Below are 57,500 nucleotides of genomic sequence, written 5' to 3'. Positions count from 1 at the left end.
CTGGTCTAAAAAAACTGAACTAAAATGACAAAACTCTGAAATATCCAGGGCTGTGTTTTTGATCTGACGCGCTGAGACGAGCTGTTTGGAGCCGAGAAGTTCACCTGGAAACAGATGAAAACACGACCGGCTGTGGAAACTACCCACAATCCATCAGGCCAGCTCCAGGAAGACCTGACGGAGGCCGGCACCAGCGCCTCAGGGACACCTGTAAAACCTGGATCAGGACTTCAGGTCTGGACCTGGAGGTGAGTACTCTGGGATCAGGATCAGGCTGAGTTTAAAGAAGGAGCTAAAGCTAAAGACGGTCTGATTCCTCGTCCCTGTCCCTCCTCGTGTCTCTGTGAGCTCTCCTGAACTGTGGGGGGGGGGTGGTTTTCATATTTCTGATTCAGACACAGCGACGTGCTGCTGATTCATCCTTTTTGGCCTTCTTTGTCTCCGTCCTCCAGGAAGTGGAGCTGAGTCAGCTCAGAGTTTTGGTGGCGGTTTGGTCTGGTTCCTGTGGAGGGCGCTGTTGCATAAAGACTGGACTCTGGGATCAACCTGCAGCTATGACACTCGTCCTGACCCGGGTCAGCTAACGCTCCGTCCAGACGACGCCAGGCGAGCCGCTCCCGACACTCGTGTCCCTTTTCAACACTTCGGCGTGCCTGGTTTCTGAGCGGCTCGCCGCGCGCTGCGTCGGACGCACTGAAAGTTCTGCTCTGAGCCCGAGGCGTCCGGCGCCCGGAGGCGGGAACAAAGCCCGCCATGAAGGCGACTGCATCAACCCTCAGGTGTTGTTTTGGTGCAGACTGAAGCTCGTCGGTGGCGCCGAGTGAAAAGGTGGCATTGAGCGTCTCGCCACATTCACTGATCCTCCGGCTCCTGAAAAACGCAGTGAATGAAAGTTTTGACATTTTGCAGCTGAATAATGCGCAGCCTTGTGCTGCTGCTTGTGTAACAACTTTTAGACTTCAGAAAATAAATCCCTCTCCTCCAACGGCGTCTAAAAAAGAATCATCGCTCTGATGGTGGTCGGTCCACCACAGGACTCATCAACAACCTGAGGACGGAGCAGAACTTTCAGCGTCTGTCACGGAGCGACTGTCACAGAGCGACTGTCACAGAGCGGCTGTCACAGAGCGTCTGTCACAGAGCGTCCGTCACAGAGCGTCCGTCACAGAGCGTCCGTCACAGAGCGACTGTCACAGAGCGTCCGTCACAGAGCGACTGTCACAGAGCGTCTGTCACGGAGCGACTGTCACGGAGCGACTGTCACGGAGCGACTGTCACGGAGCGACTGTCACGGAGCGACTGTCACGGAGCGTCCGTCACGGAGCGACTGTCACAGAGCGTCTATCACAGAGCGTCTGTCACAGAGCGTCCGTCACAGAGCGACTGTCACAGAGCGTCTGTCACAGAGCGTCTGTCACAGAGCGTCTGTCACAGAGCGACTGTCACAGAGCGTCTGTCACAGAGCGACTGTCACAGAGCGTCTGTCACAGAGCGACTGTCACGGAGCGACTGTCACAGAGCGTCTGTCACAGAGCGACTGTCACGGAGCGACTCTGACGGCGGGAAAGACGACTCACGGTCCGACGCCGGCTGACGGGAGATTGTGATCTCCTCCTGCTGCGGTAAAGTGCTCAGAGATGCCTGAGAGAGACGGAGCGGCCGGAGGGGTGAGTGTGTGTGAGTGTGTGTGAGTGTGCAGAGTGTGCAGAGTGTGCAGAGTGTGTGTGTGCTGAGAAGGCAGGAGCTGAACTGGAGGTGTGTGTGTGTGTGTGTGTGTCTGGGCGCAGCAGCAGTGCACAGTCAGCGTGTCCTCGCTCAGCGTTGGGCCTGGCGGCGTTGGACCTGGCGGGCGCTTGGCTTCTTCCTCTTTAGGCGGACGTGGAGCGTCCCTGGATCTACTTCCTGTCTCTCTCTCTCTCTCTCTCTCTCCACCCAACAATAAAAAAAGATTCAGACAAAAGAAAAAACATGGCGGCGGCGGGAAAAGGCTAACTCTACTCTACGCTGCTCTAACATCACACGTTTCTTGATTGGTTCAGACGTTTGAGCGTCTGATGAGCAAACTCGTATGTGCTTGACTTGTTTGGTCGAGGTAGTGGCAGCCAGCTTTGGGATTGGCTAACGATTCGGCCAATGGGCTGGAAGAGAGAGCAGGGTTTCTGATTGGGCCCCCAGGTCTGACGCTGACTCAGGTCGGCTCACAGGACTCGGGTTTTTGCATAAATGAGGATTTGTTTCGTTTTTCATCAATGGGACGTTTGATCCGAGCCTGAGCCGCCGAGTCAGGAGTCAGGAGGCCGGGGCTGACGCTGACGCTGAGGCTGACGCTGACGCTGACACTGTGCACTGAGCCGCTCTCACCCCTCCAGGTCCAGGTCTCTCTGGTTCTGCCGTTGGCCTCGCTTACAGAGCTCCTTCACAATAAAAGCCCCTCGCTAACGTTCCACCCGCTCATACAAAAATAGTGCAATTCTTTCAGCATCATATAAATAACTCTGGATTCGTGCTTCGTAAAGTCCGCTCTGGGTTTGCATACATGTGTGTATATATACTCCATATGTAACATGTATGTACGTGCCAACATGTGTTGGACGTGAGTTGGCACCTCCACGGATCACTGACGTTTCCCTCCTAAAACTGGACGACATGAGAAGGAAACACGGTGACCGTAAGAATCTGTCAAGTGTAGAAAAATAAGCGTCACTTCCTCTGCGTCTCCGTCTGTCTCTGGACTTTGTGCAAACCTTCGTTAGAAAACATCAAATAAAAACACTAAAAAAGTGGATCCAGCCGCGGCCCTGCACCGCTTGGTCGATATAAGGCAGAACATGTAGCTGCAGGACGTTAGCGCTGTGCTAAGCTAAGATCTATCTACACCTCTGGGAGGACTGGAGCATGCCGACCCGTCCGGCTGGGGCCGGTGCAGGAGCGGCTGGAGCAGAACCACACAGACGGAAGCAGCGAGGGGATTATCACTGGAAACAAAACCTGGAAGAACCAAGGAGATTGAACGTTTCGCCGTTTGCCTGGAAAGGAAACTTTAGTAAGCGCAAAAAACCCAGAGGAGTTCTGGAGGAGCGAACAGAAAGTGTAAATATTTATAACGAAGATTGTTTCAGCCGGTCTGAGGAGGAGGAGGAGGAGTCCATGTTTCCAGCTCCCCCCCAGTCCTGGTCTGATCCGTGAAGAGGGACAACAGCGTGATCAGGTTTTCCTTCCCGAGCGGCGAGCGGAAACAGTCTGAAGGATCAGTCACACCTGCTGAGGCTTGGAGGGCTTCTCCTTGGCGTTCCTGGCGTTCCTGGTGTCCACGCCGCCTTGCCGCTGGGGCGGGGGTCGCAGCAGGCCGTGTATGAAGGAGGACGGGGGGGGCTGCGAGGACGGCACAGTCCGGTGGTTGTGGCTGGGCGTCAGGGACGTGGGGTGGTAGTAGTGCCCGATCACCTCGCTGTACGCCGGCGGCGCTCCGTCCGCCCGGGGGCCGGGCTTCTGCTGCCGGGTCAGGGCCTCCTGGGCTTCCAGGACGCTGACTCCAGAGTGCACGCTGGGGGGCGGGGCCTGCAGACTGAGCAGAGACAGAGAGCGTCAGTGCTGGAGCTGGGGTACTCACGGGTCAGGGGGGGCACGGCGTGCTGGTACCTGGCCTGCAGGCAGGAGCTGGACGGGGTCATCTGATGGGAATCAAACACGGTCCTGTTGGGCGGCGCCCGGACCGACTCTCGGTTCAGCTCCATCTGCTGCTCGGGGTCTCGGAGCTGCAGGGTGCAGGGGCCCTGGTAGGGCGGCGGCTCCTCGCCGTCCGACAGGCAGATGGTGGGCGGGAGGTCGATGAGGCTCTGGGGCAGGTAGGGGTACGTCGGCTGGAAGCGACTCGGGGCGTAGGTGTGCTGGAAGCGCTGCGACTGCAGAGGGGGGTGGGGCGGCTCCCTCTGGAGGTAGGACGAGGGGGCGGGTCTGTCCGGGGGCCGGGGGCTGTAGACCTGGTGCTGGAGAGAGAGAAACCGTCAGAGTCTCTGTTAGAGTTAGAGCAGATTACCTGAGCTGGTTTCTGATTGGAGGAAGAAGCACTGACCTCACTCAGACCGCTGCCCGTCCCCGTGCCGTCAGAGGACCACAGGTTGCCCTCCTGAGGGAGAAGAGGAGATGAAGGTCAGTTTCATCCTGTCCCCAAACACTCAGCAGGTCTGTGGGAGAAGCTGCTCAGAGTGTCAGCGCTCTCTCTGTCCACCAGGGGGCTCTGTGGGTCTGTGTTCCTGTTTGAGACTCTGAGAGGATCCTGCTGCCCCCCCCTGAGGGTCTCAGACCTCCTGACCTCCTGGACAGGAAGGAGACACAGACTGCAGCGTCTCACACAGGAAGGAGACACAGACTGCAGCGTCTCACACAGGAAGGAGACACAGACTGCAGCGTCTCACACAGGAAGGAGACACAGACTGCAGCGTCTCACACAGGAAGGAGACACAGACTGCAGCGTCTCACACAGGAAGGAGACACAGACTGCAGCGTCTCACACAGGAAGGAGACACAGACTGCAGCGTCTCACACAGGAAGGAGACACAGACTGCAGCGTCTCACACAGGAAGGAGACACAGACTGCAGCGTCTCACACAGGAAGTGATTGGCTCCTCAGGTGTGTTAAACTCTCCCTCAGGTAACAGCTTGAGGTGGGTTTGATCCTGGACCCTGAGTGGTGTGGATGATGACTCGTGTTGGTGAAGGCGCGCACACCAACAGCAGACAGGCAGAGAAAGTTTCAACTTTCCCTGCCTGTCTGTCTGTCTCTGCCTGTCTGTCTGTCTGTCTGTCTGTCTGTCTGTCTGCCTGTCTGTCTGTCTGTCTGTCTGTCTGCTTGTCTGTCTGTCTGTCTGTCTGCCTGTCTGTCTGTCTGTCTCTGCCTGTCTGTCTGTCTCTGCCTGTCTGTCTGTCTGTCTGTCTGTCTGTCTGTCTGTCTGTCTGTCTCTGCCTGTCTGCCTGTCTGTCTGCCTGTCTGTCTGTCTGTCTGCCTGTCTGTCTGTCTCTGCCTGTCTGTCTGTCTGTCTGTCTCTGCCTGTCTGTCTGTCTGTCTGCCTGTCTGTCTGCCTGTCTGTCCGTGTAATAATCTAAATTATCTAGGACAATGACTCCCCAGAGCTTATCAGCAGCTCTGTCTCAGCCTGTGTGTGTGAGTGTGTGTGTGTGTGTGTGTGTGTGTGTGTGTGTGTGTGTGTGTGTGCGCCATTATGCTTCATCCTTGACTCATATCTTACTTGCAGACACACACACACACTCACACACATCAGTGATTCAGCAGCAGGTGATTCAGGAAGTGAACTCATGTGTTTGCAGAAGCCTCAGGTGTAAGTCAGCCTGTGTGTGTGTGTGTGTGTGTGTGTGTGTGTGAGTGTGTGTGTGTGTGTGTGTGAGTGTGTATGTGTGCGTGAGTGTGTGTGTGAGTGTGTGTGTGTGTGTGTGTGTGTGTGTGAGTGTGTGTGTGTGTGTGTGTGTGTGTGTGAACAGTGGCTGCTGCAGCTCATTAATAAAGACATGAGTCAGTGTGTTAGCGTTAGCGTTAGCCTCCAGCAGCGTTTAATCACTGTGATCACTTCCTGTCACTCAGCTGCTCCATCACTCTGCTCGCCTGCTGTCAGCAGAAACCAGGACTAAAACCCTGATCCTGGTTCTGACCCTGGTTCTGATGCTGGTTCTGATCCTGGTTCTGATCCTGGTTCTGATCCTGGTTCTCGACCTGGTTCTGACCCTGGTTCTGATGCTGGTTCTGATCCTGGTTCTGATCCTGGTTCTGGCCCTGGTTCTGACCCTGGTTCTGATGCTGGTTCTGATCCTGGTTCTGACCCTGGTTCTGACCCAGGTTCTGATCCTGGTTCTCACCCTGGCTCTGACCCTGGTTCTGACCCTGGTTCTGACCCTGGTTCTGACCCTGAAGGTTGATTCAGGAAGCTGGTGGCTGTGTAACTCTGTGTGATCTCAGAGCGGTGGAGCTGGACAGATCCTGCAGACGATGGTTCAGAGCTGGAGACTTAAACTTTTTTAACGTCTGAAGGTCGAAGCTTTTTTCTTTGGACAGGAATGAAACACCTGAAACCCAGAGGCTGATCAGAGCTCCTCTTTTTTTCTGCTGGAGAGTTTTCAGAGCGTGACGTGGCTCTGACGCCTGCTGTCTGCTTCAGTCGGTGTGAGCACGAAACAGACGCACAGCAGGAAGGAGGGACGGCTGAGGAGGAGGAGGGTCCTGAAGCCAGACGCAGCACGGCGATTAAAAAAGAAAACCTTAAACATTTCAGCCGTCTCTAAACGTGTCAGTGTCATCAAACCAGTTGTGTTTCATCCAGACTGTCTCATGTTTCCCACCTGAGAAGCTAAAAACTGGAACTGTTGGTGAAAATGAAAAAGCTCCAACATGGAAACGGCTCTTCTGTTCATTCATATTCATTTGGAATCTGATTGAACACAATCATGTGAGGATATTTTGAAGATTTGAATAAATTTAAGCTGTGAGAGATCTTTAAAACATGCTCCATCCTGTTTTTTCCTCGCATGATAAAAATGAAATTTTCTACATGTTGACGCTGAATAATGAGCCGTCAGAAAATCAGAGCAATCCTGGAAACACGTCACAGAAACAAGTTCTTCGTTTAGCCTTTCCTCTGACGTTTAAAGAAAAGGATAACTCTGTCAGATTATCAGAGAGCTGGGTGATACCCAGGGTATTACGGTACTGCATTGGCAACAACTGATGCAGGCTGTTCTCATTACCATAACTCTCCTACTGTGAGGGCAAGAGGAAAAACACAAAGGGTTTCTGAAAGAAGAGAAGACGCGCTTTCAGGGTCTGTGGCTTTGGAGGAAACAGTGAGGGATGAAAAGTGAGGGGTGAAAAGTGAGGGGTTAAAAGTGAGGGATGAAAAGTGAAGGATGAAAAGTGGAAGATGAAAAGTGAGGGATGAAAAGTGAGGGGTTAAAAGTGAGGGATGAAAAGTGAAGGATGAAAAGTAGGGGATGAAAAGTGGAAGATGAAAAGTGAGGGATGAAAAGTTAGGGGTTAAAAGTGAGGGATGAAAAGTGGAAGATGAAAAGTGAGGGATGAAAAGTGAAGGATGAAAAGTGAAGGATGAAAAGTGAGGAGTTAAAAGTGAGGGATGAAAAGTGAGGGATGAAAAGTGAGGGATGAAAAGTGAAGGATGAAAAGTGAAGGATGAAAAGTAGGGGATGAAAAGTGGAAGATGAAAAGTGGAAGATGAAAAGTGGAAGATGAAAAGTGAGGGATGAAAAGTGAGGGATGAAAAGTGAAGGATGAAAAGGGAGGGATGAAAAGTGAGGGATGAAAAGTGGAAGATGAAAAGTGAGGGATGAAAAGTGAGGGATGAAAAGTGGAAGATGAAAAGTGAGGGATGAAAAGTGAGAGATGAAAAGTGAGGGATGAAAAGTGGAAGATGAAAAGTGAGGGATGAAAAGTGAGGGATGAAAAGTGAAGGATGAAAAGTGAGGGGTTAAAAGTAAGGGATGAAAAGTGAAGGATGAAAAGTAGGGGATGAAAAGTGGAAGATGAAAAGTGAGGGATGAAAAGTGAAGGATGAAAAGTGAAGGATGAAAAGTGAGGAGTTAAAAGTGAGGGATGAAAAGTGAGGGATGAAAAGTGGGGGATGAAAAGTGAGGGATGAAAAGTGAGGGATGAAAAGTGAAGGATGAAAAGTGAGGGATGAACAGTGAGGGATGAAAAGTGAAGGATGAAAAGTGGAAGATGAAAAGTGGAAGATGAAAAGTGGAAGATGAAAAGTGGAAGATGAAAAGTGAGGGATGAAAAGTGAAGGATGAAAAGTAGGGGATGAAAAGTGGAAGATGAAAAGTGGAAGATGAAAAGTGGAAGATGAAAAGTGAGGGATGAAAAGTGAGGGATGAAAAGTGAGGGATGAAAAGTGAGGGATGAAAAGTGAGAGATGAAAAGTGAGGGATGAAAAGTGAGGGATGAAAAGTGAGGGATGAAAAGTGAGGGATGAAAAGTGAGGGATGAACAGTGAGGGAGGAAAAGTTAGGGATGAAAAGTGAGGGGTTAAAAGTGAGGGATGAAAAGTGAGGGATGAAAAGTGAGGGATGAAAAGTGAGGGGTGAAAAGTGAGGGGTGAAAAGTGAGGGATGAAAAAAGTGAGGGATGAACAGTGAGGGGTTAAAAGTGAGGGATGAAAAGTGAGGGATGAAAAGTGAGGGATGAAAAGTGAGGGATGAAAAGTGAGGGATGAACAGTGAGGGAGGAAAAGTGGAAGATGAACAGTGAGGGATGAAAAGTGGAAGATGAAAAGTGAGGGATGAAAAGTGAGGGATGAAAAGTGAGGGATGAAAAGTGAGGGATGAAAAGTGAGGGGTGAAAAGTGAGGGATGAAAAGTGAGGGATGAACAGTGAGGGGTTAAAAGTGAGGGATGAAAAGTGAGGGATGAAAAGTGAGGGATGAACAGTGAGGGAGGAAAAGTGGAAGATGAACAGTGAGGGATGAAAAGTGGAAGATGAAAAGTGGAAGATGAAAAGTGAGGGATGAAAAGTGAGGGATGAACAGTGAGGGAGGAAAAGTGGAAGATGAAAAGTGGAAGATGAAAAGTGGAAGATGAAAAGTGAGGGATGAACAGTGAGGGATGAACAGTGAGGGATGAACAGTGAGGGAGGAAAAGTGGAAGATGAACAGTGAGGGATGAAAAGTGAGGGATGAAAAGTGAGGGATGAAAAGCGTTGAGGTGAACTGACTGGTGCCTGGGAGATAAAGGGTTACACAGGAAGTGACATGTCTTACGTTGGCCAATGGCAGGTGTCTCCTCCGTGCGGGGGCGTGTCTGGAGAGGAGCGAGCGCGCTGACAGGCGGTAGTGGTTGAGCAGGCAGGTGATGACGACCACCATCACCATCATCACCACCACGATCACCAGGATCTGGACGAACTCCAGCTGGGCTGTGGACGCAGAAACAAAGATGGCCGTCAGTGACGAGGTTCTGGACCAATCAAGTTAAAGGGACAGTGACGAGGTTAGCTTTACAGTTTCTATCATCAGGAGGAAAAAGAACATGCCAGGTGCATGATGGGAAGTGTAGGCAGTCGCTCAGTCTTCTCTACTCTTTGACCTACAAACTAAATGTATTTATTTAAACTTTGCTCGTTTGCTCCTTCAGTCAGAGTCAATGAATCATTTCATTAATTTAAAACATTCACTGATTGTTTTTACATTTTAAATCTTTGTGTTTTTAACTCTGTTAATCTTTTTAATCACCTCAGAGGATGTTCAGTTTGACCTGCCCAGCCTCAGAGTCTGTAGCTCCCAGAGGTTTTTTCTGCAGGTATCTAAACAAAAAGAAACTAAATCCTGGCAAAAATAATAATTAAAAAAACACAATGTTTTAATTTGGACTTTTATTTTTTCTTATAAATAAAAGGATTCAAGAAACAAGAGTTTTAAAAACTAATTAGTTTGTTTAACAGTAAAACTTAAATACTAACCTTAAATAAAGTTAAAACATTTTAATTTAAAGGTCTCGTTTTTCTGAGTGAGGGTTTTTTTTTTCATGTGGACGATGGATTTAAAGGATTTTTCATTCAAACAAAGAGTTTCCTGTCTGTCATTAATGTGTCAAAATAAAACATCATTACTGATGAAAAATAAACACACACACACGCGTAGCTCTGTGTGTGTGTGTGTGAGTGTGTGTGAGACTTTAAGTGTTAAAAACTGCAGAGTGTGACAAAAACACCCAGTAATTCATGTTCTTATCGGTGTGTGAGAGGAAAACAGGTTTCAGACAGCGTCCAGACGGACAGCAAGTCCTTATGCAGAGGTCACACACACACACACACACACACACACACACACACTGAGCCCGACTCAACCAGACAGGCCCAGCTTTGTTTAGAGACAGTCTGCTCTAAAACCCCCTCCCCCTCTCACACACACACACACACACACACACACATACACACATACACACACACACACACACACACACACACACACACACACACACACACACAGTCTCTTTCTCACACTGGGAGCAGGCAGAGGTCAGACAGGGAGCAGGGAGCAGACTGGTTTCAGACACTTCACACCAGTTCTCACAGACTCGTTATGCAATTCTGATCAGCTCAGTGTTACACAACAAGACACACACACACACACACACACACACACACACACACACACACACACACACACACACACACACACACACACACACACACACAGCTTTATAACCAGTGAAACCTCTCCAACAGAAAACCTCTGGTATGAATAAGTTTCATTTGACTCTAACAGATCAGATCAGATCAGATCAGATCAGATCAGATCAGATCAGATCAGATCAGATCAGATCAGATCAGATCAGATCACTGACTGATGAAACCACCTCTACTCATCAGGACAGACCCTGAACCAGAACTGGTCACATAACCACAGACTCACAACAAGCCTCCACATCCTGGATTTCTCTGATCCCAGACCTGAGCTCTGGGTTTGGTGGCGGTCTGCTGGTTTTTGGATTTCTTTGGTCCCAGACCAGGTTTGTTTTTGCTCCTGGTTCAATCCTTAAATCAGATTTTAGAGTCTGGGTTAGACCGTCAGCTGCTGCCTGTATGAGACACTTTAAAGGGCTGTTACACCGTTTTCTACAGAGGAGTGTTTGATATTCCCTCTCTTCATGCTTCATGTGTGAACAGCTGATTCAGTCCGTCACTTCCTGCAGGAACTACACAGGTTCACAAAAACCACATCAGAGCCAAGACCAGACCAGCAAGCCCTAAACCAAACAAAACCCCTAACCTGAGCCCAGCAACCCATAGACCTGAGTCCAGCAACCCCTAAACCTGAGCAGTCCAGCAACCCCTAAACCTGAGTCCAGCAACCCCTACACCAAGCGCAACCCCTTAACCTGAGTCCAGCAACCCCTTAACCTGAGTCCAGCAACCCCTAAACCTGAGCAGTCCAGCAATCCCTAAACCTGAGTCCAGCAACCCCTACACCAAGCGCAACCCCTTAACCTGAGTCCAGCAACCCCTTAACCTGAGTCCAGCAACCCCTAAACCTGAGCAGTCCAGCAACCCCTAAACCTGAGTCCAGCAACCCCTAAACCTGAGCAGTCCAGCAACCCCTAAACCTGAGTCCAGCAACCCCTAAACCTGAGTCAAGCAACCCCTAAACCTGAGTCCAGCAACCCCTAAACCTGAGTCCAGCATCCCCTAAACCTGAGTCCAGAAACACTTTCCAGGAGACTCTGAGAGCTCAGTGGTCCCACAGACTCCTGGACGGTGAACCCAAACATGCAGGGACCATCTCAGAGGTCCAGACTCTGTCCCCTGCCGTCCGACGCCAAGCAGAGGATCAAACTCACCGCACAGCTGCGTCTGGACACACTCCTCATGGCGGTGGCTCCCTGACGCAGGCTGCATGCTCTCCTCGCCGTGCACAATCCTCTGATCACGCCACAATCCTCTGATCACGCCACAAACCTCTGAGCAAACTTTCTAATCCAGGACCTGAAGATTCCCCAAACTGCTCAAAGTCAAACTGAAAAAAAAAGAAAAACTAAAAAAGAAACGTCCCGCTGCAGCGACGCTCCAAGCTACATGTCCTGAGGACGCTCCACGCCGTGTGTGTGTCCAGCCGCCGACACACACCCTCTGACGCTCTGACAAGCTTTGTCTGCAACTTTTTCTCACACACATTCCCACAGTGTCCAGACACACACACACACACACACACACACACACACACACACAGACTGAGGAAACAGCTGACCAGACCTCCCCACCCCCAAAACACCCCCACCCCCATCCACCCCCATCCACCAGCCAGTGACTGAACAAAGGGGTCAATGTGAGGGGGGAGGGCAGGGGGAGGAGTGGTGGGAGCGTCTGGGAGACACAGATGGGTCAGAGCGATGGACAGAATAATGATGAGACGGAGACGGAGCAGAGTGTTAGCTTTATGCTAATCTGGAAAAAAACAGCTCCTCACGTCTGGATATTCAGATTAAAACAATCAGAGACAGAGACCCCCAGAGACCCCCAGAGACACCCAGAGACACCCAGAGACACCCAGAGACACCCAGAGACACCCAGAGACCCCCAGAGACACCCAGAGACACCCAGAGACACCTCACAGACTCCATGTGGACCCAGCAGGGTCTGCTGCTCTGGAGCTGGAGCTGAGGCTCTGGGCCAGACTAACCTGGGGGAACAGAATCTGGGTCTAAAAAGGCTGTTTGGGGTCAAAATGGTCAGAATATGAAACCATCCAGATCCTGATCCTGCCATCTCCAAAAACACTGAACCAAACCCAGAGACTCAGGGAAACGTTTCTGTCCTCGATCCACTTAAACTCAGACTAAAAAACAGAGAGGCTGCTGGGAAAAACAAAACTGCAGTGTTAGGAAGGCATTTTGAATCTTCTCTTCTGCCCCCTACTGGCCTGGGGCTGCAGTGCAGTGAGAAAAAAACTTTATGACCCACTTTGTTATAAACTGAAGGAGGAAAGATTCAGTCTGAGGAGGAGGAAGAATGAGGAAGATGAGGGAGCAAAGTGTGTGTGTGTGTGTGTGTGTGTGTGTGTGTGTGTGTGTGTGTGTGTGTGTGTCTTTTCTCTGTGAACTGACTGTCTGCAGTCGATCTGAGCAGAAACAAACTGAAGCTCTTATTTCAGTCCAGGATCATTGACCCAGCTCTGACCCAGCTCTGACCCGGCTCTGACCCGGCTCTGACCCGGCTCTGACCCAGCTCTGACCCAGCTCTGACCCAGCTCTGACCCGGCTCTGACCCAGCTCTGACCCGGCTCTGACCTGGCTCACAGACTCTGGTCCTGATGTTTCCTCAGGTAACTTCCTGGGCCGTGGATCTCCTCAGGTGTGGGAGCTTTACTGTGACAGACAGAGGTCACAGAGGTCAGATCCTCTCCCTCCTCCTCCTTTCTGTGGCCGCGCTGCAGCGGCTGATCACCATGATCCAGATCCAGGTCCTGAGGACTGGGGGCTGACTCACACCTCGTCAGAGTCTCTTCAGCCTTTCTCCAGTTTCAGCTGACTCATTGCTCACAGCTCGTCGGGCTCTGACACAGACCTCCAGGAGGAGCCAGAATCCACAGGTGTCTGATAAACAGGCCGGGCTGAGCTGGGGACAGAGTCTGTCCTCTGTGGGTCCAACATCAGGACCCGTCTGCACAGACCTGAAGGCTGGGGTTAGTCTGCCAGAGGGCGCTGCCAGCTCGCTGACATCACAGGACGTCACAGGACGTCACAGGACATCACAGGACGTCACAGGACGTCACAGGACGTCACAGGACGTCACAGGATCCACTGTGACACGCTGACCCTGGACAGCAGGGCGTTTTCAGCCTCTCTGAACCACACTGTGTGAAATCCAACAACCACTTCCTGTTTGTACTGAGCTCGCTCCTCTGACGGACTGAGACGCTCACACTGAACTGACCCAGAGTGTTTCCACACGTTCATGACTGTTTCAGACTGAGGAACTTTAGGTTCCTGAGGAACTTTCCCCAGGTCTAAATAGTTCCTGGTTGTCTGACTGCTGGGCTGAGACTGGGGGATTATGCCAAACACCCCCCGACCAGCAGAGGGCGGTACAGGAGGGACAGGTTGAGCTGAGGGAAGTTTCCAGGGTCAGTCTTTAACCTGGCAGCAGGTCAGTGAGTGGAGCAGGTCTCTGTTTGCAGATGATGATGATGATGATGATGATGAAGATCCTGTGTTACCTCACTCCTTCCTCTCCTCGCCCTCTCAGGAAACCTTCCTCTCATGTCGTGTTTCCATGTTTCCGTCCAGATGTTCAGCTCGCTGCAGCCAGCGCGTCCACAGGAAGAGAAACACGTTACATAAGCGAGTCCATGCCGCGCTTTTTCCACCTCAGCCCCAGTTTCTCTCAGCCCACAGCCCACAGAGAAACTTCCAGAAAGACGCTGAGCTGCATCGCTACAACACAACCAATCACACCTCTGTCTCCTCCTTTACTCCTCCTCTTTACTCCTCTCCTTTTCTCCTCCTTGCCTCCTCTCCTTGACTCCTCCGCTTTACTCCTCTTTACTCCTCTCCTTTTCTCCTCCTCTTTACTCCTCTCCTTTTTTTCCTTTTCTCCTCCTCTGTACTCCTTTACTCCTCTGTACTCCTCTCCTTTACTCCTCCGCTTTACTCCTCTTTACTCCTCCACTTTACTCCTCTCCTTTTCTCCTCCTTTTTACTCCTCTTAACTCCTCTTTCCTCCTGTCTTTCCTCCTCTCTTTTTTCCTGTCTTTCCTCGTCTTTACTCCTCTCCTTTACTCCTCTTCCTTACTCCTCCTTTACTCCTCTCCTTTTCTCCTCCTCTTTACTCCTCTATACTCCTCTTTACTCGTCTCCTTTCTTTACTCCTCCTTTACTCCTCTTCTTTACTCCTCCTTTACTCCTCTCCTTTTCTCCTCCTCTTTACTCCTCTATACTCCTCTTTACTCCTCTCCTTTTCTCCTCCTTTACTCCTCTCCTTTTCTCCTCTTTTCCTCCTCTCCTTTACTCCTCTTTTCCTCCTCTCCTTTACTCCTCTTTTCCTCCTCTTTTCTCCTCCTCTTTACTCCTCTATACTCCTCTTTACTCCTCTCCTTTTCTCCTCTTTCCCTCCTCTCCTTTACTCCTCTCCTTTTCTCCTCCTTTACTCCTCTCCTTTACTCCTCTTTTCCTCCTCTCCTTTACTCCTCCTCTTTACTCCTCTATACTCCTCTTTACTCCTCTCCTTTTCTCCTCCTTTACTCCTCTCCTTTACTCCTCGATCTTCTCTTTTCCTCCTCTCCTTTTCTCCTCCTCTTTACTCCTCTATACTCCTCTTTACTCCTCTCCTTTTCTCCTCCTTTTTACTCCTCTTTCCTCCTCTCTTCCTCTCTGTCCTCCTCTCTTTTTTCCTCTTTCCTCCTCTCTTTCCTCCTCTTTACTCCTTTCCTTTTTTCCTCCTTTTCTCCTCTATTTCCTCCTCTTTACTCCTCTCCTTTACTCCTCCTCTTTACTCCTTTCCTTTTCTCCTCCTTTACTCCTCCTCTTTACTACTCTTTACTCCTCTTTCCTCCTCTTTCCTCCTCTCTTTTCTCCTCTGTTTCCTCCTCTTTCCTCCTCTCCTTCCTCCTCTTTCCTTCTCTCTCCATCTCTCTTCTCCTCTCTCCTCCTCTCTCTCCTCCTCTCTTTACTCCTCTTTCCCCCCCTTTCCTCCTCTCTTTTCTCCTCTCTCTCCTCCTGTCTCCTCCTCTCTTTACTCCTCTTTCTCTTCTCCTGTCTCCTCTCTCTCTCCCTCTCTTTCCTCCTGTCTCTCCTCCTCTCTCTCCTCCTCTCTCCTCCTCTCTCCTCCTCCTCTCTTGTCTTAGCAGACTCGTATCAAACCGTGTTGTTGTTCAGATGCAGCAGTGAAAAACAGCCTAAAGGCTAAAAACACGCTTCAGTGAAGTCGCACAAAAACACTTTTCATCAGCAGGAAACACAGCAGGGTCTGCTCCACCCTCAGTCTGCTCCATCCTCAGCTCCACCCTCAGCTCCATCCTCAGCTCCACCCTCTGTCTGCTCCATCCTCAGCTCCACCCTCAGCTCCACCCTCAGCTCCATCCTCAGCTCCATCCTCAGCTCCATCCTCAGCTCCACCCTCAGCTCCACCCTCAGCTCCATCCTCAGCTCCACCCTCAGCTCCACCCTCAGCTCCATCCTCAGCTCCACCCTCTGTCTGCTCCATCCTCAGCTCCATCCTCAGCTCCACCCTCTGCTCCACCCTCAGCTCCATCCTCAGCTCCATCCTCAGCTCCATCCACAGTGGATTCAGCTCAGGTGTTGCTGATCGCTGATCATTTTTCAGGTTTATAAACGGTCTGATCAGATCCACACATCCTTTCCCAAAGCAAAGATCTGAAACCAGCTGAGGATCAGGAACCAGCTGAGGATCTGAAACCAGCTGAGGATCAGAAACCAGCTGAGGATCAGAAACCAGCTGAGGAGCAGAAACCAGCTGAGGATCAGGAACCAGCTGAGGATCTGAAACCAGCTGAGGATCAGGAACCAGCTGAGGAGCAGAAACCAGCTGAGGATCAGGAACCAGCTGAGGAGCAGAAACCAGCTGAGGATCAGGAACCAGCTGAGGAGCAGAAACCAGCTGAGGATCAGAAACCAGCTGAGGATCAGGAACCAGCTGAGGATCAGGAACCAGCTGAGGAGCAGAAACCAGCTGAGGATCAGGAACCAGCTGAGGATCAGAAACCAGCTGAGGATCAGGAACCAGCTGAGGATCTGAAACCAGCTGAGGATCAGGAACCAGCTGAGGATCAGAAACCAGCTGAGGATCAGAAACCAGCTGAGGATCAGGAACCAGCTGAGGATCAGGAACCAGCTGAGGAGCAGAAACCAGCTGAGGATCTGAAACCAGCTGAGGATCTGAAACCAGCTGAGGATCAGAAACCAGCTGAGGATCAGAAACCAGCTGAGGATCTGAAACCAGCTGAGGATCAGAAACCAGCTGAGGATCTGATCACAGGTATAATCAATCATAAATGTTGGTGTTCAGGTGGAGACGTCTCAGTTAGAGAGTGAACTCAGAGGTCTGTTGAAGGGAAACTTTCAGTTTGGAGTTTTTGGATCCTGGAGGATCATGAAAGTCCTGCTGTCTCCCTCTGGGCCCAGGTTTCTGATCTTGGTGTTTTTAAAGCGGGCTCCTGGGAGGCCTTGAAGTCATTTCTACATGAATAGGAGCAGCCTGTAGACTCCGTCAGGGATTACTGACCCCGTCTCTCTGCTCTAAAGTTCCACTTCTCTAAACTTGGAGGAAAACAAGCTGCGAGCCGTGAACGTGTTTTTATTTCCTCCACTGCTGCAGCAGGAGCTGATCTCTGCCTCCCTCTGGGGGGGTGTCTAGACAGGAGGAGGAGGCTGGGAGCCCGGCAGGAGGAGGAGGCAGACACTCCACGCTTAATCTGAAGCAATTAGCTCATTTGTCATCCACTGCCTGCTCCCGTCTATCCTCCTCCTCCTCCTCCTCCTCCTCCTCCTCCTCCGCCTGCATTCAGCTAAAGGTCACAGCCGGTCGCCGTCGAGTCAGATGGCCCAGAGAGCAGACAGACAGGAGGAGAGGAGAGGAGAGGAGGGGGTCAGGAGGACAGGGGGAGGGAGGAGGATGTGACGGAGGAGGAAAGTGATGTGGGAAAAAGGAGGCAGGGAAGGAAAGGAGAGGAGGAAACAGGAAGCAGCAGGGAGATTTATGCTGATTCACCAAACTGAGCAGAGTCAGCTCTGGTGATCCAGAGTCTGACCCTGCACAGAGACCCTGACCCAGCAGAGAAACCCAGACCAGCAGGAGCTCCACCCTCATCCACCCTCATCCACCCAAACCCAGCGTCTTTGTGGCTCTGCAGAGCTGGTCCCACCAACGAGGCGGTGCTGAGGCTGGATGTGGAGAACAGAGTCGTGTTGGTTTGTGAATGAGGAGGTAATCAGATTACAGCATCAGCTGTTTGTTCCTCTGAGCGGTTTGTGAGAGGAGCCGTCAGCCGCCTCAGCTAAGATCAGAAACGTGCCGCGTCATGTGACGTCAGACTGAGTTAGACCGTCACAAAGAGCTGCTGGGGGTCCAGGTCCTCCTGACCCAGACCACAGACCAGACTCAGCTCCTCACAGCTGTGTGAACATCTCTCTGTTACTAAACACACACTCCCTAAACTCCTCTCTGACTCCTCTGTCCTGACTCCTCTGTCCTGACTCCTCTGTCCTGACTCCTCTGTCCTGACTCCTCTGTCCTCAGCACACGACCGCTGGAAAAACAAACTGAGACAAACTAAAGGTTTAGTCATTTCATCATCTCTCTGATCATAAAGTTTATCACTTGTTTTCAGAAAGAAAGAAAGAAAGAAAGAAAGAAAGAAAGAAAGAAAGAAAGAAAGAAAGAAAGAAAGAAAGAAAGAGAGAAAGAAAGAAAGAAAAAGAAAGAGAAGTGGTTAAAGAAGAGAAGTAGAAAAGGAAAGGAACTAAGGAAAGAAAGAAGGAGAGAAGAAGAGACAGAGGGAGCTGAGTCCTCTCCTCTCAGTCCTTGGATGACTCGACAGTCTGTGTAGTCAGAAATAGCCCAGACAGCTGTGTGTGTGTGTGTGTGAGTGTGTGTGTGTGTGTGTGAGTGTGTGAGTGTGTGTGTGTGTGTGTGAGTGTGTCTGTGTGTGTGTGTGTGTGTCTGAGACTTATAGGTCATAGGTGCTCACAATTTGCTTGCTCGCCAATTTCCATGAGAAAAGCTATAGGGGGTAAAAGGAGGAGGGGACACACACACACACACACACACACACACACACACACACACACACACACACACACACACACACACACACACTCTGACTTTGGGAGCCTCGGTCATGGTGCAGACAACAAGTGTGGGAACTTTGGTCCTTCAAACTCCCACTGCAGCTTTCAGCAGTGGGAAAAACAAGAGCAGAGTGTGTGTGTGTGTGTGTGTGTGTGTGTGTGTGTGTGTGTGTGTGTGTGTGTGTGTGTGTGTGTGTGTGTGTGTGTGTGTGTGTGTGTGTGTGTGTGTGTGTGTGTGTGTAGCTGTTAGCTATGATTCCTCAGTATCTTCCTTCAGCTCAGATTATGAACCTACAGTGAGAGTGAACTCTGCTCTGTTCAGATCTCCTCAGATTATAATCTGATGTTATAGAAAAACACTATCTCACAGCATAACTAACGTATGAACTCATGTTTAATTAAAGCAAACTGATGAAAAGTAGAGCTGAGTGTTAGCAAGAGCTAGACGATACGATAATCTCACCATGTATCACAGTATGTCACTGTATTGTGATTTATAGAGATACTCCACACAGTTAAATTAGGAAAAATCAATTTGCTGACTAATTTTGGAAAATAACCTAATTGCGATTTTTTTCCCCAATATTGCGATTGCCATTTTGCGAGCAATTTTTTGGGGGGTTATGTTTATCTCCTACATTATTCACTTAACACAAGCAATAAACCGTTCTACAGTATGACCAACACAACAAAGGACAGCGTATACCCTAACATACTAACATTTTGTTCCTCTGTGTCAGGCCTACATGTCATGTTTACAGATAACATTTACCTTTACTAAACCATTACAATCACAGCAGAATACTGACTGATTGATTTAACTTTGAGCCTTATAGACCTGTAATAAAACTATCATTAATTACCTTAAATAAAATCAGAGAAAGGGACAAAGCACTGCAGAACAACAGGCCTGTTATGAAGAATAAAATAAAAAATAAATATGAATCCTCTCATCTATGAATGTCACATAAAACACAGAGCAGAAATGTAAATAAGACCAAATCTCTGGATCAACCACTGAAATGTGTCAACATGTCCAATGCACTGTTTATAACATGAAAAAGAAACACTGTGTGAACATGAATTTAAACATTAATTTTATAGAAACCTTACTGATCTCTCATCAGGGACAAAACACAAACTAAAGTAAATGCACTTTAATTGTTTTTGTTTTGTTTCTTAATTTGCAGCCTTTGGGATTTGAAAATTGTATTGTATTACATTGCAATGTTGGGTTAAATTTGATTAATTGTTCAGCCCTATTGTTTATTGTGTAAAAAGTTGCTCTGAAAATGATTTTATCAGTGGACGACTCTGACAGAGTTAAAGTTTAAACAGCTTTAGACTAACAGACCTTAACTGAGGGAGGAGGAACTGGATATCAACAACTTCAAACCTCCATCGTCCAGTTCAGGAATAAAATATTTAGATTTACTCTGAGATTATATTCATCAAACAGCCTGTGGATAACACACAGCAGAGCAGCTCTTCAGCGCCATCTACAGGAAGGATTGGAAATCGTATTTTACTTCCAAATCCACTAAAAGATTAAGTTTAAGAGCTGAAATATGAAGGTTTTCTCACAGGTCAAAGTACAGTGGCTCTGAAAGTCTTGGATCTTTAAATTCAGGCTTTAACAAATCCTGAACATTTGTTGTGAGAGTGATTAAAAACTGATGTTAAACTCTAACTCCACCCAGCCCCACGGACACAAACAGCACTGAGCTCAGAGAAACTCTGATCAAATCTGCAAAAATAAAGTTTCCACAGCTCTGGAAAAATCTCCTCCTCTGTGCATCACAGGGAGTGTTATTAAACTCCTGAATGTTTCTCCTTAACGTCAGGAAACCAGCACACCTTCACCGTCCTCCACCTGTGCAGACTGAACGTCTCCTCCATCTGCTCCACCTCAGCAGCCTCAGCAGCCTCAGCAGCCTCAGCAGCCGCTGAGCCATGAAACCAGAGGAAGGTTTACAGCTAACAGAGACAGAGGAGAGGAAAGAGGAGAGGAAAGAGGAGGAGACGGAGAGGAGCAGGAGTCTATATTTAGCCGGCTAATCCAGGGAACTCCCGCGTTAAACTGTGAGTCTGTCTGAAGCGCTAACTATGCTAAGCTATCAGTGAGTGGGTCAGAGAAACAGGACACGGCTGACGCCACGCAGGAGCAGGATCTGAGACAGGCCCGTGTTAGTCCACACGTAGAGGATTCATCACACGCTTCGTCATGTGACTGTTTTCCTCCTTCATCATGGTTTCACCTGAACAACCTGAACAACCTGAGCAACATGAGCAACCTGAACAACCTGAGCAACCTGACAACCTAAACAACCTGAGCAACCTGAACAACCTGAGCAACCTGACAACCTAAACAACCTGAGCAACCTGAACAACCTGAGCAACCTGAACAACCTGAACAACCTGAGCAACCTGAACAACCTGAGCAACCTGAACAACCTGAGCAACCTGAGCAACCTGAGCAACCTGAACAACCTGAGCAACCTGAACAACCTGAGCAACCTGAACAACCTGACAACCTGAACAACCTGACAACCTGAACAACCTGAGCAACCTGAACAACCTGACAACATGAGCAACCTGACAACCTTAACAACCTGAACAACCTGAGCAACCTGAACAACCTGAACAACCTGAACAACCTGACAACCTGAACAACCTGAGCAACCTGAACAACCTGACAACATGAGCAACCTGACAACCTAAACAACCTGAGCAACCTGAGCAACCTGAACAAACTGAACAACCTGAACAACCTGAACAACCTGAACAACCTGACAACCTGAACAACCTGAGCAACCTGAGCAACCTGAGCAACCTGAACAACCTGAGCAACCTGAACAACCTGAGCAACCTGAACAACCTGACAACCTGAACAACCTGACAACCTGAACAACCTGAGCAACCTGAACAACCTGACAACATGAGCAACCTGACAACCTTAACAACCTGAACAACCTGAGCAACCTGAACAACCTGAACAACCTGAACAACCTGACAACCTGAACAACCTGAGCAACCTGAACAACCTGACAACATGAGCAACCTGACAACCTAAACAACCTGAGCAACCTGAGCAACCTGAACAAACTGAACAACCTGAACAACCTGTCAGCAGGAGGACGCTGCAGCCGCTGACAGGATTATTTCATCTCCATCAGAGATCAGAGAGACAGAAACAACGCCATGAACACCAGCAACACATGCTAAAGACCAAACACAAAGACACAAATGAGTCAAACTGAAAACCACAGGACCACAGACAGCTCCAGGCCTGCAGGGGGCGACAGTGGAAGTGAACACAACGACAGACTACAGATCTGATTCCTCCTCCTGTTGTTTTCACCGTGAAGTGTGTTTAGTGATTCACCACCTTTAGTCAACCTGTGACCTGTTTGCAGAGTTCAGACCATCGACAGCGTGGCTCCAACATTTATCATCGTACGAGTTGAAGACAAAACTCCTCCGTCACAGATGCAGACATTAGCAGCCAGAGTCTGTGCAGTAGAGACTGAGAGGGATTAACTAAAATAATTATTTTTTTCTTTCTAGAGTCTAATCACTTCCTGACTCTACCTCCAGACATATTTTACAATCCCTGAAAAAAATACACGAGAACGTCATCTGTCAATCATCGTTAAACGTGACATAAAGCCTCGTTTTAACCTCGTTTAACTAATGAAAACAAAACTTTTCAGAAAAAAAGAGGACTTGGATACAAGACAGCCAAATGATATCTTCAAACCACCACAACAATCAGACGTGAGAAACATTTCTACCAGGTGGATTAATTTTTTAAAGTTTGACCACAGCCCATCTGGAATGACTGGGGAGATGGATTTTTAAACCTATACTGCAGCCAGCCACCAGGGGGAGCAGTTTTTGTGGAGACCTCACTTCAAGCTGAGTGAGATGGTGTCCATGTTTTTACAGTCTGTGGTTCAGACCATCACTGAGGCTCAGTGAACACCGTCTGTCTGATGAAACCAAGGATGAAGAATATATCTAAATATGTCATCGGTTCATTATCGATATCGGCTAACCACGCCGACCACGCCGACCACGCTAACCACGCCGACCACGCCGACCACGCCGACCACGCTAACCACGCCGACCATGCCGACCACGCAGACCACGCCAACCACGCAGACCACGCCGACCACGCCGACCACGCAGACCACGCAGACCACGCCGACCACGCCGACCACGCAGACCACGCAGACCACGCCGACCACGCCGACCACGCAGACCACGCAGACCACGCAGACCACGCCGACCACGCCGACCACGCAGACCACGCAGACCACGCAGACCACGCCGACCACGCCGACCACGCCGACCACGCCGACCACGCCGACCACGCAGACCACGCCGTCCACGCCGTGATGGTTAATCCAAAGTGAAGTTTGTTGGGCGCTCGGTGTGTGTGGTGCAGACGCTGAAGGCGGCTGAGTGGTCCTCAGATTGGGGTCAGAGATGTAGGCTGTATGAGTCACAGTCTCTGACTCTGTGTGGACAGAAACAGGCGCCGTTCCTCGCCGTTCCTCGCCGTTCCTCGCCGTTCCTCGCCGTTTCACGGCATGCACTGACTTCCTCTAACTACCAAACAGGTCGTCCTGTCATGTGACACACTCCTCATGTTGATCAGAGCCTCACAGACTGTCAGACGTGGGCTCAGAGACACGTCCTCAGAGAGTTTAACGTGACCACGAGCAAACGTCTGGCTCTGACATCACAGACAGGAAGTAAATACACGCCACGTCTGAGCGAAGAGACATCAGTTCAACAGAGACGCTACACACACACAGCTGACAGGGTCATTCCTGTTAGCCACAGAGAGAGAGAGGAGAGATCACACACACACACACACACACACACACACACACACACACACACACACACACACACACACACACACACACACACGCACACACAATCCTCTCTGTACGAGCTGACCTGCAGAGCATTCTGTCTGAAACATATGAAAATCAAACCTCATTATCAGCTGCTCGTCTGGCTCAGAGTGTGTGTGTGTGTGTCTGTCTCAGTGTGTGTGTGTGTTACACTCATTAGAATTCTAGCCAGAAGGAGCTAGACTCCCCCTGTCGTCTCGCACCCCCGCACACAAACACACACACACAAACACACACACACACACACACACACACACACACACACACACACACACACACACACACACACACACACACACACACACACTGTTCATTTGAATGTGAAAGAGAGAGGGAAGTCAGACAGAGTCGCACAGGGCAGGTCACATGCAGACGTGTGTGTGTGTGTGTGTGTGTTTGTGTGTGTGTGTGTGTGTGTGTGTGTGTGTTTGTGTGTGTGTGTGTGTGTAATGGCTCTGATCCAGTGTGAGACTAGACATAACAGTAACCATTAACAGTCTGCAGCGGGTGGATAAAAATACACACATGAACACAGAGTTTACAGCAGCAGGAGTTTACAGCAGCAGGAGTTAACAGCAGCAGGAGTTTACAGCAGCAGGAGTTAACAGCAGCAGGAGTTAACAGCAGCAGGAGTTAACAGCAGCAGGAGTTAACAGCAGCAGGAGTTAACAGCAGCAGGAGTTTACAGCAGTTAGAGTTTACAGCAGCAGGAGTTTACAGCAGTTAGAGTTTACAGCAGCAGGAGTTAACAGCAGCAGGAGTTAACAGCAGCAGGAGTTTACAGCAGCAGGAGTTAACAGCAGCAGGAGTTAACAGCAGCAGGAGTTAACAGCAGCAGGAGTTAACAGCAGCAGGAGTTAACAGCAGCAGGAGTTAACAGCAGCAGGAGTTTACAGCAGCAGGAGTTAACAGCAGCAGGAGTTTACAGCAGTTAGAGTTTACAGCAGCAGGAGTTAACATATAGATCGATACATCGATTGGTTAAGCAATGATCCAATCACATCGATGGAAAGTCTAAACATGGATCATCATTGTGGTCTTTAATGTACGCCTTTATTTTGAAATCCCGACCAGACACGAATGTCTGTCTCCGTCCAACCGTGAGTCGTTGTGAAGTTTCCTCTCAGCCTCACACACTCAGCGTATGAGACACACATCTGAACCTTTCCACTCTCTGACACGCCACGCCTGATATTTCTCCTGCTGTAAAATGTACTGTTTAGCTCCCACTGAGTCACACCGCTGTAGGCCAACGTGTAGCAAGACGCTGTTAGCATCACAGAGCTAAAAGGGAGCCAGACATATGGGCCAATCATAAAACAGCTCTCCTGTATCCGGGTAAGATACGGTCGACCTGACTGCAGAGGATGCTGCACAGACGACAGGAGGTCATCATCACACGACTGCAGTGAATTATCTCATCATTTGATTTTGTAGCCACTGATTCATGAAATTTCATAAAGTTAAAAAGTCAAACGGTGAGAGCTCAGTGTCATTCCTCCTCCACATCGACTATTACACAGAGAAACAAAGTCTGATCACACTGACATACAAACTGTGGTTATCAGCATCACAGTAAAAAAACTATCAATGTTAAGTTCGTTAAGTTGATCGTTCTAATGTTGAACAAATGTTTGGGTTTAATTAAAATCAAAGCTTCAAATTTTTGGTTTGATAGAAAATGGTCAAATGTTGGAGGTCAATAATAAAGTTTGTGTAATCAGTCATTTTTAATGATAGTGTTGCATCATTACTTGATATAATAATCAAACATTACAGTATAACAGTCAGACCCATAAGGTAACTGTGGGGGCAAAAAGCACCTTACCTGAATTTAACCAGTTTTAATTTAATTAATTTAATTTTAATTAAAACATAATCAGATCATACAGATGGTTATAATCCTCTACAAACTATCATACCCAAAGGTCAGCACATCGTTCCACATTTCAGTAATAAAACTATCAAAGTTGTTTTATATGTCTCTCTCACCTCAGGTGAAATGTTGCTGATTATGTTCAGTGAGGACTTTATGCCGTCTTAAATCGATCAAAGGCCCCTGAATGGTATAGTATAATATCGTATCATATCGTATTGAATCATATCGTATCGTACCATACCGTGCCGTATGGTACCGTATCGTATCGAATAGTATCGTAGTGTATCGTATCGTATCGTATCGTATCGTATCGTATCGTATCGTATCGTATCGTATCGTATCGTATCGTATCGTATCGTATCGTATGGTACCGTACTGTATTGTATTGTATCGTATCGCATCCCTTGCATCGCATCAAACTTTTCCTGATACCTTTGGCTCCACAGAGAAAATAATAATGCCACTTTGGATTCTCTCTGTCTATGGCAATTTCTCCTGAACATGACACTGAGTAATCGTTGTAATCGCATCGCACAAATCGCATCATATCGAATCGAATCGTATCGTATCATATCGTATCGTGTCGTACCGTGTCGTATCGTATCAAATCGTATCGTATCGTATCGTACCATACTGTATCGTACCGTACTGTATCGTATCGTATCGTATCATATCGTATCGTATCATATCGTATCGTATCGTACCGTATCGTATCATATCGTATCTAATCGTATGGTACCGTACTGTATTGTATCGTATCATATCGCATGGCATCGCATGGCATGGCATGGCATCGCATCGAATCGCATCGTATCGCATCGTATCGAATCAAATCATATCGTATCATATCGTATAATATCGTATCGTGTCGTATCGAGTCGTATCGAATCGTATCGTATCTAATCATATCTAATCGTATCGTATCTAATCTAATCGTATCGTATCGTATCGTATCGTATCGTATCGTATCGTATCGTATCGTATCGTATCGTATCGTATCGTACCGTATCGTATCGTATCGTACCGTATCGTACCGTATTGTATCGCATCGCAACGCATCGCATCGCATCGCATCGCATCGCATCGCATCGCATCGCATCACATTGCATCGTATAGTATCAAATCGTATCGTATCGTATCGTATCGTATCGTATCGTATCGTATCGTATCGTATCGTATCGCATCGTATCGTATCGTATCGTATCGTATGGTACTGTATTGTATCGTATCGTATGGTACTGTACCGTATCGCATCGCATCGCATCGCATCGCATCGTATCGTATCGTATCGAGCTCTGCAGAGTCAGGATCAGTCTCTCCTTCTCTGCTTTTCATGAAACTCTCCAGGTTTTCCAGGTTTTCCAGGTTTTCCAGCCCCAGACTCTGACGCCAAAACTCCTCTGGAAATATTCAAGGACAAACCTGTTATTCTCAAACTGCAGGTGTGTGTGTGTGTGTGTGTGTGTGTTAGATAAAGCAAACATAGCCGTGTGAAAGATCAGCCTGCACAGGAGGGGGATGAAGGGAAGTGTGTTATTCTGTGTGTGTGTGTGTGTGTGTGTGTGTGTGTGTGTGTGTGTGTGTGTGCGAGAGAGAGAAAGAGAGCCAGACATGCTGTTCCTGTCCAAACAGTGTTTTACTGCCAAACTAAAACCAGCTCAGCCGGTCCTTACACACACACACACACACACACACACACCTGGCTAGACACAACAATGTCTGAATGCTCTGAATGTCTGACCCTGTGTGTGTGTGTGTGTGTGTGTGTGTGTGCAGCATCCTCTCAGCCTCTCTATGTGTGGATCAATCTTTAAAATGAGTCAAAGCACTCCGAGCTCCGAGCTCCGAGCTCAGATGTTATGTAACGCGGCGCTGCAGCTGATTGTCTCCTTCAGGTGGCGTCTGAGGAGCTGCTGACAGAAACCGTCAAACTGAGCATTGTGGTATATCCTTAGGCTGCTGAACATCCAATCAGCAAGCTACACACAAACTCCCATCATCCCTGAACCATGACCCCTGTGTGGTCAGGACCCCTGTGTGGTCAGGACGCCGCGGTCAGGACGCTAGAGACCCAACCTCCATTTCCCAGGTGCTTTTTGAATTTCCATGACTCCTCATGCATTTAGTAAACCACAATAAATTAATAAATACATTATTATTATTATCATTATTATTATGATTATTATAATTAATAATAATAACAATAATAATAATGATAATTTATAGCATTTTAATTCAATATTCTTATGATTATTGTTATTGTTATTATTATCATTATTATTATTATTATTATTGTATAATTATATTATAAAATGAAATAGTAATAATAATACTAGTAATAATAATAATAATAATAATAATAATAATAATAATAATAATAATAGTAATAATAATAATAAGAAGAAGAACAATAATTTTAATAATGATAATAATAATAATAAGAAGAAAAATAATTAATAGTATTATATATTATTATTATTATTATTTTTATGATTATTGTTACTTTTCATTTAAACAGTTCCATTAAAGGAAATTAAAAGCTGAAAGATGATACGTGGGGTATTTCTGCAAACACAGACAGAAACTGATGAACATGTTCACATTACCGTAACTTATCAACTATCTGTGCAACAGAAAAATTCAAACTGTTCCTGAAAGAAGAGAAGACGAGCGTTCTGAGCATGCTCTGTGACTCTGAAAGGATGAATCATCAGTCCAGGTCATGATCAGGACGTAACTCTGACACGTCTTCATTTATTTCAAATTCCTTTAAGGAGCTCTTTTTGCTCCTAAGTCAAGCAGGAAGGTAATAAACTACTATTTAATGTTAATAATCTTCTCATTTAAAGAGTTTTTTATAAGAAGTGCTATCCAGAGATAGACACATCATTTCTGTCAGAAGTCTTTGTTCCAGGTGTAGCTAGAGGCTAATCTGGAAGACTTCTCCAGACGTCTGACTGGGACACTTTTCTGTCTAAAGAAAGTCATCTGTTTTATTTTCTATACATCCCTGAATGAATGTTATCCTCAGACTGAAACTTTCTCTCATCACACGGTAGATTAAAGAGAGTCATCAAAGAAACCAAAAACCTTAACTCCATGTTGGATTTTACACCCAGGCAGATTTTATCAGGACCAACAAATTTTTCCTTCTCCTGTAATCTTTGAGTTGATGTTATCACACACACACACACACACACACACACACACACACACACACACACACACACACACACACACACACACACACACACACACACACACACAGACACACACACACTCCCAGTAACCGTTGACACAGACTGAGGATCCTCACCGTGGGCTCAGCTGTGGGCTGCAGAGAGGAGGAACACCTGGATCTGAAAGGTCTTTTCTTTCTCAGAGTCTCTGCTTCAAAGCGTGATCCTCTGCATGAATCAACTCGCCCTGCCTTTGTGTGTCTGGATCTGTCTGTGTGTGTGTGTGTGAGAGATGACTTCCACTTCAGACAAAACAGTCGGTGCAGAAACCCAAACAAGATGTTTGAGACAAAAGGAGGAAAAGGAGGAAAAGGAGCAGGGAGAGGAGTCAGACAGAGCTGAGCCTGAGGGAGGTGAAGAGCAAATGTTCACGTCTTGTTTTTCAAAACAAAAACTGAGTTAATCATTGATTAAAGGCTCATTCTGTGTTTTCCTGCAGAGATAGTGATGATGCACGATGTCTCACTCTGCTCAGAAACCGGATCAGCTCTGGACACGTCACCATCAACCATCAGATGTTTCTGCAGCGTGTCACGCCGAGAGTACGGGGTCACATGTTAAACCGTATGTTTTTGGCGTGTATCGTCTCATACTGACACACTGCAGTGCCAGTTTTCTGCAGTGAGTGTGTGTTAAAGACGTGTGTGTTAAAGGTGTGTGTGTTAGAGACGTGTGTTTGCAGCAGGCGCTCAGCATTCCTCTGCAGCATCAGGGCCACAAACGTTCACCATGGGAGGCTCTGCGGTGGCCTAATGAAGGCTTAATGGACGGGTGGATGGCAGACAAGCTGGGAAACTGGCTCCGTGCCCTCATACGGGCCTCTAATATACATATATCTGTGTGTGTGTGTGTGTGTGTGTGTGTGTGTGTGTGTGTGAGCCAGCTGGCACAGCCTGTCCTCTCCTCGCTCAGAGAGGTGTGGGAGGTTGCTGGGCACAATGCGAGCAGCGGTCGTGTTTCTGATGGAGCCAAGAATGTGTCGGCTCAGGTGTGACGGAGGTTATTACAGGGAGGTGTCACTCCTTCATCAGCCTCCTTTTTCTCCTCCTCCTCCTCCCCCCCTCACAGTGAGGAGACCAGCTCCTCCTCCAGAGACCATCAGACCTTTGTTTCTTGTCAGACGCACCTCAGGATCCTGATCTTTGATGTTTAACTTTTCTCTCAGTGGTTTCTGTAAAATCAGTCCCTCGGTGAGCTCAGACTTCCTGGTTCCACCGTCACAGACTGATGACATCACAGCTCACCTGTCCCTCAGGTGTGTCTGAGCCCTGATAATCAGAGGTCAGTTTCCTGCAGGGTTATGTGCTGTGTGAACATCAGTAAACTCTGCTTCAGACCAAGGAACATGTTCTCCACTAGGGGGCGCTGTGGGGGAAACATGTCAGGATGGTTTAAGGCAGGACCAGGATCAGGATTTGATCAGGACTGGTTTTTGCTCAGTCTGTTTTGACCTGCAGACAGTTATAGCAGAGACAGACTGATGTGTTTTTCTTAAAGACTGATACTGTTATTGATTATCAGTCATCGAGGAGGCCGATATCGATGTTTGGAGCCGATACTCGTTTGCAGTAAGACCCAAAAACTTCTGACTCTGGTTTGGGTCGAGCCCCAAACTAGGGATGGGTACTGGATCAGGTACTTTTATAGGTACCCATGAGTCCTGTCTGTGATCTGAGTACTGATTCATGTAAAACCAAACAAGTTTGGGTCCCTAAACGCATCGTAGTGACTGTGAGGAGGTGGAAGAGAAGGAGGTTTTCCACGCTGGGCATGAACACAGCATTACCAGTTTATACACAGAGAAATAAAAATACTAAACTGAAGAAATTAGAGATTTTATAATTAAACAAATTAATATCTGTCTCCACACAGACACACAGAAAAGTACCAAAAACTGGAACCGTTGGGTACGGATTCCCAGGTACCGAGGATCAGCACCGTGTGGGTTCAGACGTGACAGAGACTCCTCCCTGCACCAAACAGAAACTGTTAATGTGTGTTTTCTCCTGCTGGCCTCACGTCCTGGTCCCCTCCACAGTCAGCTGCAGGCCCCGCTCCTCTCTGTGCTTTCTCCTCAGTAAACCTAAAGTCAGAGCTGAGTCAGTGTGAGGAGCTGCGCCTCCTTCCTGTCAGGGAGGAACCTGCCTCCTCCTGCAGGAACGAGCAAAGCACGGAGAACGTCTCTGCAGAGAAACAGCTGCAGTCAGTCTGTCTGCACGTGGACCCAGCTCCAGGTGAAGTCTGCCTCCTGCAGGAGCATCCTCAGCTCCTCCCTGAGCACACACACACAGCTTTAACCTGCGCTCACACAGCCACACACACCGTTTCATGATTCACTGGCTGCGTGTTCGCTGAAACATCAGAGGAAACGTCTCTGACCAGCTCCCTGAATCCACAGAGACGGCTCACATCAGGGTTTAAGGATCAGCTGAATCAGACCCTCACAGCGTGGTCCAGCTGACTGAAGGTGAAGGTTTGGTATGATCTTAGCGTGTGGAAAGTGTGATCCTGGTCTCGTCACGCTGAGGTTTATTCTGAGGGTTAGAAAGCGTCTGGCTCCACAGAAACCTTCGCCGTGGTGTAATGAGTCTGCAGATAAAGTTGACTGCTGTGTCTGTGTGCTCCTCCAGCCCGCTGCTCTGTCTAGACAGACTGCGGTGAAGCCTGTGTGTGTGTGTGTGTGTGTGTGTGTGTGTGTGTGTGTCACAGTCTGACGGTGGGGGCTGCTGTCGGTGAGGAGCTGGTTTGTGCGTCGCTGCTTTGTCAGATAAGGACAGTCTGTGCGTCGCCGCCGTGTTTGATTTGTTGAATGTGTAATGATCGTTTCAGGGTGATGTCAACAAAGAGGCGGAGCCACGGTGTGTGTGGGGGTGTGTGTGTGTGTGTGTGTGTGTTTGTGTGTGGATGCAAATGATGTGGTCTCAGCTGTTTCCTCTGGGCCAGAGGGCGAAGTGGGGCAGACACAATCTACACATCTTTAAGTGTGTGTGTGTGTCTGGGTGTGTCTGTGTGTGTGTGTGTGTGTGTGTGTGTGTGTGTGTGCAGGGGTCAAGCCCACGGTCATGAACATCTACGCCGTGTGTGCGTGTGTGTGTGTGTGTGTGTGTATGGGGGTGTGTGTCTGTGTGGATTCAGAGACTGCAGTGTCTTTGTCTGGACCTGGTCTGGGTCAGAGTCAGACTGAGGCGTCCTGGTCGTTCGCTCGCAGAGCTTCAGGTGAGCTGACGTCACTGTGGGCCAGGAGCCAGAGCGCTGGAAACATTTCTAACACATTTATCCATAAACTTTAAAACTCAGGCTGAATCAAAGTGAATCAAAGCAGCACACAGAGCCAGACGCCGTCTGCTCAAAGTCAGTAACAGGACGGGAAATGTCTCCTCTGATTTTCTGTTTACCACATGTTTTCTCTAACACGAATCATTGGACCAATCAGCCGCTGACACCTCATCAGAGCTTCACACACACTCTGTATGAGAGCAGAGGTCTGAGAAACAACAGATTAATCCGAGGCCATGCATGAATCCATCAGTGTGAGGTTCAGACATCCACGCTCCTGTTCACCAACAGAAGCTCCTCAGCTGTGAGACCATGACCACGAGCTCCGAGCGTCACACCCAGCCCCCTCTGCTGACAATGAACCTCCCCCTGCACACCTCCCCCTCCCTGCTCCTCCTGACCTGACCCCTGACCTTTGCCCTGCAGACACCCAGACTGCTCCTCTGCACGGCGCAGATGCAGCTCAGCGTTGGTTTCATATGCAAACACATCCTCCCCTAACACAACACCTATTTGCATACAAACATATTTGACTGTGTGATGGTGGTTATACGTCATGCGTGTGGACTGAGTCACGCGCTCCTACAGGACTGTTAGAGCGTTCAGGAGTGTCTAACTGCAGGGCGCCAGCTCCGTTCACGGGCTCATGGCCAGAACATCATCATACGTCTACCCGTGTGCCATGCTGCAGCACGCTGCAGCACGCTGCTGCACGCTGCTGCACACTGCAGCACGCTGCTGCACGCTGCTGCACGCTGCTGCACGCTGCTGCACGCTGCTGCACGCTGCTGCACGCTGCTGCACGCTGCAGAGGAAACATGTCCGCTCAAACTCAGGGAAACCAAACGTTTCTGAAGGAGACCCAGGGGAAAGAGTCAGACAGAAACAATCAACAAACAACAAACAACAAGATCAGGAGTTCAGCCCAGAGCTCCACAAAAAATGGAAAATCACAAAAAAAGTGACGTTAGCGGCTCCGGGGCTGATTGTCGTTAGGTCAGTGATTGTTAACGAGACCTGGAGTCTTCAAAGCCCCGTTCCCACCAAGTGGTCTGGATCAGTAAAGCCTGATCCTATTTATGTTTTCACAGACAACTGTGCCCTTCTTGGTAGACGGATGCTGATAGCCGCTGCAGCTACGTGTTGGCATGACGCCATAGCAGCGCGACACAGTGTACCCCGCTAATAAAACCAACAAAGAAGAAAAACATGACACAGTTTGGTTTCATCAGTTTTACGCTGTTCATGACGCCAGTTTCCAACGGACCAAACTGAACTGAACTGAACTGAACTAAACTGAACTAAACTGAACTGAACCAAACTAAACTGAACTGAACAAAACTAAACTGAACTGAACTGAACTGAACCAAACTGAACTGAACTGAACTGAACTGAACTGAACAAAACTAAACTAAACTGGACTAAACTGAACTCAACTGAACTGAACTCAAATGAATTGACTTGAACTGAACCAAACTGAACCAAACTGAACTAAACCAAACTGAACTGAACTGAACTGAACTGAACTGAAACATACCGAACTGAACTGAACTGAACTGAACCATATCGAACTAAACAGAACTGAACTGAACTGAACTGAACCAAAGTGAACTGAACTAAACTAAACAGAACTGAACTGAACTGAACTGAACCAAAGTGAACTGAACTGAACTGAACTGAACTGAACTGAACTGAACTGAACTGAACCAAAGTGAACTGAACTGAACTGAACTGAACTAACTGAACTAAACTAACTAAACTGAACTGAACTGAACTGAAGCAAACTGAACCAAACTGGACTAAACTAAACTGAACTGAACTGAACTGAGTTGGTGCGAGCAGGCCTCAGGTGGTCCTCGTGGAGCTGTAGCACAGCAGGAAAAGCTCAGACTGATGCAGTGTGAGTCTGACGGTGAATGATCATCTCTGACAGAGTTTCTTTATGTTCTCTAACGGTTCAGGACAGAAAAGTGTGAGTGAGACAGACGTCAGCTTTTACTCCACTCTGTAAATCCACCAGCGTTCACCCTGAGCCGCTCGCTGCAGCAGCCTTGATGCGTTGGTATAGTTTTTAGATCTGAGAAGCGTTTAAATGGACAGTCAGATCCTAAACGAGTGATGAAACAAACCTTCACAGACGTTTCAGAAACAGTCAGGACGCTTTCATCCAGCCGAGCTGCAGCTCTTCAAAGCCTCCAGACTCCGAGGAGAGCAACAGCTGTTTGACTGCAAGGACCACACAGCGTCCTCCTCCACTTCAGCAGGAGTTTGTTCATTTATGTCACTGTTGGTGACGGGGAAGGTTGTGTGGGACGTGGATGAAGCAAACACTAAAATCACAGGAGGAAAGAGTCTGACTGTTTCCTACAGGTCAGTGACTAAATGCTGGTTCCTCAGGGTGGTCTCAGCGCTTCACAACCTTTACTGTTTCAGATCCACAGACGTGTTGTTTCACCGCCAACACTAACACAGTCACCTCAGTGAAACAGCTTTAATCAACACCTGTGTGTGTCCCTCATCAGCAGGGGGCGTAGAGGAGCTCAGACCCCTCAGCCACAGCAGACTCCACACTGCTCTTTGCAGGTAATCAGGTGTTAATGTGAGTATTTGGAAACCAGACAAATCAGCTCCTACCTCCCTCTGAGCCAGACCAATTAACGAAGAGCAGAGCGAGTTGTTTGGAGCGACGCACGACGCTCTCTGTGTTTGGAGCAGCAGACAGCCTCTCAGGCTCCTCGCTCCGTCTGCTGCTAATTAATGACGAGCATCTCCTGACACTGGGCGCTCACAGCCGCCGCAGACAGGCCGGCTTTATTTATAGAGCAGCTCCTGGTCTGCAGACGCTCTCTGTATGGATTTATTCACTCTGAGAGACAGACGCACGGGGCCCGCTCCACTTCAGACTAATTAATGGGACAATACGGGTCCAACAGGCAGCCAGGGCCCGGATCAGCCCGGCCCCACATGCAGATCATCTGCAGGGAGCACACATTAACACACTCCACCCCCAACAAGTGATGATGACCCTGACCCCAGACACACACACACACACACACACACACACACACACACACACACACACACACACACACGCTGCATGCATCTACATATATGCATGATGAGAGCAGCGATGAGGCCCCGTGCGTCTGATTCACGTCTAGACCCTGAAACAAAGACCAGCTGAGAGGGGACGACAGCACGGGGAGGAAAGGAAGGAGGAAGGGTGTTAGGAAGGAGGGAAGGAGGGAAGGAGGTCAGGAGGAAGCTGTGAAGGGAAACCAAAGAGCTCTTTAAGCTGTTTTTCTTCCTGTTTATTAAACCATGACTCAGCATTTCCAGAGTTTAACTTAGAGCCAAAAGTTTCAACAGTGGATTCTGAAAATCTGCAGTTTCATGGAGGCCTGTCTACACACTACAATACCCATGATCCTCTGCTTCTCAGACTGAACTTAAAGCTTTAAAAACAGAAACAGAGGAAGAAGAATTAAAACCTTCCACCTGTAATAAACTTTTATTTAATAACGAGAAAAATAATCATACTAATTTAAGGGGTTTGGTGTTTTTGACTAGAGGTAGACCGATATATCGGCCGGCCGATATATCGGGCCGATATTTGGACATTTGTCTCTATCTGCCATCGGCCGTATTTTCTTTTAAAAAGCCAATTTTTGATCAGGCACAAAAAAGATGAGCACCTCAAACTTGTGGAACCACTTGGATACATTACATACTTTTGTTCAAATTATATTAATAAGTTTAAATTTCTTTTTTGACATTTTAAGAAGAGTGTGAATGTTTACTACTGCTCGTTACGTTGTGTGTTTACTCAGACAAAATATTTCATTGTTTTGAAAGCTGAATAAATGTTCAGAGGACTGGACACCACTTGTTGTAATAGATTTCTTTTAGTTGCTCAGAAATTGCTGCGTTTCACAAAAATGTGATAAATATATATTTATTTAACAATCGGCCTGAATATCAAATTGGAAAAATCGGCTATGCATATCGGCATCGGCTGCCCAAATTTGGAAAGCATCGGCATCGGCATCGGCCCCCCAAAAAACCCATATCGGTCGACCTCTATTTGTGACGTGGGTCAAATGAAACAGATGTTAAAAACAGAAACAGACTCAGTGTTAACTTCAAATCGTGTAAATCTTGGGGAAGTTCCAATAAACATTGGAAATGAAGTAATAAATTATAACAATGAAAATAACTAAATGACAAATGATTAAGAATAACGTTGGGTTAATCATTTGGTTTTTTTTTTTTTTCCTCTGGATTATTTTATGGATCCTACAGGAAAAAAATAATCCTTGGCGTCAGCCTGCTTTTTTCTTTTTTTTTTAATCTATTTTATTTGTATTTATTATTTTATGTACTATTTATTGTTTTAGTGTATACTTGTTTACTGTTCCTTGTTTTTCTTACCTTAATGAGAGCTGGTGGAGCTGTTTTACTGTTTTTATTGTTTTGTTTTTGATGTGCAGCACTTTGCTAACGCTCTGTTTGTAAAATGTGCTTTATAAATAAAGTGGATTGCTCCTTTTTCAGTTACAGAGTTTATTTTTATCTTTTATTTTTTTCATAAAAAAGGTTTTTTGCAAGCATGTATGCATGTTTTATCTCAATTAATCATTTATTTATTTGTTTTTGACCTCTGTAAAGTGGTTGTATATAACTCCTGTCCTTCACTGGAGATTGTACCTGTAATAAAAAACTCATCCTGTCGTTCTAGGGATGCAGTGGTACCGGTCCTGGTATCAATGCATTGTGTATCTGTGTTCCTCAGATCTGGGTCGGTATCAGTGGGAAGGGGCTGATCCATGGTGCTGATCCAGGAAACCAGATCCATGTGTTTTTTATTTTTATCGCCGCTCTCGGCGACTTGGTTTGAAACGTTTCCTCTGACGCTCTGTCTTTGGTTTTTTCTGAATCACGGGTCTGCAGAGGAAGTTATTCCTGATCAGTCTGAGTCTGTTTCCTGCTGGACATTTAAATATCTTAGAGTTTAATAAACATTAACTTCAGTAATTAGGAGAGTTGGACCCCTGCATCTCTGTGTCATATTCACCTCAAAAACCACTTCAGGCCCACCCCAGGCCCTGAGGTAGACCAGTTTCTGAAACGCCCTTGATGAAGCCCAGTTCAACACAGACCATTAATCCTGACATGAAGTCAACGTCAAACACAGAAACCTGCTCAGAGCTCGTCTGGTTAAAACAACACCACGTCCTGAATCCAGAGATACCAGGAGCGAGAGGAGCGCAGGCCCACGCCTCTGAGGTCATCAACACGCTGCGAGGAGCCGCTCACACTCACAGCAGACACGCTGAGGGAGCAGGAAGAGCGCCTCCTCCTCTGACAGTCTGTAATTACAGGGAGGGGATAATGGGGGGTTGTCATGAAGGCACACAGCCCGACAGGAAACACCAAACCCTGCAGGAGCAGCCGTTACTGACGTGCTCTGCAGCAGCTGCAGCTGCACCGGGCAGCGCCCAGCGTCAGGCGGCGTGCTGCAGCCGAACCAGGCAGCGCCCAGCGTCAGGCGGCGTGCTGCAGCTGAACCAGGCAGCGCCCAGCATCAGGCGGCGAGCTGCAGCTGCACCAGGCAGCGCCCAGCGTCAGGCGGCGTGCTGCAGCCGAACCAGGCAGCGCCCAGCGTCAGGCGGCGTGCTGCAGCTGAACCAGGCAGCGCCCAGCATCAGGCGGCGAGCTGCAGCTGCACCAGGCGGCGCCCAGCGTCAGGCGGCGAGCTGCAGCTGAACCAGGCAGCGAGCTGCAGCTGAACCAGGCGGCGAGCTGCAGCTGAACCAGGCGGCGAGCTGCAGCTGAACCAGGCGGCGCCCAGCGTCAGGCGGCGAGCTGCAGCTGAACCAGGCGGCGAGCTGCAGCTGAGCGACTGACGCTGTAAAAATGGTTTCCACTGAGAGAAATTGGCGCCTGTTTATTGTACACGAGGATTAAAGTGTTCTGGCTCTGGGGCCACGCCAGCTGTCAGTCAGGGAGGAAAAAACACAAAAGGCAAAGTTTGATCCTCGCAGGCTTCTGTACACACACAGAAGATCAGCAGAGCGCCTCAGCTGAGACAGGAAGAGCAAATCTTTAACAGTTTTTAGATCGTTTCACCAAGAAACACAGAAACAGACAGGAAACAGAGAAACTCACACACACACACACACACACACACACACACACACACACACACACACACACACACACACACACACACACACACACACACACACACACACACACACACACACACACACACACACACACACACACACACACACACTGAGCAGCACTGAGACAGCCAGACAGAGAGGTTTACATAATAAGTCTAGGAGGCCAGCCAGAACAGACTCAATCATTTAATTTCCATGATTCACTGAGTGAGAGACCAGGAGGAGGGGAGGAGAGGAGGAGAAGAGGGGAGGAGGAGAGGAGGAGAGGAGGAGGGGAGGAGGAGGAGAGGAGAGGAAGAGAGGAGGAGGAGAGGAGATGAGGAGAGGAGAGGAGGAGAGGAGGAGAGGAGGAGAGGAGGAGAGGAGGAGGAGAGGGGGAAAGGAAGAGAGGAGAGGAGAGGAGAGGAGGAGAGGAGGAGAGGAGGGGAGGAGGGGAGGAGGAGGAGAGGAGGAGAGGAGAGGAGGGGAGGAGGAGGAGAGGAGGAGAGGAGGAGACGAGGAGAGGAGGAGGAGGAGAGGAGATGAGGAGAGGAGAGGAGGAGAGGAGAGGGGGGGAGGAGGAGAGGAGAGGGGGGGAGGAGGAGAGGAGGAGAGGAGGAGGAGGAGAGGAGGAGAGGAGAGGAGGAGACGAGGGGAGGAGGAGAGGAGGAGAGGAGGAGATGAGGGGAGGAGGAGGGGAGGAGAGGAGGGGAGGAGGAGGAGAGGAGTGGAGGAGAGGAGGAGAGGAGGAGAGGCGGAGGAGAGGAGGAGGGGAGGAGAGGAGGAGGGGAGGAGGAGAGGAGAGGAGGAGAGGAGGAGAGGAGAGGAGGAGAGGAGGAGACGAGGAGAGGAGGAGAGGAGGAGAGGAGGGGAAGAGAGGAGGGGAGGAGGAGGAGAGGAGGAGAGGAGGAGAGGAGGAGGAGAGGAGGAGACGAGGGGAGGAGGAGGAGAGGAGGAGAGGAGAGGAGGGGAGGAGGAGGAGAGGAGGAGAGGAGGAGACGAGGGGAGGAGGAGGAGAGGAGGAGAGGAGAGGAGGAGAGGAGGAGAGGAGAGGAGATGAGGAGAGGAGAGGAGGAGAGGAGGAGAGGAGAGGAGGAGAGGAGAAGGAGAGAAGGAGAGGAGGAGAGGAGAGGAAAGAAGAGAGGAGAGGAGGAGAGGAGAGGAGGAGAGGAGGAGAGGAGGAGAGGAGGAGAGGAGGGGAGGAGGAGGAGAGGAGGAGGAGAGGAGGAGAGGAGGAGAGGAGGGGAAGAGAGGAGAGGAGAGGAAGAGAGGAGAGGAAGAGAGGAGAGGAGGAGAGGAGGAGAGGAGAGGAGGAGAATCAATGAGAGCTGAAACACAGAGAGGCAAACACTGACCAACAAAGCGCCTCCATGTTTGTAAAAACCTCATCCTGTAACTCTGACTCCTCTTTTTAACCAACGGTCACAGCTCCTCTCTCCTCTCTCCTCTCTCCTCTCTCCTCTCTCCTCTCTCCTCTTTCCTCTCTCCTCTCTCCTCTCTCCTCTCTCCTCTCAGAGTTCATGCTGATCAAACTCTCACCAACACACGCTGCTGCTGCCACAAACAGCTGATTTCATCACAAACAGCTTTTAACGCTGAGTAAAACGAGTCTTTACAAAGATTACAGAGAGTAAAGATTATTCTCCCTGAAACAGCGTCAGGATCTGGATAATCAGGAGTTCAGCTGACTCCTCTCAGGGTTCAGGGCGCGTGGAGTTTGATGTTTAGATTTGTTTTAATTCAATAATCCAGAATAACCTGCAGTCCTGTCACCTCATCCATCTGAGCCGTCTACAGAGGCCTTCCTGTCTGCGCTTCGTTCCCACGCTGCGGTCAAACCCACCAGCTCTGAGCGTCACAGAGCAGCCGGTGTTCTGCAGCAAAGAGTGACCGTGCTAACTGGAGACCTTCATCTGAGCGTGTCAGTCGCTGCGTTTACATGCTCAGCATAAAGTCCACATTCAGGTTACATCCTGAAAAACCAGGAGGTTGAGGTGGTGGAGTGATCCATCCCTCTCTGATCCTCAGACTGAACCACAGCAGCACCTCGGTGCAGCTCTGCCTCAGTTCCTTTGAGCCAGAGCGTTTCCTGACACCGTTTCTCCTGAAGGCTCTTCTCACGATTTTCTGCCAAAAGTGGAAGTAGGTCCTGTTCAACCCTGATCTGTGGACACCATCTGTGTGTCACATGACAGCTGCAGCTGAACAGGAAGTGGAGAGGGAGCGGCTCATGACAGGACACCACATGACGTCTGGAGATGGAGGGGACGCCGCTGACGCTGCTGTGAGCAGGTTTTACACTGACTCTGACCTTTGATCGTCTTTAGGACGAAGAGTCAAAGTGTTTTCAGGTTTCTCTGCCTGTGTGTGTCTGAGCCGAGGTTACGCAGAGGCAGACCAGCTTCAGAGGAGAATAAACGTCCTGTGGTGCAGCTCCTGGATGAACGTGTGATTGGTCAGATCTGCTCTGTGAACACATGAAGAGGGATGGTTCGGTCAGATCCTCTTGGAGGATGTTTGGGGTCACTGAGCGTGCTGTTTCAGACACTTTCTGACACGCCTCAGATAGAGAAATCGCTGTGTTTGCCTGTGAAATGAATCAGTGAGTGGAGCCCTCCTGGACCTGTTATCTCAGGTGTGCTCAGGTATTTGAAGGAGCCAACCTCCTGACTTCAGAGCACCAGGAATGCATGTGGAGCAGAGACGACGGCGGGTACACGGTGAACTTTCTGTTCCTGCAGTCGCCTCCCGCCCGCTCCTTCGCCGAGCTCGCCGGCTGAGGAGAAACAATCTTTTTCTGGAATTCAATTATAAAGAAAAATACAGCTACCCTCCAGCTGAACTCACACACTCACAGGAACACACACACACACACACACACACACACTGTGAGACGAGCGCTGCAGGAACATTTAGGTTGGCTGAGGATGCAGACTGTGGAGGTGTTTGTGTTTCCACGGCCAGACGAGCAGAAACAAACGGCCGACGCACGGACAGACGCACAGACGCACAGACGGGGAACAAGCTGCTGGAGGAAATGATTCCTACGAGCTGATACCAGCGATGACTTCACCCTGCAGACACACACACACACACACACACACACAGGAACATGCATGGCTAGCCTCTGAGTAATGCTGATGTCATGTGCTTTGACTAGCAGTGTCTGCTGCTCAGAACAGATGTGCTTCAGCAAGAGTGTGTGTGTGTGTGTGTGTGTGTGTGTGTGTGTGTGTGTGTGTGTGTGTGTGTGTGTGTGTGTGTGTGTGTGTGTGTGTGTGTGTGTGTGTGTGTGTGTCTGCTTTCAGGATGTAACAGGTAACCCTTCATTAGAGCCTCACAGATCAGAAACGCTTTGCAGTGAGTCCAGGTCTCTGCAGTGAGTCCTGGTCTCTGCAGTGAGTCCTGGTCTCTGCAGTGAGTCCTGGTCTCTGCAGTGAGTCCTGGTCTCTGCAGTGAGTCCTGGTCTCTGCAGTGAGTCCTGGTCTCTGCAGTGAGTCCTGGTCTCTGCAGTGAGTCTGGGTCTCTGCAGTGAGTCTTGGTCTCTGCAGTGAGTCTGGGTCTCTGCAGTGAGTCCAGGTCTCTGCAGTGAGTCTGGGTCTCTGCAGTGAGTCTTGGTCTCTGCAGGTAGTCTGGATCTCCGCAGTGAGTCCAGGTCTCTGCAGTGAGTCTGGGTCTCTGCAGTGAGTCTGGATCTCTGCAGTGAGTCTGGGTCTCTGCAGTGAGTCCAGGTCTCTGCAGTGAGTCTTGGTCTCTGCAGTGAGTCTGGATCTCTGCAGTGAGTCCGGGTCTCTGCAGTGAGTCTTGGTCTCTGCAGTGAGTCTGGATCTCCGCAGTGAGTCCAGGTCTATGCAGTGAGTCCTGGTCTCTGCAGTGAGTCTAGGTCTCTGCAGTGGATCCTGGTCTCCTTATGGTCCAGGTCTTTCTGCAGCTCTGAGCTGTGTCTGGAGGTTTCAGGTGCAGTAGAATCAGTTTGCTGCTTTAACCCTTAAATATTTTAGCCCTTTAGCCCCTGTTAGCAAACCCTGGGGTCTTCAGGTCTCAGATGGACCCAGATGTACCCAGTGAGGACCCTGATGTGGTTTTTCTGAGTCTTTCCAGAGTTAGCGACCTGTTTTCATCACGTCGGGGAGTAAAAAGTTCAGGGAAGCCCGTCTTCCTCTGAGCTGTCTCCGCAGCTCTTTGATCGCCACATCTAGAGTGTGTAACGTGGATTATGCTGCGTTATTCGCCTCTTTCATCTCCTCCTGTCACACTCGGCTGCGTGGCGTCCCACCTTGGCTTTAATCCTGACTCCTACATGAAGGTCAGCGCAGCTTTGAGTTTGCCAACTCTTTCAGGAATGTTTGTCTCTGTTTCATCTCCTCTCTCCTCTGCTCTCTGTCTTTGCTGACGGCGAGTTTCTGAAGTTTTCTGAAGTTTGATGCAGTCTCTGAAGTCTCCTCCCTCTGTCGCCCAGACTAAACATCACGTCTGCTCTCAGACTGAGGAGTTATGTGTCTGTCTGGGCTCTTATCTCTCTGTTTCACTGACTGATTTTATTACTCTGCTCTCTCAGATTTCTGTCCGGTGAAGGAGGATCTCCAGCGTCTGCTCCTCTCTGACCACAGCTCCTTCCTGTTTCAGCAGAACATCGTCAGCGTCTGAAGAAGTGGTTTTCCCAGTCTGTGGTGCTGTCAGGAGCCTCTCCTGAACAAAGCCTGGAGGCTGCTGGAGAGATTAATTATTGCTCTGGCTTTGGGCTGACGTGTGAAGACACCACATATGGGTGTAATGTTTGGGCGTCTGTGTACTTTTGGTCATGTCTGTGGCTATTTATAGCTCAGGACATTCTTACAGGGCTGGGACCGAGTGCTTATCTCCTCATTTGTCAAATTTACAACGCCTGGGTGCAACATCAGACTAATACATGCATCGATATAATCTGAGTTTAATCTGAAAGTTCATTCATTTATTTATTTTAAACGAGCCATGCTTTCCTCACTCAGGATGTGCACATTTTGCACCACGATGCTAAAAAAAATAAAATACACGTCAATTTGAGGGTTTAACATGTTTTATGGAAGCGTGCAGTCCCATTGGAAACCACAGGGGGCAGTGTTGAGAAGTGTTCCCAACAGCTCAGTTTAAAGGAGATTCCTTTGAACAAACAGGGATGTTAATGAGGAAACATCATCCAAGCTGTGCAAACTGTTTGCACTTCTCTGAGCAGTGATTGGTGCAAACTGCGGAAGATAAGTGAAAGCGTTTGGCGTGACGCTTGAAATGAATTTGCACTAAACTGCTGAGGTTCTCTACGATAACGACTTTCAAGAAATTTTTCTTTACATCCAACCTGATTGGGCAGCTGGTTAGGGATGGGTACCTTTCACATTTGAAACCATACGGTACCAATTAGGGATGCACGATATTGGATTTTTGCTGATATCCGATATGCCGATATATCGAAGCCCCTTTTGGCCGATACCGATACTGATACCGATAATCACAAGTTTGTTTGTTTGTTTCACTGTAAAGAAAGCTAAGTCTATCCTGTACTGGAATTTATATGTTCCTCTTATTGTGACGGTCTTATTTGTTTAAGAAACACACATAAAACAAGACAAAAAACATTTGATTTTACCATAAATAAGAAATGTATTATTTTTTCAAACTCAAGACATTCAGTATTGAAATACAGAAAAATAATTTCTTTAGATCACATGAACTTTAAATGAACAATGCATTTTTAAACACAACCAAGTTGGATTTGATTATTTTAGAGCTACAGTAACAACCTGGTGACAGACACAGAGCTCTGCAGGGAAAATAAATGAAGAGCTACATTTTATTTAAGGAGCTTATTTTTCAGATGGAAAATAATAATAATCCTAACTGAATAGCACATTATCGGCTGTGACTATCAGCAGAAATTTTCATATCTGCAGATACCGATAAACGTGTTTTTAAGCTTTTATCAGCCGATACCGATATTGTGCCGATAATATTGTGCATCCCTAGAACCAATGCTTGGTACCTGGCAATCGATACCAGTACTCAACGGTAAAAATTTTCTGTACTTTGTGTGTTAATGTGGTAAAAATATCAATTTGTTTAATAATATATATTTTTTTAAATTTAACATATTTATTCTTCAATATATAAACTTGTAATGCTGTGTTCTACTCTTCCACTCTCTCTAAGTCACAAGGATGCATTTAGGTACCTAAACATGGAACCTTTTGACTTTACATGAATCGGTACCCGCTACCTTTGTCAGAATTCGGTCGGTACCTAAAAAAGTACCCATCCCTACAGCTGGTTGAGCTTTAGTTTCCCTCAGGGTTTTTTTGGAGCCTGATTATCTTCAGGTGTGACACAGAATAAATGACTTGGTGATGAAATCTGGAAAATTTCCCAAACAGTCTTTTGCTGGGGGCTGCAGGCTGAGTTACCTCGGTACGACCTGGTAAAAATAACAGATAGACCGTCTGTCAGCCGGGCCAATTATCAGCACCGACATTCAGCATTTTGAGGCATGTCAGCTTTGGCTTTTTGGTAATTTAAAATCAATCTGAAAATGCTATTTTAGCTCCAATCCAGCCTCTCCTCTCTGTCTGCAGTCCACAGCTCCAGCTGACTGGAGACACGCAGAGACAGTTTTTGGCAAACTTGACTTCCTGTAGAAAACTTTACGGAGATATTTTTTTAGACAGCTGCTGAGCCTGGAGCCGTTTGATAAACATGTGCTTAAAAGATTTAAACTAAGTGAAGTGTTGGAGTTTGTATTATCCCAGATTTTGACGCCAATATTTTCACTTTTACCCTAAATGAATATCGGCCACAAATATCGGATATCGGCCTCCTTTAACTCTGATTATCGGCCCTGTAACAAACGTATCGGTCTGTTCGTAGTAAGAATACTCATTTTGTTGAAACTACTTGTTAAAAACACGCTGGGACTAAAATTTGCAGCACTAACACGGGTTAAAACAGTCAGAGACGGTGACGCCACGGGCGGTTTGAGAGCTTGATGTGGTGTTAAACTGAGATAAACAACAGGAGGAAAGACAAAGCTCGTATCAAACAGAAAAATCCCATCTGATTAAGAAAATCACAAAATTAGCCGCCGTTTGAGGCTATAATTGTCAGTTACGTCTTTCTTTACCGTCTGGTGGGAGTTAAACTGGCAGGGCTGGAAGGAAAATGAGGAAAGTGCGTTTCGTGTTTGGCCAAACTGGCAGATGACACCAGCGTGAACCCTTCCCACACACAGCTCCGTGAACACATTACTCACCCAGTTCGCAGTAATCTCTGCCTCCTAATCTAAACTGGCAGGGCATAAAAAGCCTTTAAGACACCTCCGAGGAGCACAACAGGAAACATCAAAGGTGGAGGGAGAGCGCCAACCACTCATTGAATCACGCTGCTCTGCTACAAATCGTAATTTCATAAGGAGTGGGCTCTCTCAGAAAGAAGCCGTCATGTCAACATCTCTAAAAACCTTTAGAGGTGTTCGTCAGGCGCTGTGAAATCCTCCTCCTGATCCAAACGTGGAGGTTTCAGTTCAGAGCTGCTGCGGCTGGATGGTTGGGCTTTAACTCTCCAACGAGGAAGATTTACTGATCAATAATATATCAAATATTACTGCAAACACTACATCGCTCTTTTTTATCATTAATGAGGTTTTAAACTGGAAAAATGAGTCATTCAAATACTTCAAATATTCATTTTTTGATCATTTCAAGCAGTTTTTACTCACCAAACAAGCACCCAAACTGATTTTAAACAGAGAAATTATATTTTTATTTTAATGAAATGTTTCCTGGGTGAGAATCTGTTGAACTGTTGAATAAAATGTATTTTCTGTGTGTGTGATGTTTTTGTTTGATCTCCCAGGCCCTGATCATAAATCAGAGGCTTTGTCTGTTTGATTCTTCTTCACGATGATTATTTCATGTTTTTATTCCTCTTCCACATATTTTAACTGACTTATTCATCAGTTATGAGCTCTTACATAACCACGTTTGGGCTCCGGGGAACAGGAAGACGTTTTCCTTCTGCCTTCTCTAGAAACTGTTTCGCCCAAACTCTTGAACCCTGCTTGCCTCAGCTCTGAACCTGCGTGACTCACACACACACACACACACACACACACACACACACACACACACACACACACACACACACACACACACACACACACACACACACACACTGCTTTTCTGTGAATGAAACTTCCTCATCATGAATGTTTCAACACTTTTCCACGGTGGGAGTTGAACCCCAAACCGACACTAGCTTCACTGAACTGCTCTTAAAGACACACACACACATTAAAATCCTGCTCAAGTATACATCTAAACACACACACACACACACACACACACACACACACACACACACACACACACACACACACACACACTCAGACACACTGGGATTTCCCGGATACGACCACACACACACACACACACACACACACTCACAGACACACACACAGGACTGCGCACGCGCACTGCCTCGCGCGCGCGCAGACGTCTGTCTCGCCGTCTGGCTTTGCTCGAATGACGAGCTGCGACAAAACTTCCAGCTCTACCTCCATGAATCACCCTCTCAACCCCACAAACCCTCCTCTAACTCCACACTCAGGCTGCCTCGTCGTTCAGGGAGACTTTGAGAGAGTTTACAGACACTTTCAGTCGTGTTTTCACCGAATAAACACGGAGCAGAGGCTCCAGATGAAGCCGGGTTAACTGTAATATCAGGGGCAGACACAACGTCAACGGCTGCGTAGCCAGAAAAGAGCAGTCCGTCACAGTGAGCGACCAAAACAAGCTGTAAACAGCGATAAAGATGGAGCTCACGGAGCTACAACAGGCTGGTTTGGTTCAAGTTCAACCCCCGTCATGTTAGGAGACTTCCCAATGCGGTAAACACTCAGAAAGACAGCTTTAAACTTGTTAACGGCGGTAAACCAGGAGCTGCCGTGTCAAACACCGACTGAAACACACAGTTAACAGTCTTCACATGTCACAACAGACACATTTACGGAGTGAGGAGCCGTACACCAAGCTCAACACAAGCTGGAGGTCTGAAGTTCACAAACTCTACTTTTACACATTTTCTGTTTATGTTAGTTAAACTCTGTCAGAGCCGAACACAAAAACACAGCTGTCACCATCTCCCGAGTCAAAAACATCGTCCCTAAAGCGTTAAAATACCCTCTCCCAGACGAGTCAAAGGAAAAACAGCGTATAAAGTAAAGGGGTTCGGCGGTACTCACTGATTTCCATGCTCTGGAGCGAGGTGAGGCGCTTGCAGTTACATGTACAGGAGACATTGGCGGCGGCGGTGGCGTTTAAAACACCCATCAAGTTCAACATTTAAAGGCTCCGGGAGTCAGACATCAATGCTCCTGAGGAGGAAGGAGAGCCGGAGGAAGGAGACCACACTCACAAAACCCTCCTTTCTCTCTCCAGCCTCCTCTCCTCTCCGGTCCGTCCGTCCTCCTCCTGACTCGGTTCTCTCCTCCTCCTTTCGCTCCGGTTTCTCCTCCTCTTCCACAGAGAAATCTGGATGTTTAATCTGTCAGTGTCTGCCTAAAAACCGACTGGTCCGCTCGGAGCACCGTGAGAGTGTCGGTACATCCGGTGAGCGCAGTTTGAGGTCAGCAGGAAGAGTTGAAATCCCCGGTTCCGTCCGCTGGAGATCCGTTTGAATGGTTCCGTGTTTTCAGCCGAGTGACCGGCGATTAAACTGCGAGCGGAGGTCTGTCTGCTCCGTCTGTTTCTCCCTCCCTCCTCCTCCTCTGTCTCCAGGGATTTCTCAGTGACTCCCCCCTCCTCCTCCCTCTCCTCCTCCCCCTCCTCCCCCTCGGTGACTCGGCCTGTGTCTGTCTCTCACTCCTCTCATGTCTCTCATGTCTCTCATTCCCACTCTCTGTTTGGCTGCTGCAGGAATCACAGGCTGCAGACTGGGAGCAGCAGATAAAGGAGGAAACACAGGATGACAAAGTGGGCTCTGTTTTATTTCTTTCATCTCAAAGTCACATTTCTGCTCCTTGCAGGTTTGATAATCTGTATATGATCCCAGCCTGGACCACAGTGTAAAAAGAAAAATTGTATCAGAGGTAACTGTATCTGGTGTCTCAGAGTCTGAGACAGTATGACACAAACATAAACACAGGTCAGATTTTATTAAACATGGGAACTGAAAATGTTTGATTCAATCACGACACAGCAAAATGTGACCATAGGTGATAGTTTTTAATTAATCTGTAAAATAAGGCTTTTCAGGCCGTTCTCTTTGTTTTTGTCTTTAGTGATATAATTCATCACAATGTCAGATACTAACCATACAAACTGCTAAAGAATCATGAATAAACACACGTTTGTCACTAATTCATAACCAAACTCTTACACACAGTCTAATCCAAACCTCTTTAATCTTTAATCTCAAATGCTGTGATCAGATTAATCCACAGTCAGACTGTTATACCTGTTATATTTCACAGATCAATGATTCATGATTCAGAGAAAAAGATAATGGTTAATGTAACTTCAGAAACATGTCATCATTTTGTCTTATCTCCACCTGTTTTAGATCATTTACTTCCTCACTTTAATATTTCATACATTGTTCTGGTTTGTAACATATCATCACGTATTTTAACATTTAAAAATAAGTGTCTCTTTTTTTTTTATTGTTTCTGGTCTCATTGCTGTCATATTTTTACATATTATACCTTTTGGTGTCCCATCACTTCTTGTTTAAGAGCATATTGAAATTTATTTAACAAAAAAAAAAAAAAAAAAACCTTTTGTTGCATGTTGTATTATTATGTTTAATATCATTTAGTCCTGTGTCCTATTGATTCTTATATATATATATATATATATATATATATATATATATATATATATATATATATATATATATATATATATATATATATATATATATATAGTCATCATTTTTTATCAGGTAAATGATAGTTCGTGACTTGACTTTGCAGTGACCCTGTTGGTTGAACGCTGTAGAGCAGAGTGTAGCAGGATCTTTAAGCTGGAGCTGGATGTATCAGGGTATCAGTATCTGATCAGGACTCAGGATCTGCAGATACTCAAAATAAAATGACTTGGTCTCCAGGGCAAAATAAAACTGATGGGGACATCCCTCTTGTTAACATATCGTAACCTAACCCTAACTGTATTCTTTCTTACCCTAACACTTTATATCATCATGTTTTGTATTTTATTTTTTTAAAGCATATTATCTGTTCAGTGTTTAAAACATTTTTTTGTCGTTAATGTTTTATCTTGTTTCATATTGAGGGAGTATTGTTTCATGTATCTCATTTTATTAAATATTTTCCTAACAAAATATTTTGTGTCCTCATATTTCCTACCATATTGTTCTGCATTGATTTCATTTCATTACTTTTTCTATTGAATTTAGGACACCATGTTGTACTATTAATATATGTAATAATATATATTATTTATATATTATTTTACATTCTTTTCTTGTTATTGTAACATTTCCCATTTTACTGTTGTGTACTATATATATATATATGTATATATATATATATATATATATATATATACACACACACACACACATATACCTACATACATACACACACACACACACACACACACATATATATATATATATATATATGTGTGTGTGTGTGTGTGTATATATATATATATATATATATACACACACATATACATACATACATACATACATACATACACACACACACACACACATATATATATATATATATATATATATATATATGTGTGTGTGTGTGTGTGTGTGTGTGTATAGAGAGAGAGAGAGAGAGAGAGAGAGAGAGAGTATTTTCATAACTTACATCTTAGTGTTGCGTAAATTTTCTTCTCATGTTATACCGTATGCTTTTGTATTTTTTGTGTTTCAGTGTTTCATATTGTTTTATACTGTATTGAGCCGCACTGTTTATTGCTTTTTGTAATTTCCTATTGCTACTACCTGGTAAATGGAGCAGTACTTACATAGTGCTCTTGTATTCTCTCAGACCACTCAAAGCACTCCACAGTGCTTCTTGAATACCTCTATCCCCACCAGATTCTGACACTGATGGCACAGGTTTTTCATATTAGAAACCATCAGTTAGATCTGACATCCACACCACTGCAATTCAGGGATTAGTGTCTTGCTCAAGGACACTTTGGCATGTGACTGCAAGAGCTTGAATTGAACCCCCAACCACCCTAACATTTCACATCATCATGTTCATGTTACTGGATCATCTCTCAGGCTGCGTCGTGTAACATTTCTGTGAGCTGTGTTTTCTCAGGTGATGCAGCTCTGAGGTGGAGTCTGACTCTGACTGAAGCAAACTGAGACTAACGAGAGGAGGAAGGCGTTCAGAGAGCAGACTGTGTCCAGGTCGTAGTGAGGGATGCTCCTGGTTCATGTCTCTGTGTTCAGTCCTGTTTCTACATCACTCTCTCATGTTGGACCCAAACAGACCAGCGTGAGCCTCCAGTCCTGCGTCAGAGCGCGCAGACACACCATATGTTACAGCCACACTGAGCATGATGGCAAAATAAAACCTCCTCTCACTTCCTGTTCAAGCTGCTTCAGCGACACGCAGGAAAACTTACAGGGATTAAATAACTTCACTAACCCCAGAGTGATGAGAAACCTGCCTAAAGGTGGAGCAGTGATCAGAGCAGCCCGCACACAGAGCCAGACAGCATTACGTCAGCTCACTGACTGACAGGCCCCAGGGACCAATGGGGCCAGACTGTAACAGCATGTCTCATCTGAGTCAATTCAGGTCTGCTGGAGTCCAGAGCCGCATGCTGAAGTGGTCTGATTGTCCTCCTTTAGTCCCCGGAGCTCCAGTCTCAGAGAGGAGACGTGTTCAGACCACGTTTCTCTGTTCTCCTGGAGAGAAGAGGCATCGAGAGGGTTTTCACTCCTTAAGAAACTGACTGTGAACAGCTGTTTCTGCAAGACGCTGGGACCACTGGGACCACTGGGACCACTGGGACCACTAGGACCAGACCTGAGCGCTACAAGTCCATAATGTAGTTCTCTAACTTTTTATGCACTAAACTCTTTATGTCTCCAGATTAAATCATGTCTAATATACTAAAGCCTGAGCTCCATGCAAAGGCAAAATGTTCCCCTCCTCCAGCACTGAGTCATTTTCTTGTGCAAAAAGGTTATTTTCATGCAAAATGTAATTTCTGATCATTTTCAGCACATTAACGATGTTAAACTCCATGAAACAGAACAGGAAGTGCTTCCTTCTGTAGATCTGTGTTTAACGACCGTTAGCTGGGTTACTCTGGGGTTATTAAAGGTCAAAATGAGTAAACTGTGCAGCTGTCTAATCACACAAATCGTCATCTGACCGTGGTGTGCAGAGACTGGTACGGCAACAACTTAGTGCAAACTGAAGTGAGGTCATAGAGCTGCAGAGGAGCTGTGTAATGCATCACGGTGTGTGTGGATTCTGCTGCCCCCTGCTGGACTCCAGCAGCTGCAGCATGCTGTGCAGGATCCAGACAGTCTGAGGTCATCAGATACTGGTCTCTCTCTTTTTTTTGGGTGAACCACTGCAGCAGGAGGGAAAGTTGAGCAGTTTGTGTCGAGCTTTGAGCTGAGTTGTAGAAAATCCAGAGATGAAGAGTCGGGGTTGAAAGACCACGTTAGGATTCAGTATGAGCTCTCCAGATTGACGAGACAAAGGAGGCTGAGCAGAGCTGGGATGCTCTGCAGAGCGTGATGAAAACACAGGTATTCAGCTAAAGGTTAAAGACCAAAAATGAGTAAAGTTGCTCTTGATAAACTATCATGATTTTTGTTCCACCAGGAGCTGTATGCTGGAGTAATGAGTGCTCACCTGTTTTAAATTCAACGTGTGTATTTATCTGTTTTCATGTTGGTTTAAATCTAAAATATAACAGCAGGACGATGAATATTTGAAATAATGTCATACAAACACAGAGTCTTATTTCACTTCCTGACAGAGCCGAGCTCCTGCACGCGCTCAGACTGAGCTGATCTCACTGAGCTCCATGCAGATGGTTACCTGCATTATGTAATCCTGAATCAACTCAGTGTTTATTTACTGTAAGTATCCTGGTAGATCTGAGTGTTAGAGCCCAGACAGGGGGTCCTCCTGGTCCTCCTCAGTGAGGAGCTCCTGCTGCAGGCTGAGGCTGTGAGCACAGCGAGCAGTGAGCTGGCAGTGAGTCAGTCCACCGTCTGAAGGGGCTGAGTCACCTAAACGGACGCCCAGGTGTGGTCATCCTTTGTCTGGTCTCCTCTGGTCCCGCCTGTCTCTGAGTGCTGAATGGATGATTCACTGAGCTCGCCACCTGCTCTTTATCAGCTCGCCTCACCGCCCGACAGTCACTGCGTCTACTTATCACCTTCTCCTGGAGCCCAGACTGAAAACGGCACAGATTATAACAACAAGGGACCTGCTGTGTGTGTGTGTGTGTGTGTGTGTGTGTGTGTGTGTGTGTGTGTGTGTGTGTGTGTGTGTGTGTGTGTGTGTGTGTGTGGGGGGGGTAGTTTTCGGGAACCAGTGAGAGGATGAAACAGGATCCTGAAGGCCACGATGAGTAACAGATCTCTGACTCCTGTGTTACCCGTCACACAGCTGGGTCTGCACTGTTAGAAAGTTTTCACTGAACGAGCTCAGGTTGTTGTGTAGAAACAGGAAGTGATGTAATAAGTCTGAGCTACAGTTGATGAGCAGGGCTGGTATCGTGAGGACGTCTGTCAGCAGCGTTCACCATCAGCAGCCGTCTCTCTGTTCTGCTGCTGGACCTCGTCCCACTGGGTGGAGCTAAAAACTCTGCTGACTGCTGATTGGCTGAAAGAACAGTCACTTCCTGTGTGACAGTAGGGATAGGTAAACAAAGCTTGATTTTCCTTCGTAACAAAGAGACACATGCTGATCACTGTGTTTACTACTGTCATGTTTTCTTCTTTGTTGGTTTTATTGGCGGGAACACTGTGTCACCCTGCTATGGCATCACGCTAACACGTAGCAGATACAGCTAGCAGCATTCGGCTAACATGCCTACCAAGAAGGACATGGTTGGCTGGGGAAACAAACCAGACCACTTGGTGGACATGGGGCTGCTCAAAGCCCTGACCTGAATCCCATTGCGACCTGTAAGGGGGGCTGGACTGAAGACCAGGGTCCATGTCAGAAGAGTATCAGGTCTGGAGAAGCTTGTGGGATGTGGTTTCTGGCCTCACCTGCAGGATCTGGGACACGTGGTGGGTCTGGACCAAGAGGAAGCTGAAGAAGCTGAGAAACCGTCACTGAGGGGGAGAAATAACCGTAACCTGTCGTTTCTCTGCAGGATTCCTGAACATTTGAGCTCAAACTGGATGAAAACAGAGCTGAGAGTCCCAAACAGCTGAGAGTCACAAACAGCTGAGAGTCAGTAACAGCTGAGAGTCCCAAACAACTGAGAGTCCCAAACAGCTGAGAGTCCCAAACAACTGAGAGTCCCAAACAGCTGAGAGTCCCAAACAGCTAAGAGTCAGTAACAGCTGAGAGTCACAAACAGCTGAGAGTCAGTAACAGCTGAGAGTCACAAACAGCTGAGAGTCACAAACAGCTGAGAGTCAGTAACAGCTGAGAGTCACAAACAGCTGAGAGTCAGTAACAGCTGAGAGTCAGTAACAGCTGAGAGTCACAAACAGCTGAGAGTCACAAACAGCTGAGAGTCAGAAACTGTTTGTTTCGTTGTTTCCAGAGTTTTCCTCCTCATGTCAGAGTCACCTGAAGGATTTGTCTCCAGGTGAGCTCTGAAGGTGGCGCTGCTCCTCCTGAAGTCTGTCTGCTCTCAGCTCTGAGTCCTCCTGTTTTTAATCCTCTGTTTGCTCCTCTGTGTTTGTCTCCCTCTCTGTCTCTGTTGTCTCTTCTCCTGTTTGTCTCTCCTCCTCCTCCTGTTGGTTTGTTTCTGCTCTTATTGTCTCTGCTCACTCTGTCTGTGTAGATTTTACATCTCACACACCTGTCCTCCTCTTTCTTCTTCTTTCCCCATCTCCTCCCTCCTTTCTTCCTCCTGTCCTCCTCTTTCTTCTTCTTTCCCCATCTCCTCCCTCCTTTCTTCCTCCTGTCCTCCTCTTTCTTCTTCTTTCCCCATCTCCTTACTCCTTTCTTCCTCCTGTCCACCTCTATCTTTCTCTGTCTGTATCTCCTTACGCCTTTCTTCCTCCCTCCTTTCTTCCTCCATTCTCCCTCCTTTCTACCTCCCTCCTTTCTTCCTCCATCCTCCCTCCTTTCTTCCTTCCTTTCTTCCTTCCTACTTCCTCCTTTCTTCCTCCTCCCTCCTTCCTTCCTTTCTTCCTTCCTCTTCACTCCTTCAATTCTCCTCCTTCTTTCCCCCTCTCTTTTCTTCCTTCCTTCCTTTCCCCTTATCCTTTTTTCCCTACTTCCTTCCTCCCTACTTGCTTCTTCCTTCCTCCTCCCTACTTCCTTGCTCCCTACTTTATCCTTTCTTCCTTCCTCCTTCCTCCTTTCTTCCTTCCTTCCTTTCTTCCGTCCTCCTCACTCCTTCAATTCTCCTCCCTCCTCCTTCTTCCCCCTCTCTTTTCTCCCTTCCTTCCTTTCCCCTTATCCTTCTTTTCCTACTTCCTTCCTCCCTACTTCCTTTTTTCTTCCTCCTCCCTACTTCCTTTCTCTCTACTTCCTTTTTCCTTCCTCCTCCCTACTTTCTTCCTCCTCCCTACTTCCTTCCTCTCTACTTTATCCTTTCTTCCTTCCTCCTTCCTCCTTTCTCTCTTTCTTCCTTACTCCTCACTCCTTCATTCCTCCCCCCCTCCTCCCAAATCCCTTCCCCCCTCCTTCCTTCCGTCCTCCCTCCTCCCTTCTTCCTCCATCCCTACTTCATCCTTCTTCCCCCTCCTCCTTTCTTCCTTCCTCCTCACTCCTTTATGTCTCCCCCATCCTCCTTCCTTTCTCCCTCCTTTCTTCCTCCCTACTTCCTTCTTTCTGCCTACCCCCTCCTCCTTTCTTCCTTCCTCCTCACTCCTTTCTCCCCCCCCCCTCCCTCTATGAATCTGACAGGCGATATTAGCTCAGACAAATGAAGGAAACCAGAACACGTCGAACCGTGTCCCTCTGTGTCTCTGGGTGTGTGTGTGTGTTGGAGTGTGTGTGAGTGTTTGTCTCTCTGTATGTGTCTCTTTGTGTGTGTGTGTGTGTGTGTGTGTGTGTGTGTGTGTGTGTGTGTGTGTGTGTGAGCTGGGCCCAGGTGTGTATCAGTGTGTGTCTAATGCCTGTGTTCCTGTGTTGGGGGTAATCGCCGTCAGAGTCTGAGGAAGGAGCCAATCCCAGAGCAGGTGGATTAAACAGGATTAAACATGTTTCTCTGTGAAAGCAGACAGACAGACTAACACTAATCTGACCACAAGCAGCAAGCTCCAGCAGTTCAGACACACACACACACACACACACACACACACACACACACACACACACACACACACACACACACACACACACACACACACACACACACACACACACACGTCTGGGAACACCTGAGCGTATCGTTAAACTCGACTCTTTGGAGAGTCCACGTCTGAAAATGTTCGTCATTCTTTCCCAGACTTTTGATAAACACTGCAGCTCTAACTTTATATTCTTCAGACTGAACATAGATATATTCAGTCTAGATCAGCAAACCCAGTGACTGCAGAGGAGCAGCTGAGAGCAGAGGAGTTCACAGACTCTGACAGACGGGGGCAAAGAAAGAAAAAGGCACAAAGTGTTTTCAGTCTGAGTTCAGTCAGAGCCCAGAGCAGAGACTGACACAGGACGTGAAGCAGAAACAGAGTTTAACGTTAGAGAGGAGCCAGCAGAGACAGCAGGGAGCGGCTGGAAGAGGAACCCTCAGGTAAACAGCAGCAAGGCACACAGGAACACCTGAGCTCAGGAACACAGGTGAGACCAAAACTGTGAGGAGAAGCTCACAGACCTTCAGGAGAAAACAGACTGAGCCGAACAGGAGGCAGTGACCAGGCAGACAAGTGGACTGAGGACCAGGTTCTTACAGGTGAGATGATCAGCTGACAGAAGCCAGGTGTGCCTCACCTGCTGCTAAGAGGAGGAGCCAGCCCCTGACACTCACATACCTGCAGGGGCGGCCACGAGGCCAGTTCAGCGTGTTTGGCCCCTAGAGGGCACTGGAGAGCACATTTTGGCCCCTAAGTGGGTGATTCAGTGTGTGTTTCTGCCCACATGAGAGGGATACCCTGCTCCTTCATGATACAGCCGACACGTGGTTACCTCTCTGACCCTCTCAGACCCTCTCTGACCCTCTCAGACCCTCTCTGACCCTCTCAGACCCTCTCTGACCCTCTCAGACCCTCTCAGACCCTCTCTGACCCTCTCAGACCCTCTCTGACCTTCTTTGACCCTCTCAAACCCTCTCTGACCCTCTCTAACCCTCTGACCTGATGAAACCTCACATTGATTTACCCTCCCATCAGTCCAGTTCAGCCCTGGTTGTTTCACCTTCACCCAGCAGGTGATTTGTTGCTTCGTTTGTTGCTGTTCCTCTTTCCTCCAAGTTGCTGATTCTCTGTTCGTCATCTCAGAGTTTACCTGAAGCATCAAGCAGCGACAGAGAGTGAATTCTTTCTCATTCCTACGTAGTTTCTTTCTGTCAGTCAAAGAGTTTTCTCTCCTGATGGACATCCTTCACCCTCAGCAGGTGTGAAGAGCTTTCAGAACAGACCAAACGATGACCACCGTCCATCAGACCGCAGTCCATCAGACCGCCATCCATCAGACCACCATCGATCGGACCGCCGTCCATCGGACCACCGTCCATCAGACCACCATCCATCAGACCACCATCCATCAGGCCACCGTCCATCAGGCCACTGTCCATCAGACCACCATCCATCAGACCACCATCCATCAGACCACCATCCATCAGACCACCATCGATCGGACCGCCGTCCATCGGACCACCGTCCATCAGACCACCGTCCATCAGACCACCATCCATCAGGCCACCGTCCATCAGGCCACTGTCCATCAGACCACCATCCATCAGACCACCATCCATCAGACCACCATCCATCAGACCACCATCGATCGGACCGCCGTCCATCGGACCACCGTCCATCAGACCACCATCCATCAGACCACCATCCATCAGACCACCATCCATCGGACCACCGTCCATCAGATCACCGTCCATCAGACCACCACCATTGGACCACCGTCCATCGGACCACCGTCCATCGGACCACCATCCATCGGGTCGCCGTCCATCGGACCACCATCCATCGGACCACCATCCATTGGACCACCATCCATCGGACCGCCGTCCATCAGACCGCCGTCCATCGGACCGCCGTCCATCAGACCGCCGTCCATCGGACCGCCGTCCATCGGACCACCGTCCATCGGATATTTATCACAGAGACAGGACTGATATAGTCAGACTGAACCCTGACAGAAAGCTTCAGAGAAAACGATGCTAAACGTTCTCATCCCAAACCAGATCAGACACCGTACCGCTCTCCTCCTCCTCCTCCTTCAGACTGTCCTCCCCGGCTACTCCTGCCTTCTGTTTGTTCACCACCATGACTAATGTCAGCGGGCGATCTGGCAAACAAACATCTTTAAAACAAACTCCCTGACAGAGTGAACTTT

General features: G+C 47.8%; 1 protein-coding gene across 2 annotated transcripts; it reads right to left on the bottom strand.

Moving 5' to 3' along the window:
* Nucleotides 1–1,508: 1,508 nt before the first annotated feature.
* pmepa1 (prostate transmembrane protein, androgen induced 1) lies at nucleotides 1,509–47,612 on the bottom strand. Of its 2 annotated transcripts, none has more exons than XM_074677808.1 (5): nucleotides 47,073–47,612; nucleotides 8,778–8,932; nucleotides 4,073–4,126; nucleotides 3,640–3,986; nucleotides 1,509–3,565 (listed from the first exon to the last, which is right to left on the bottom strand). In XM_074677808.1, the coding sequence occupies exons 1-5, from the start codon at nucleotides 47,170–47,172 to the stop codon at nucleotides 3,253–3,255; spliced, it is 969 nt and encodes a 322-aa protein (XP_074533909.1). In that variant the 5' UTR covers nucleotides 47,173–47,612; the 3' UTR covers nucleotides 1,509–3,252. The 2 variants fall into 2 exon arrangements, with proteins under 2 accessions (XP_074533909.1, XP_074533983.1); XM_074677882.1 differs by lacking the exon at nucleotides 47,073–47,612 and adding an exon at nucleotides 11,356–11,457.
* Between the last annotated feature and the right edge of the window lie 9,888 nt (nucleotides 47,613–57,500).

Source organism: Halichoeres trimaculatus, unplaced genomic scaffold (genome assembly GCF_033239565.1).
Source record: "Halichoeres trimaculatus isolate MK-OKI-2021-1 unplaced genomic scaffold, fHalTri1.1 fHalTri1_scaffold_1, whole genome shotgun sequence".
Taxonomy (NCBI): domain Eukaryota; kingdom Metazoa; phylum Chordata; class Actinopteri; order Labriformes; family Labridae; genus Halichoeres; species Halichoeres trimaculatus.
Note: the sequence above shows the minus strand (reverse complement) of the source record. Positions and strands in the feature narration are given on the sequence as shown.

Excerpts from the sequence above, each read along its gene's own strand:
- pmepa1 (XM_074677808.1), bottom strand. The coding sequence starts at position 47,172 with ATGTTGAACTTGATGGGTGTTTTAAACGCCACCGCCGCCGCCAATGTC. Across the intron at positions 8,933-47,072 it reads GCTCCAGAGCATGGAAATCA|CCCAGCTGGAGTTCGTCCAG; the intron begins GTGAGTACCGCC and ends CTGCGTCCACAG. Across the intron at positions 3,987-4,072 it reads CGGGCAGCGGTCTGAGTGAG|CACCAGGTCTACAGCCCCCG; the intron begins GTCAGTGCTTCT and ends CTCTCTCTCCAG.